The sequence below is a fragment of the Schistocerca gregaria genome, chromosome 7, assembly GCF_023897955.1.
Source record: "Schistocerca gregaria isolate iqSchGreg1 chromosome 7, iqSchGreg1.2, whole genome shotgun sequence".
Taxonomy (NCBI): domain Eukaryota; kingdom Metazoa; phylum Arthropoda; class Insecta; order Orthoptera; family Acrididae; genus Schistocerca; species Schistocerca gregaria.
Genome location: NC_064926.1, coordinates 442,892,061 through 442,964,149, shown reverse-complemented (window position 1 = coordinate 442,964,149; position 72,089 = coordinate 442,892,061).

Sequence of the window (72,089 nt, the reverse complement as noted above, 5' to 3'; positions counted from 1 at the left end):
ATAGCAAATTGAAGCGACACCTGTAAGTTTCGATGTTTTACATTGAGATACGCACGTCCACGTTAATGATGAGGAAGGTTGAAGAGAGTATTTTTATGCAGATGTTATGGGCATTAAATATGAAATTATCAGTTATCTGCAATTCTTGCTGGTGACCGCCGTTTTCTCATTTGTCTGCACCAAGTAATATCCCTAGGCCCATTTATATTGTACCACACAGCAGTCACGTCAGAACGTTTATATTCCTTGCGGCATGAAATAATGATTATCGCCGTCTGTTTCAGAAGCGATGTATTTATCGAAATTGCCGTCGCTTAGCACCGTAGAATTCCTTTTCTGACGCAAGTGACAAGTAATTGTGTAAGGCTTCTGGACAATCAAAGTCCATTTTCTCTACCAGACCAATTCAGAATGTGCGTTATGACTGTCTCTGCAGTAGTTCGAGAAAGATAGATTTTTCTCAGACAAATAATTGTGCTTTGACGACTGGAGTACGAATTCACGTTGTTTCACTCAAAGTTTAAGAGTACTAACAGTTATCGAAACATATTAATTATACATTGTTATTTATAGGAGGGATGGTTGTACAAGCGAACAAAGTAAATTTCTACATTAAGTTTATATGCATTTTGCTACAGCCACATGTCACTTGATAGATTCATGCATTGTGGAGGCAATCAGATGCATTCGTTTCTCGTCGAAAAAAGTCTTTTATTTTGTTTTGTCTAAAGAAAGCTGTCTGGATACCGTTTTTCTCTAGAATTCGCCTTCTGCAGCCAGTGACCCCAGAAACGAATAGTAACCTAACGGAGTGACAGGGCGATTCCTCGTCATTCTTATTAGCTTGATTAATAATCCTTCTAAAAGACCTGTCGATTGAACAACTGTCATAGCCGTTTGCCTGCATTGTCCTCTTTAAAAAATCCAACGCCGATTCCATGCTGTCTTCATCGACTATTTGTTTAATGTTCATCGCAATTCAGTAATGATGTTAAATGGTCGTGTACACTGGCAGGTGAATACGTTTACTTTCCGGTATGTCCGAGCGTTTCAAGGCGTTTCAGTCTGGAACCGCGCGACCCCTATGGTTGCAGGTTCGAATCCAGCCTCAGGCATGGATGTGTGTGATGTCCTTATGTTAGTTACGTTTTAGAAGTTCTAAGTTCTAGGGGACTGATGACCTCAGATGTTAAGTCCCATACTGTTCAGACCCATTTTTAGAATACATTTTATCTTGTGTTATAAAAAATCTGGATGGGCTGCAGTAGAATGTGGACATGTTTATAAGCAGGAGTGAAAGTTATTAATGGTAAGAGTAAAGTTAATTTAATCTAGTTTGTTGTTACTCAATGAAGACTTCATCCTGATTATAAACATGATATGGATCTGAAGAAAAACAGAGCTATACAGTTAACAATCTACTATTCCAGGTGCTATATTTAGGTTGTCGATATTGTTGTGCTATGGAAAACTTTTCTTTTATATAAAAAGTTATATTTCTTAAACTCTTTCATGTGTTACAAAGATGGATTTAAACAGATCATATACAGGGTGAGTCACCTAACGTTACCGCTGGATATATTTCGTAAACCACATCAAATACTGACGAACCGATTCCACAGACCGAACGTGAGGAGAGGGGCCAGTGTAATTGTTTAATACAAAATATACAAAAATGAACGGAAGTATACTTTTTAACACAAACTTACTTTTTTCAAATAGAACCACGTTAGTTTTGTTAGCACTTCTGAACAAATAAACAAATACGTAATCAGTGCCGTTTGTTGCATTGTAAAATGTTAATATCATCCGGAGATATCGTAACCTAAAGTTGACGCTTGAAACCTCCGACGTTCAGTTGAGCGTTGTAACAAACAAGGGCCACGGTCGGCGAGCAGCATATGAAAGGACATGTTTACGATGACGACCGTGCTTACGATTGTGGCTGTAGTGCACTGTTGTGGTTTGGTCTAGTTGTCGCAGTGCGCGTTTAGCGCTTGCTGCTATTGTTATTCTGTATTCGTCTCCGCACGCAGACCAACTGTAGTACACCTACGAGGGTCGGTCAAAAAGTAATGCCTCCCATTTTTTTTCTACTTAAAAAAATTAAGTTAAGTGAAAAATTTGAATTTGGCGCCATTCCTCAAACCTTCTTCTGCAATCCACTGCAGTAGTAACTTTCTGTGTCAACAGGTGGCAGCACAGCAGAAGTTTGTAAGATGGCCGACATCGATGTTCGTTTGAGACAGCGTTGTGTGATTGAATTCTTGAATGCAGAAGGTGAAACGCCCATACGCATTCATGAAAGACTGAAGAAGGTGTATGGTGTTGTGACAGTGGATGTCAGCACTGTTAGACGATGGGTTCGTCGTCGTAAGGAAGCTGAAGGGCAAACACCGTTGACTGACGAAAAGCGGAGCGGCAGGCCGGTGAGTGCAGTGACTCCACACAACATTCAGCAAGTTGATGACATCATTCGTGGTGACCGTCGGGTGACTGCAGATGAAGTGTGTCGCATTATTTCGCTTAGTAAAGGCAGTGTGATCACGATTATTAAACAACTGGGGTACTCAAAAGTTTGTGCACGGTGGGTTCCAAGAATGTTAACCGATCAGAATAAAGAGGCAAGGAAAACAATAGCCTCCCAACACTTGCAGCGCTTCCGTTTGGAGGGAGATGAGTTTCTGAAAAAAATTGTGACCGGGGACGAAACATGGGTGCATTTTTTTGAACCCGAATCAAAGAGGCAGTCAATGGAGTGGCGTCACACAAGCTCGCCGAGGAAGAAAAAATTCAAAACTGTGCGATCGGCAGGGAAAGTTATGGCAACAGTTTTCTGGGATACAGAGGGTGTGATTCTGGTTGATTTTTTGGAGCAGCGATGCACAATAAATTCTGTTCAATACGTCACAACCCTCAAAAAACTTAAAGCACGTCTTCAGCGAGTTCGCCCAACAAAATCAATGGCAGATGTTCTTCTTTTGCATGACAATGCAAGACCACACACCAGTCGTCACACCTCTGACGAGATTGTCAAAATTGGATGGGAAGTTTTGCCTCATCCCCCATACAGCCCTGACCTGGCACCATCAGACTTCCATCTGTTCGGGCCACTAAAAGAAGCTCATCGTGGGATTCATTTTGAAGATGAGGAGGCCGTCAAAACATCCGTGCGTCAATGGCTTAGGAAGCAGAGCTGTGATTTTTACCGTGCTGGGATACATGCCCTTGTTCAAAGATGGACCAAAACTGTAGAGATGGGCGGAGATTACATTGAAAAATGACAAAATGATCCTCAATGTTGTGGTTTTCAACCTATGTAATTGCATTTAAATTTCCTGACAATTAAACGTAGAAAAAAAGTAGGAGGCATTACTTTTTGACTGACCCTCGTAGTTACCAGACGCCTGTGATAGTGTAGTGTTGTAGGAACTGTGATTATAGTGTATTCGAACTCTGAAAAGGCGGAGATGATACTCATCTATGGCGAGTGTCGACGAAATGCAGCTGAAGCCTGCAGGCTGTATGCAGAACGGCACCCGGACAGAGAGCATCCAACGTGCCGCACATTGAAAAATATCTACCGCCAACTGTATGCAACAGGTATGGTCATAGCAAGCAAACGGGTCCGTAACAGGCCCATCACAGGAGAAGCGGGTGCAGCTGGTGTGTTAGCTGCTGTTGCCATGAACCTACACATGAGTACACCGGACATTGCGAGAGCCGGTGGACTGAGTCAAAGTACTGTCATGCGCATACTCCATCGTCATCGCTTTCACCCGTTTCAAGTGTCGCTACATCAGAAATTACATGGTGATGACTTTAATCATCGAGTGCAATTCTGTCAACGGGCATTAACAGAGAATGCGTGGCAGTTCTACCTGTTTACCGATGAAGCGGGTTTCACAAATTACGGGGCAGTGAATCTACGCAACATGCATTACTGGTCCGTGGACAATCCTCGCTGGCTCAGACAGGTAGAGCGACAGCGACCGTGGACTGTAAAAGTATGGTGCGGAATCATTGGCAACCACCTCAATGGTCCTCACTTCGTTGCAGTTGTGTGCAGCAAATGAAGGCCACCACATTGAACATCTATTGGCCTGTCATGTCGGGATACACTCTAGTCCACTCCGTAATTGAAAACGGAAACCACGTGTGTACGTGTACCTCAACCCCATGGTAATGTACATGTGCGTCACTGAAAAAGACCAATAAAAAGGTGTTAACATGTGGACGTAATGTGCTGTTCCAGTCTCTTCTGTACCTAAGGTCCATCACCGTTCCCTTTGGATCCCTACGTAATTCGGTGCTGTCCGATGCACACGATCGAACAGCGGAGGAGTGGTACTCAAGCGTCAACTTTCGGTTACAATATCTCCGGATATAAATAACATTTTACAATGCAACAAACTGCACTGATTAAGTATTTGCTTATATGTTCAGATGTGCTAACAAAACTAACCGGGTTCCATTTAAAAAAGCGTAGGTTTGTGTTAAAAAAACATTCTTCCGTGCATTTTTTTTTATGGTTTGTGTTAACCAATTACACTAGCCCCTCTCCTCATGTTCTGTCTGTGGAATCGATTGGTCAGTATTTGATGTGGTTTACGAAATATATGAAAAGCATCATCAAAGCTTTTGATTTTTGGTTGAGCCTGTTTCATTAACGTCATTCAGCTGATTTTCACTGTTAGCATTCTGTGGTTTTAGAATTCTAGTTCTTCTCATGTAGACGTCTTGTGTTCTTTCTTCATTGTATGAAGTATGTTTAAGTTACTTTGTGCGTTGTTAAATAGATGTATTGTGTTATATCGGAAGGTGTTGATGGTTCTTTGTCTCTACTATGACAGTTGACGACTGTTTGCAGGCGATTACAATATATATGATTTTATGTATATGAGGATGAGAGTTTATCTTTTCTGAGACTTAGGCTTTGTGGTAGTCTGTGCAAAACTTTATAGTTTGTCTGGAATGTAATTCTTATTTTACGCGGTCTGATGATTTTCCAGTGTATTGGAGATATAACCGAAGAAGCAGAAACATAGTGTTAGTGTATTGTTCAGTTTCCTAATAGTTACTTCGTTCGTTTTATTTTTTGTTTCAGGTAAATAATCTGTTGGTGTGGATTTATAACCATTTATGAACTCTGGAGGTTCTCATTACTCAGTGTGATTTTTGGGCTCTGTGAATGGTTGCACAGTATGGTGCTTGTGTATGCATATAGGGGTGGCACCTTGGCTGCAGGTTGAGATCAAGGAAGTTGATGGTACTGCTTACTTAAGCTTAAACATTATCTGAATATTCCTTTCTATTTTATTGAAGGTTTAGAGAACGTCTTGGACATTTTCTTTGTTCGTCTCTTTAATGATAGGAAATGTATCATCTACATACCTTCTCTGAGTTTAACGTTGAATGCATATCGGCATTTTTGTGACAAATTTGTTCTGTAAGGTGGTTGAGGGATATTTCCGCTATAGTTCCTGATATTATGGCATCCATAGATAGCCCATTTGATTTTTTCTAGACTTTTTCAACGAAAGGTTTACAACCATCAATAAGTTTTTCGACATGTTAATGAATTCAGCGAATTTTGCTGGTAAGATCTCCTTGTCTTTAATTAGTTTCCGTTTGATAACCACTACTGGGCTATGATTAAGAAAGTGAAGGCCCAGATTAATTACTTCTGGACAGATCATTTAGCTTTTGTCAGTTTTGTGTATATCTTTCAGATCATTAACAGATGTAGGGTACTTTTAATGGGTAATTAGTTTCAAACACTAAGTTGTCCTGTAAGATCTTGTTGATTTCCTGAAGAATTTTGTATGCAACTACATAATACAGCTACATAAAAATCCTACTGTCAATTTCCAAACTGAAGTTAATACCCTCTTCAAAAATATTAACTTCCTGCTTAAGGAATAGCAACGCCATTGTATAAAAGTGAATACTGTAGCACCACAGCTAAGATTTTAATTGGAAAATGGATTGTGATAGAGAGCTTGCCTACAAGCCGTCCTGTGAGCACAGCTTTTGTCATCTTGCAAGAGTGTACAGCATAGTCATCATGAAGAAGCGAAAGAGACGGCAGCACTTGATACTAAAATGCCGATTTACATCCAATGTAATCTGAAAGAGTAGGCCCAAATCATGGTACGTGTAACGCCCCACGACAACATTCGACCTTAAAGACAGCCTCCACACAGTGCGGGTTAGACGCCTTGCTCATTTTCAAACAGGCATATTTGTATGTAGTTGCACCATACTCCACGTCACGAATCAGCAACTATTCTGTTGCCCTTTTTTTGTTCGGCCGATTGAAAAGGTTTAGCTTTATGTACCACTGTGAAAAACGGCCTTTAGCTACGAATCGACTCCTAATATCCTTCAAATGCCTTTCCTTTCACAATGTTAACTCGGAAAGCGTTAACATGGAGTGTCACACATTGACAGTAGCAATTTCTGTCTTGTTTGTAACCGATTGTCATTAAGATCAGTTCCCCGTTCCCTGCTGACTAGTGAACTTAACAATACTATTACCACGCTGTTTTACTGGGCTGTGACTGGTACACCACTCCTTATAAATGCTGCGAAAAGTTCGCGTTGATGCACTTCCAACCATCGTTCATGGTATGGTCATGGTCACATTCAAGTGATTAGGGCCGATTGCCGCGCAAGCACCATTTCACTGTCATGATTTTCGTCAAGTTTTCACGAGGGTGACTCACATTTTCCCCTGAGAACTTACCTACCAGTGTCTACGAAATGTACCAAAATGCTTCATTACGAATGAACTGGTGTAATATTCAACAGTATTTGTTATTTTTTCACAAATCGGTTTTCCGCTGTTACGCCATTATCAGGTAGATAGATAAATGCGTGGTGTAGTGAAATTTTGTTAGTTTAAAGATTTTGAACAATTTCATAGACAGATTATCTCCATTTTTAAAGAGGAAGTATAAACTTAGATTCAGGGACATAACGCGTACATTTATTTAAGTGATAATAAGAGGTGTGATTATTTAAAGAAGATAAAATATGTGACACATTAACTAATGAACTACATGGCAAATTACAACATTTGTTCTTAGAAAAAACGAATTGATAACGAACTTTGGTGGTACATTTGAAGATTGTCGCTGAACAGGAGAATATTTTCTTTAACAGACCGTAAATTATAAACATATATGTTAGTAAGGCTAAGGAGGTGAGAGAAAGAGCTGTAAATGTATAAAAAAAATTTAGAGAATCAAGCGAAATCATAGCAAATGAAATAAAGGAAAATATGGCGCTTGTGAATAAGAGGGCTAATTGACAACGTGGCTTGGATGCTAGTGTAAGCAGTACCTGTCATCAGAAATGGCGGGCAAGGATATTGTGCCAGGTCATTCAGTATAAAGTTGTTCCAGAAGAATAAACAGTTTCAAACATTTATATCTTCCAAGTTGCAAAAAATAGCACCATAATTCCATCGTTCCTGGACATACAACAGTTTAAAATTTGAATAGTTCGGGCAGACGTTCCAATCACACTCGCATTGGCGCTATTGCTTTTTTGATGGAGAAACATGTGACAAGACTAACTTGTCTAGGTACACTTGAAAAATGCTTATTGCCTCAACTTGAAGATGATTCAGATGATTTCATCTTCATGCAAGGTGGTGCCTCACCTCATTTCTCTAAGTACGTCCGTCGTTACTTAGATGACACCATTCCAGGACGTGGGATTCGAAGAGGAGGAGCAGAAGATGAACATCGTCGCCGGTGGCCCTCTAGGTCTCCAGATGTCACGTCTTGTGATTTTTATCTCTGGTGTTACGTAAAACACCGAGTTTTTATTCCCTCTTTTCCTAGCACTCTTGAACGTCTGCGACGTCCATTGTCGAATCTGTGAATTCTATAATAATAGACAATCTGCTTCGTATGCTTCGGGAAACAAGACAATGTTTTGATACTTATCGTGTAACACATGGTGCTCACACTGAATGCATAAAAATTTGAACTTTTCTCTTTCCTTCTTCCACCTTGTAACTATGGCCTTCTATAAACTGACACTTTGCAAAAGTAGACTCTCATTTTCTAAACTTATAACTTATCTGCTGTTCCTACAGGCCTGTGCGTATCACGTTGCAAGACTGACATATATATAGAATTGGCCATGATTACAAACGATTTTGTATATGTTTGTGTTGTGTACATAGTTCCGTGTAGTCAGATCGTACACACATTTCCCACTAGAGCGCGCCTCGCTAAGAACAACAGCGCATGCGCAGCGTTCCTCCGTCTCCGCACTACGAGATGGCGCTCTAATAGAGCCGGACCAAATTCTGTTTCCGCCGATCCGCTTAGTAATATGTGACGCAGCCAATGAGATTGCTGCTAACGTAGAACCTTCTCTCCTCGTGGATCACGCTCGCGCAGAGATACATGAACGCGCGAGGTATTATAACGAGTGTACAGACCTCCGATTAGTCAGTCCGCATTTGTCTGAGTCAGTCTCTAGCAGTCTGCATTGGTCTGTACCAGTCTATAGTCAAATTTCAGTCCGCGCCTGATAAGATTGTCATATTCCTGTACATAGCCATGAAGATAAAAGTATACACACTTTTGTCAAGTATCAGAGATATATGTGAGATTAAGATTCACGTACCAGTACCAGAGGAACTTCAGATTGTCAATTGTAAATAGCATCCAGACCCAAGTTAAGTAATATTTATGCTTGTTATTATTTTAATAAATATGTGTGAAAATTAATCAAGTTCGGTTTAAAGCGGGTTACCGTCAATCAGCTACTCTTAGCGTGCCAGTGGCACTTTTATCGTCTGACCTAACGGCAGAAGATAAACACGCCACGATAAGACCACGAGACATATTGCTGACACTCGCCTACTTCGTTAGAGTGACAAGTCAAATAATCTGACGGTGCGTCTACTGAAGGTCTTGCAGTACGTACACCACATTGTGTAATACGATGATTGTGTAACAGGAGCGAACTGCTTTGTGAAATTAATAACTAATATTGGAGAATGTTAGACCAGCGTCGTGTATGCTTTCATTCATAATGTGTAAAGTCCTCAACCTAGAATCGAGGGAAACCAAGAGCCGAGGGAAATGTCAATGCAACGAAGCGCTTCATTTATTTTTCCAAACGAACAAGATTCATAAATCTTTTCTGGTATTTATTTAAAGCGAAAAGTATTATGAAACTAGTACTGTAATGGCTTACTCATTTCGGAAACTAAAAGTTGGAACGGCTATTCCCTCGAAAACAGTCAGCAGGACCATTTCTCTCTGGCTCTGCAGTCAGGTCATGTAACACGCGGCTGCATAGCGCGCAGGCTGCGGGTCGCTATCGCCGGCTGCATACGCGATTTGTCAACGTCGGAGGGACGACATCGTTCCCCAGATAAACTAGGGCATTCGTCTTCCAGAAGCGAACGCGGCGTTAAGAATACTGTCACAGTCGTCTGCTGCTTCCTTGGGTGATTTCACTCTGTTCCAACAAGCTGGGGGCATTTCTTTTTAGAGAAACAGCACAATATAGTGCTTCGATAAATGCGGCTCTACGTAAAGTAAAAATATAAGGATACGTAAGCTCTCGCTGAAAATTCATCATGTGTAAAATAGACGGGAAATGACAGTCATTTCCTGTAGGTTTAAGATGCGCGTATTACTAATCACTCTACGAGTTGATGATTCGTATTTAACCAGAAGCGTCATAGATAATCTTAAAGATCCTACAATCACTTGAGACTACATTTATGGAAAGGACCTCTTTTAACAGTAGATTAAATTATGAATACCTAATTAGTGTAACCATTCTTAGCTACAAGTATGTTTGAAACTTCGTTTCCAGGTAATATCACACCTCGTGTCAAACCTTTGGAACATATTTTAAACTGGTAATGACATCGCCATAAAACAATGGCCGATGTGAAACTAAGAGCGGAGTGATTGTCGATTTAGAGCAGGGGCGTACGAACATGCTTCTACTGGGCCGAAAACCCTTTACTATGACTGAGTAGGGGCTGCTAGATCGTGAGACAGGCTATTATTCAGAACTGGGATACCCCCTCCCAAATGCTATCTACATTAACCCCAAAAGAACTAAGTCCTACATGGGACCACTAGCTGCACTTTGAAAGAAAATGAAATTTGTGTAGAGGAATGATGACTGACGGGCCCCAACAGATGAATGACAGGCGGCATTCTTGTTGCCCCATCTACCGCTCACACAATAATTTTCTGTAGTTTTACGCAGTACTCTTACAGTATAATTTTAATCGTAATTGTGTATCATGTATTGGGCTTGTTAGCGGATAGATGCTAAGAAAAATCGTCTAATATCTAGCATGTTTCATATTTTCTTCTGATTAACTAATTCTGCATTGAATAAAATCCACACTGCAGTGAATTCTGAGGTAACGAGATAGTTATGGAGCCCTGAAAATATTCTAGTTTCAGAGTTGGCGCGGAAGCTCAGCGTGGTCCAGGCCGACCGCGTGGCCGCGAATTCCATGTTGACACTGTGTCGAGGAATGGGCTTTGTGTCGATGAAGGATATCTGTATGCCGGGAGTGCCAAAGATGGTGGACATTGTGAAAGCATAACGGCAGATATTTCAAGGTTCATGTAGATATTGATAATAGCCAGAGGAATCACGATACCTTACAAAGGAACTTGTACATTGCCGTTATTTGCACGACAATTCTGATGGTGTAATTAGATTTTCAATATCTTTATTAGTTTAAAGTTTAGGATCTAACTGTAAATTATACAAGCAACACCCTGCAACGAATTTCCAAAATCTAAATGTTTCATCTGATTTTGTGGGTCAACGTGTCTTTAGAAAGCTATTAGTGTATAGCTAAACTGGAATGCATTACAGGCATGTAACTTGAATAGTACATGAGGTATTGAAGATAAAAGTGACCGATTGCTGTTGATCTCGGCAGGCCATAAGTATGCCACAGTCACACGAAAATCAGCATGCTTATTAATATATTTATTCGTCTACGTCTTTGTTTATATCAGATATATACTATGCACGAAGAAATGGATCAAATATTTACTGTTTTTTTAGAAAGAATAGAGGCATTATTCTACTGGCCCCATTTTGTTTCTATTCCTTTGATATATGTTAATTTGATTTGTTTGTGTATTTAATAACGTGTCTTAGAGCGTATTAATGGTCCAGCCGTAGGAATATTTATTTAATTTCACGTTGTATCAACTTATATCAAGTTTTTCGTAAGTGTTTCAATATGTTCGTGAGTGTGCATTTGCTTGGAGACATGGCGAGAGCGCACCAGCCAATCACAGCGACTACCAAAGTTTAATGGAGAGACTTTGGAAGTGGGGGACGAGCATTGGGTCGCACAGGACACGGGGGAATGTGCTGGGCGGTAAGGCGCGTTGGAGGGTCGCAGGAAATACTTGGAGTGTGTTGATCAGTTAGCGCGTCGTTCAAATGGCTCTGAGCATTATGGGACTTAACATCTGCGGTCATCAGTCCCCTAGAACTTAGAACTACTTAAACCTAACTAACCTAAGGACATCACACAACCTGCGACCGTAGCAGTTGCGCGGTTCCGGACTGAGCGCCTAGAACCGCATGGCCAAACCAGCCGGCAGTTTGCGCGTGGACGCGGGAGATAGAAATATTTCGTAGCGCCGACTTGTGCACTTGTGAGGTTTCCGTGGTTTCTGCAGTGGAGACGTAATATCTCGATAGCTATGTTGTTGCTCATAACTAATTACTTGAAGTAGGAATCTCTTGTTTCCCTGTTTTTCATCTTATTTTTTATGTAACTGCTGTACCATCGACAAAAATGAGTGTTTTGCAGTACTAAACGGCATTCTTGAAGGTCTCTCTTTCTGAAGCTCCAGCTCCACTTATAGTTCTCGCGAATATAAAACAGTCACCTAGTAGGTGTAATTCTGAAAACGGAAGTGAGCTGGTTAGTCCGAAATCAGAGAGCGAAAGTATTACTAGCAGGAATTCAGGCAAGGGGAATAAATGCAGATGATCCAGGGATTGGAAAATAATATGAATGCAATGGCAAATAATATCAGTACAAGTCGAACAGAAATTGTTACTTTGCAAACAGGTGTGGCCACTCTGCAAACATTTACAGATACAATCCGAACCGATATGGGTACAATGGAAACTGAAATAGGTTCCGCTATGAAAGAGGAAAATGAAAAAAAATATGGGTCACTTTGAAAAATCAATTGATGACAAATAAAAATGTGTCCGAGTAGATAGGGGAAAATTACAGACGAAGTTGTAATAATAAAATCTAAAATCTTGGGGAAAAATGGATAAGATGCAGACGGAACTTGGGGGGAATTAAGCGACTGTACAAAAGAGCAAGATGATCATAAAATGAATATAAATTTAGAAATTAGTGTCATTGCCAATTGTGTAGGTGAGGGGGTGAAAGAAGTGGGTAAAATTAAAGATGAAATAGAGTCCCATATCACTACTGAAAGTGAATTTAAAAAACAAATGCATCAGATAAAAAGTAATATGAATTCGTTAGAATCCCAACAGGCCACACCGGTGGTAAATAGCGCTTGGGCAAATACCGGATCTGTGAAATGTTACACAGATGACGGAATGTATGACCGAGTAAATTTCTTGGCTGCATGTAGGGACGCTTTCGTTCACGGCATGTCGGACGTAGCGAAAATAAAACACGTTAAACTGCATTTGGAGGGAGACCCACAGTCTTGGGCAAATGTTAAATGTAGTCTGTGCAAATCGTACGAAGAATTCGAGAAGTGATTTTTGAATAAATTTTGGAGGAATGCAAAACAGGTGCCATCTAAAATGAAGTTTTAAATGGGCCGAGTTACACATGCGGTAATAGGATGATGAGAGATTTTTACAAGAACAAACTTGGCAAGCTTATGCTTGTGAAACGTCTGTTGGGGGTTTTAACGGAAATCACCTCGTTAAACAGACGATTACCCGAAAGCTTGCGGTGGGGGCCTTGTCCATAATCCAGGTGATTCCGTGAACGAATTTCTAGAATTTGTGGAAAAATTAGAGAGGGCTTTGCTGTTCAAACCTCAGAGCAATTTGGGTGGCAGTTGTCAAAATGGGAATCCATGTAATTATCACCAAAATAATAATCGTGAGAGAAATCAAAGAAATTCTTAGGGAGATAGTAGCTGGAATGAGCAGAATGGTTGGAGAACGAACGCGAGTGATAACTTCCGTGTACGGGACCCTAGTAAAGTACGCAGATTTGAAGGGGAAATTCGCGTAAAGTGCAATCACGCAACAACCGGTCAGAAAACTGATGTTCGCCACATATCAGGCCTGAGGATGGCGATCTAAACAGGCGATGTAAAGGACTGGAGATAATGGTAATGTTAGAAAAGTTGGTAGGTTTGGAGAAAGGCAACAAATATGTAATATGGTATATGTTAAAGAGGAAGGCTATATAGGTGCCTCTTTCAATAAAAGCAGAAGCGAACGGCGGAAAGACAGATTCGGCAATAAATTTGAAGGGAATGATGTAAGTTATGAATATGTAATGAATGAGTGTGTAAATGGTGATGAATGGAGTCAGTGGTTAAAAAAGAAGATAAAGAGGAGATGAATTTTGTGAAAGCAAATTGTGTAGAGAGTTCTGAATAGGTATTAGCAAATAGTAGCAATTGGAATAAGGAAGGTGGTGTAGTAGCAAGTATTTGAATTGGCGAAGAGCGTCGATGTTAGTGGAGGTGGCGGAGCTTTGGTATCGCCAGCTGCCAGTGAGGGTGTTTCGGCGGAAAGCGCCAGTGTTACTAGGGGAGGCTTAGCTTTGGTCTCGCCAGCAGTTAAAGTTCAAAAAGTATCAGCGGAGGTAAATGATTTATGTTTGAAGGAAAAGAGTAAAGGTAATTTATGTAATGATGTAAAAGCTACTGGTTTTCGTACTTCGGAGGAAAGAATTTACGCGTTTCTAGTCACGAATTAAAGTGAAACGTAACTTATTGATGAATGTGTGGATCTGAAACGTTTGTCTGAGTATGAATGTGAGAATGTATGTAAAGTACGATCGGGGCTTAATATAGATGAAAAGTGAGTAGAAATGGCCTTGTGTGCTGATTTTTGTCCGATCACAGCGTAGTGTAGCAATTCTGGAAGTCCCAAAATTGTACAACAAGGTAAAAGTAATATGTGTAGAGTAGCAGCGGAGGCTAAACTTGCGTACGATTCAAGTAAAGTTAATTTGACGACGGAAGAAAGTAAGGTTTCTGATGTGAATTTATGTAATGATTTGAATGGTGTATCAAATGGCTCTGAGCACTATGGGATTCAACTGCTGTGGTCATTAGTCCCCTAGAACTTAGAACTACTTAAACCTAACTAACCTAAGGACATCACACACATCCATGCCCGAGACAGGATTCGAACCTGCGACCGTAGCAGTCGCACGGTTCCGGACTGCGCGCCTAGAACCGCGAGACCACCGCGGCCGGCAATGGTGTATCAGCAGATAAGATTGCTGAGATGAATATTTATGGTGATGATGGCTTAGGCATAGGTGTATTATTACAGGAAGATAAACTGTTTAACAGTGTATTAATGTGTAATTTTGTTAAAGCTGCAAGTGTCGATATTTTGGAGGGGAAAAGCAGTGAAGTTGTGCATGTTGTGGGTAGTAAATCAGCGGAAGGTGTGGAAGAACTAACAGAACATTTAGAGAGGGCTGAAGTAAATAGTGTGGATGAGGATAGTTTGTCTAATGAAGTTCGTACGGATTGGTATATGAAGGAGGAGTGTTATTTTAGTGTGACTGATTGGCATTGGTACGATAGAACTTTACGGTTGTTGCTGCCGCATATGTGGAAACGAGAGAAGTTGAAAATTGGTAGAGGTTCAGAAAAGGGAAGGAATGAATTTGGGGCAAAGGAAATGTTTAATTAGTTATTTTCGCATGAACATGAGATTGAGAGATGGGTAGAACAGGACGTGTGTACGCTAGAATTGGAAGGGAAGGGAGGAAGTGCAGAAAATGATTTATTAAGGGAGAAATATTTAGAACGAAAGGAAATGGTAAATTTACAGTCAATTATTGAAACTGAAGTTGGCAAAGAAATGGCAGATACACGTTTAGATTCAGGTAGTAATGCCAGTCGTTTCGGAAAATTTTTCAACAGGATCAAAAATAGGAAACTAGTAATCATACCACTGTCTTGCTTCCGGATTAAATTGGCAGTTGGTGGTACGAGTAAGCCAATTAGACAACAAACACTTTTAGAATTTAAATTTTAAGAAAATAAATTTTAGATAGAATGTTGTAGTGAGTGGTCTAGTAAAGGAGGCAATTTTAGGGACTGACTTGCTGTGCAAATACAATACTAACCTTAATTGTGAAGGGAAATACCTAGAATTTGTATTTCAGAATGAAAAAACGCAAGTAAAATTTAAGACATTTAAAAGGTGAAAATCAGGTTGCTCATGCCATAATTGATGAGGGTTGGAGTGGGGAAGTTGATATGCATAATAGATTTATGGAAGTGATGATGCAGTCAAGGGTATATCAGAAGGGGAAAAGATAGGGTTCTATGGGTTGTTATACCACTACGAGGACGTATTCTCGGATCGACCTGGTAAAGTTATCGGTTTCGAGTACTCTATAAAAGTGAAATCTTACGAACCAATGAAGTGCAAACCGTATGCAACACCTATAGCTGATCGTTAAGCTGTCAGAGCTCCATTACAACAAATGTTGGATTGTGGTATAGTCGAACAATGTAGGAGCGATCACTGTAATCCCCCCGTTATTGTTAAAAAAACGTGATAACTCGATCAGAATTTATTAGATACGAGAAAAATAAAGAAATTGTAAGGGAATTAGACAAGCTTGCCAATATGGAGGAACTGCTGCAGAATTTTAATAATATCAGTTCAATGTCCACTGTTGATCTGACCTCGGGATTTTGGTAGATTCCATTGGGAGAGGAAAGCAGACGGTACACTTCTTTCCTTTTTTGAAGGGTGAAGCTACCGGTTTAGGGTAGGACCATTCTGACTTACAATTTCCGTGGCACCTTTAGTAAGAGCGTTGCGTCATGTCCTGGGGGAGAGTCTAATAAGCAAACTCGTGATATACGTAGATGATATATTGATCGCTATAGAAACGTGGAACGAGCATTGTCGAGTTTTAGAGGAGGTACTCATGGCTCTGAGACGAGGTGAAATGACTTTAAAGCTCGCAAAATGAGAATTTTTTCGAGCACAAATTCAATTTCTGGGCATATCCTTACTTCGGAAGCCATTGTACCTAGTTTCTAAAAATTAAAGTCCATTGCCGAATGTAATAGACCCAAAAGTAGGAAACAAATTGGTCATACATGGGATTGCGCGGTTTCTATGGAAAATTCTTGGGGAGGGAGGTATTAATATTCCGAATTTACGCAAACTGTTGAAGAAAAATGCAGCTTGGCGGTGGACCGAGGATTGTGAAACGGAATTCCAGGTTATAAAGGATAAATTGTGAAATAGTAAGAAGTTGTACTACCCAGATATGAGACTCCCTTTCTGTTTAGCGTCGGACAGTTTGGATTACGGAATAAGTTGTAAGCTGTTTCAGGAAAAGCTAGCCGATGGAAAAATTTAACACCGCAGTGTGCCATTCTCTAGCCTCACGCTAAATAAGCACGAACGGGGATGCAGTATATCGGAGAAGGAGATGCTGGCGATCGTGCACTGATTAAAGAAATTCCGCATGTATTTAGTAGGCAGAAAAGTGACAGTGTTGTCTGACTATAAGGCGATAAGTTATCTGCAAGATTGCAGGATACTGAAAGACTGCTTAATGCATTGGGCAATGTTCATGCAGCAATTAGAATACTAAAATCGCTACATCAAGTGTATAGGTCACCAGTGGGGGCGGATGACGATGGAAGGAAGAAACGAATTTAAGCTGCTGTACATGAAGGGGGTAGTGGGGGAGAAAGAAATTCGTGAGCGAGCACAACACGATGAACTGAAATACAATAAGGTGAATTTCGACAGCAGGGGATACAAGAAACAACCCAAATACTTTAAGATATACAAGGGAGCGTTATTCCTGTGGAAAGCTGAAGACACGGACAAATGGAGACTGTGTTTTCCCAATAGGTATGTGGAACAGTTAACAGAATACTTCCATTTAAGTCACGGACATTACGGGGCCAAAAAGTGCACTGAAATCATCGATGAATACGCCCACGTAAATAACCTGGCCAGACGGGTCCGCGCGCAGCTTGCGGCGTGCGACCGTAGCCAACGGGTCAAATACTGCATAACCACGCAACAGGGGGAAATGCAAGGCATTATACCTACTGAAGTGGCCGAGATGATGTGGGTCATTTTGACCCACTATCCACAGGACGCAGAGGCATGAAGTTCATATTTCCGTATCCGATACGGAAAGTGAATACAAAAACTCTGATCGCCAAACTGGAGAAGGATTTCTCCAAGAATATTGTAAAACAAGTAATGCTGTTGCCTGACAGCGGATCACAGTTTACTTCGAACGACTGGAACACGTTCGTGAACAATCAGGCCGTGCAACATATCCGTATATCCGTCTACTACACAGCGAGCAATGCGAGGGGATGGTATAAGCGGAAAGTAGGACGTTTATGTAGGTTGTATGCAAGCACTCATCATTCCAAGCGGGTGGAGTACGTAAGCGCGTTTGAGGACGTACTCAACAGCGTAAAAGTGAGGCTAAGGGAAACTCATTTTAGGAAGTCATGACCTTTGTGAAACCAAAGTTCCTACTCACAGAAAAGCTCGAATTCTCGCCGTGGAAAGCTTAATCGGCAGCTGAAACAGAGCAGGCAGTAAGGGCCGAATGAGAAAGTTAGCTACTGAAAAGAAAAGGCGACATGATGGGCGATACAAGCCGATGAAATACAAATTGGGGGACAAAGTGCTTGTACGCACCAGGTGGACTCTCTGTTGCGGTAGAGTGCCTTCACCCAGATGCATAAGGTTTAGAATACCTTGTCTCAGGAAAACCTTTGGGTCTAAGAAACGTGACGGAGTGGAGGCTGTATATAAAGAAAGGGGGGAAACGAAAAACTGTTCTACTTTGTAATTAGTGGTAGTAATTTTGGAGGGATAATTTTATATGTTTTACTTGGGGATTTATTAGTTATTTGCTAGTTTATTGTGGCGCTGTACGTGTGCAAAAGGGGAAGTTTAGTCACTGAGGGTGCGTGGAGGTCAGTGACATCGTGCATTTAAGTAACATATGTATTGGTTTATCCTTTGTATAATAGGGTGGCAAAGAATTTAGTGGTCAATTTAAAGGATATTAAAACTGTAATTATAGGTTCACGAATTGTTGGGTGCGTGGAGGTAGGAAGAATTTATTAAAGTCAATTAAATAGAACTTGTGGGAATTTGAGCTTACTTTGATTCAGTCGTTTGTTTTGTGACTTTTTACCCAATGTATCGTTTACCGCTGGAGAGAATCTTTAGGGAGTATCGTGGATCTGTTTGCGAAATTGTTTGTTGACGGCTTTCTACTTATGGTTTTCGTTGTAGACAGATTAGTCACGCTAAACGATGGAGCATGGAATTCAGAGGCAGACACGATCTCTGAGAGGCACCTAGTCAAAAGAGCGATGTAAGCTGATCAACACTTCGTGCTTAGATCCGTATGAGCGTGTGTAGTGGGACGGTAAAATTAGTGCAAGTAGGTGACTTAGCGCTGAGTGAGGGGCATAAGAAAGGCTTACAAAATCGCGCATAAGTGAATGAGCATTAAAAAAATTATTTCTTGTCCAAAAACTTGTTCATGCATAACTGAGATGCAGGCATTTATTTAATATGCCGTTTAGTTCATAATTTGTGTTAGTTTCAGTTTATTTCGAAATTCATGCTCCTCCCACACTGCTACAAAAATTTTGCAAACACTTTTGGCCTGGTGTTTTAATCATTTAATTCTGTTCTTTATATGTACTTGTATGAACTGAAGGGTGCAACATCTGAACATTCTCGCAAGCGAGAATGTTAATAAGTGGAGGTGTGTGAGGTGATGGGTGAGCTGTGGCACCCTGAAAATATTCTATGTTCTGAGTTGGAGTGGCCGCACGGCAAGCTGGGGCTAATCAGCAACCACTTGGTGCCGAACATTAGATAGAGCCGACCGCGTGGCTGGAAATTCCATGTTGACACTATATCTAGCAATGGGCTTCGTTTTCGTGAACGAGATATGTATGCCGGGAATGTCAAGGATGGCTGACTTTGTGAAACCATAATGGCAGACATTTCACAGTTAATGTAGAAACTGATAATAGCCAGAGGAATTATGGTACCTTAAAAAGAGACATGCACATTACCAATATTTGCACGACGTATATGATGGTGTAATCAGATTTTCAATATCTTTATTAGTTAAAAGTTTAGTATCTGACTGTAAAGTATACAAGTAACACCCAGCAACGAATTTCCAAAATTTAAACGTATCATCCGATTTTGTCCATCGATGTGTCTTTAGAAATCTATTAGTGTAAACCTAAATTGGTATGAATTACAGGCATGTAACTTGAATAGTACATGAGGTATTAGAGATCAAAGTGACCGATTACTATTGATCGCGGCAGGCCATAAGTACGCCACAGTTACACGAAAAAACGGTAGCAGCATGAATCTAAATATCTTTATTCGTCTATGTCTTTGTTTATATCCGATATATGCTATTCATTAAGTAATTGGTCAAATGTTTACTGTATTTTAGGAAGCACAGAGACGTAACATTACTGGCCTACTTTTGTTTCTATTCCTTTGATGTATTTCATTAGATTTGTTTATGTATTTAATAATGTGTGTTAGAGCGTGGTTTTGTGGTCCAGTCGTAGAAATATTTATTTAATTTCAACTTATTCAAACTTCAGTCCAGTATTTCGTATGTGTTTCAATATGTTTGTGAGTGTGCATTGACTTGGAGGCATGGCGGGAGCGCTCTAGCCAATCACAGCGTCTACCTAAGTTTAATGAGGAGACTGTATGAAAGTGAGGGAGGAGCATTTGGTTGCACAGGACATGGGGGAAGGTGCTGGACGGGAAGGCGTGATGGAAGGTCACAGGAAATATTTGGAGTGTGTTGAGCAGTTTGCGCGTAGGGGTGTTAGATAGATATAGTTCGTAGTGCCGACTTCTGCACTTATTATATTTCCGTGGCTTTTGCAGTAAAGACATAGTATGGGTTCAGAAGTGAATATCTCGCTAGCTATGTTGTCGCTCATAACTAATTACTTGAAGTAGTAACCTCTTGTTTCCCTGTTATTCCACTTATATTTTATGTAACTGCTGTACCACCGACAAAAATAAGTGTTTTTCAGTAATAAACGGCATTCTTGAAGGTCTCTCTTTCTGAAGCTCAAGCTCCACTTATAGATCTCGCGAATATAAAACAGTCACCTAGTAGGTGTAATTCTGAAAACGGAAGTGAGCCGGTTAGTCCGAAATCAGAGAGCGAAAGTATAACTCGTAGGAATTCAGGCAAGGGGAATAAACGTGGGGAAGATATGTCTAAGCTAATGCAGGTGATCCAGGGATTGGGAAGTAATATGAATACAACGGCAAATAATAACAGTACAAATTGCTCGTAACTAATTACCTGTAGTAGGAATGAATTTTTCCCTATTATTCAACGTATATTTTATTTAATTGCTGGGTCGTCGACACCAATAAGCGTTTTGCAATAATAAACGGCATACTTAAAGGTCCTTCTGCTATCGTACTCATCATTTAAAGTCGCTAAAATTAGTATTAGCAGATTTCATTTAATTGCAATCTTTCATGTATAAATTTCTGTTACGTTCAAAATTAGCAATTTGAGAGGAACCTTCGACCATTCGATTCATGTGTATATTCATATTGTATACTATATACTCAGCAGTTTTTTACTTGTAATGCTGCAACTACGTTTCCCAGACCCTAGTCAACGAAACCAGCCAAAACATTTAATATTTCAACTCTTGAGTCTGAGGGTCCATAGTTGAGGGCCACCATAAAGTTTTTGAAAGCCTGCAGGAATAACTAGAAATAAAGTATAAATCTAAGATTTTCATCCGATCTCACAAGGCGACCTTATAAATGATACGATCTTTGAGTGAATTTTAGCTAACTTGCAAGACTGCAAATTTTTGATCATCAAAAGACCGCGCACCCGCTACGGTCGCTGGTTCGAATCATGCCTCGGGCATAGATGTATGTGATGATCTTAGGTTAGTTAGTTTTAAGTAGTTCTAGGTTCTAGGGGACTGATGACCTCCAATGTTCAGTACCATAGTGCTCAGAGCCATTTTAACATTTTTTGTTGTTCGCGCCGTCGTTATTTATCCAATATTTTACAAGCGGGTGCACGGAGAAAGTCACACACTCGACATCAAGTAGAGATATAGGTCCAATGCAAGATACTCATACTTTGTAGGAGATACAGTACCGTCGTCTCGGCGAAACTCACACCTCTCATTAAGTTATAACTGACTGCACATTTTAACTCGAGAACGCAAAATCTGTTGTTGCTACGTTAATACCATAGCGACCAGACACTCATGAGTAATGAATAAATAAGCGAGCTGTGTGAACCAGAGACCGCTACCGGCAAGCAGATGAACCGGCAACTTATAACTCGATCCAAAGAAAGCTTTATGTTTCGATACGTAATTTGAAATGCGTCCCAAGTTTCTATCTTCATTCGCGTAGAACACAAAATCCAGCGATACTATTTCAAATACCATATAATGGACCACACATGAAAATTGAGTTAAAGAGGTCTGAAAACTGACGTATACACTTTACCTAATTCGAACTGTGCATACTATGCTTATCATTGTTACAGATGTCTTCTACATTCATATGTTGATATGTTTCTATTTTAACGACGACTTCTTGCCCATTGTTGTCTTCAGGAACATTCAATACTTCCTCATTTCGTCAATAAACCTTCCATCTCTATCAAGAACGCTTGTCTGGGAAACCAATGTAAGAGAATGAGACCAGTGACACAGAAACAAATTGCAACAGGTATGATCCTAGATTTTTACATAACCATTGTTTCTTCTCATTTTCAAATACGTATGCGGCATTGAGAGAACTGTCATCCAGCTTCAAGATAATGGCATACAATTCGTCTTTCACTGTATGAAATAGTCTTATTCTACTCCTAAAATTAACTCATTTACTATATTAAAAAACATTTACAAGTATTCGGCCCATTTCTATGTAGTAAACCAGTAACACATTGCTATATTTCGATGGTGGAGGTAGGGGTGTAAATGTGGTAGCATGTGAGTAATGTGGAAACGTCTAGTATCTGGCCTGCAGAGTGCTGCACTCTAGCTGGACAGCCAGAAATTGTTGCAATAGTTCCTATTTGTCACGGTAGAGGGTTAGCAGTCAGTTGAGCAACAGACGCCCTGACAGTGATGCAATTTACTTTCACGCATTTTCTAAATCTTTTCCGAGGTAAGTTGCGGTTTTATTTTTTATCTACATACTTTGTAGTTATCTTTCTTTACGTGTGACAGCTTATAAAGGGAGGTGCATAGAAAGTTCTAGCAGTCCTCTGTCAACTTAAATGGATAGTTGCTTAATGTAATCTACCGAAATTTAAAATGGCCATTGGGTAGGTAATGTGGAAGCATACATACGATGGCATTGTGGAAGCGCTTCCACAATACCGACGTCAAATACATTACTTCTAATACGTTTTTCTTCTGTTTCTGGATGCCACAAAAGCTAACTGATCGGAAACCAAGATCTATTGTGAAGACGTGGGATGCTGAACACATGATTAAAGCCTTAAGGGAAAGCAGATAGGGTTAAGAAGAGTAGTAGAAGCTTTCAGTGTACCTCAGACGACTCTTCAAAGGTTTGTGCATATTGATATGTCACCTGACGAAAGTGTTCCTTTGAGACTTGGACGTAAGCCTATACTACCTGATGCCATTGAGAAACACTTGGTACAGTATCTCGTTGGAATGGATAATCGCTTTTATGGCCTTACTATACTAGATGTCAAGAGAGTGGCATATCAGCTAGTGGAAAGAAATAATATTAATAATCCTATTACTTCGAATGGTGGAGGTACAGCTTGATTTGACCTCCTTCTTAGACGACACAGAACTAAACTCAGAATCCACAAACCTATGGGGACCTCATTTTCGACAGCAAACTGGTTCAACAAAGAAGCTGTAGAAATGTTTTTTGACATTTTGGAAGCTGAGTACAGTAAACACTCCTATAGTGCTGATCGTGTGTCCAATGTGGACGAGACTGGGCTCTCTGTCGTCCAGAGCAGAATACCCTATGTAATTGGACTGAAAGGTAAACGTCAAGTAGGTTCCCTCACACTGGCAGAGCGAGGATCACTGGTGACTGTCATATGCTGTGTGAGTGCTGGCGGTACTTTCATACCACCAATGATGATCTTCCCCTGGAAGAATTGGACTGATACCCTACTGAAAGGAACACCACCTGGAACAACTGGTAAAGGCCATCCTTCCGGCTGGATTCAAACTGAGCTCTTCTCCGAGTGGTTTGACCACTTCATTTCTAAGAAACATCTCTCAAAAAAATCTCCTGTGTTGTTAATTCTTGATGGGCATAACAGTCATGCCAGAAACCTTCAAGTTATAGAACGTGCAAGGGAGAACCATGTTATATTCGTGAGCATCCCGCCTCACACCTCTCATTAAAGTAAACAACTTGATAAGGCCTTTATTGCCACTCTAAAAACCTATTACGCTATAGTGCTAATGGTTGTGGCACAGCAGTCGGCCCTTGGGGCCATATGACATATCTGAATTGTTTGGGAAAGCCTGCCTAAAGTGTCCGACTGACTATTGGTGCAAAGGGATTTTTGGAGACTGGAATTTTCCCATGTGACAGGACTGTTTTGGCAGAAATCGACTTTATAGCTAACACGTCGGCTTTAGATGAAGCCAGAAGCTGCCATGAACTTATGAGAATCTAGCATCTCCAGATGAAAGTAATGACCTCAGGCAAGAAGGTACTCAGAACGCATTCAGACCTGTAACAACTGACAGCCCAAATAAAGATGGCCAAAGAGAAATCAGAAGGTCAACATCGTTGTCAAGCACCTCATCAAACATGTGTGGTCTCCAGAAGATATGCCAATCTCTCCTCTGAAGAGGACGGTTTCCAACAGAGGTCGTAAGCCAGGTTCATCAGGTGTTTTGACATCTTCTCCTTATAAAACACCCCTTGAAGAAGGGTAAACAGAAACTTCGTAAGGCACCTGCCAAAAGCAAGAAGAAACGTGAAGCTCCTCTCAGAAAATCATGCAAAAAAGCAGCTTAAGTAATCCGAGGATTCGGTTGAAGAGCTCAATGCACCATCTCTTCAGGCGAGTCGGATTTGGGTCTCCCAGTTGGGGAAGAAAAACCTACTGAAGAACATGCCATTTGTATTTTTTGTGGAAGCGCATTTTCCAGAGACGTTCAGGGAGAATTGTGGATTAAGTGTGTAGTGTGTGAGGAGTAGAATCACTCTTTATGTGCCGGAAATGAAGTAGATATTGATATATGCAATTTTTGCAAGTGAACTTCCTTATGAAGCATTTTTCTATTACAGTTGCATTTAAAATATTTGTGTAATTTAAATTTAGTATAAAATAAAATAGTTTCTAACATTTTTAATAGTTTGAAGTAGTCAGTTTCCCACAATTTTAAGGCGTTTCCACATTACCTGCACTTCTTGAAAACTTAATGAGTTGTTGTGCAAGCAGAAATTGTTTTTTTTTTTTTAATTTTTAACATGTTTAATTTTCGTGTTTCATAATATTACATTCATTGCTAAAGCATTATGAACTAGCTTCGGCTAATTCTTGAAGCTGAAATCGTAGTAAGCATTTCTTTTATACAGCAAAAACAAACTGGGTTTCCACATTAATACTCCTCCCTCTCTGTTTGTATGCTGATATACACCGTTATGAAAGTATCTCACATCTTTGGTAATGTAATGTAAAACCAAAAGCAATTGCCACCGCATTATTTCCTGGCGCTGTGGCACAGCTTTTGCAGAATTTCCCCCTGCGTAGCTATCTCACTCGCTTGTCATCTCTTCCTTTACGTCGAGACTGTGAGTAATGCCAGCCGCTGTGATGGGCAGATTAACGAGCCCCAGCCTGGGTCTGACAACTAGACGTTCCCTCTGCCAATCGGCAACTGATATTGCTTTCACTGATTTCCTATGGCCACGTCAGTCAATCATCTCTGAGATAACGCAGTCGTCACACTATCACCATTGCTCTGCTACTCAGAACGTCGGCCTAAGTACCTGAAAACGTAACCACACATACATTTTCCATCACTGTAGTTTCCCTAAACAACGGTTAAACGTGAGGCATCTATTTGTGCTGTACTAGATATTCTATACGAAAAAAATGCTATTCATACTGAATCCTGATAGATATTATATTAATTGAAGGGAAGCAGAAATTAAGATAGAAGTGGGACAATATTCTGGCCTATCCATTATTTTATTGAAACTATACATTGAACAAACTATAAAGGGAACCAAAGAGAGATATGGAAGTGGAATTTAGGTTCAAGGAGCAGAAATAAAAACTTTGCGGTAGGGCAATGACATCGTATTTGTGTCAAAAGTGCCAATAGACTTGAACATTCGTTATAAGATGAATGCAGTCAAAAGTAAACGCTCATTGAATGTAGTCAAATTAAATCAGATGACACACAGGGAATTAGGTTAGGCAATAAGAGGTGACGAGTTTTACTATTTGGATGACTAAATAATTGCCGACGGTTGAAGTAGAAACGATAAAAGAAAAACAGATTGACAATAGCAAGAAAAAATATCCGCCTTCGAAAGTCATTTTATGAAGGTGTTTGACTGGAGTATAGTCTTTGTTCGAAACTGAAACTTGGATGATAAACATTTCATACAGAAAGAAATTAAGTTTTAAATGCTGAAGATTGGATGAGTATATCAGGGACGTGATAGGGCGCAATTCAATCGAACTGTGTAGAAAATATGTTTTTGGCATAACTTAACTAAACGAAGAGATCGGTTAAAGGCAAATCGTCATTTATTTAATGGAGAGAACTGTGGGCTTAAAGTTATAGAGGGAGACCATGGCTTGACCACTGCAAGCAGGTTCAAAATAGTGTACCCTGCAGTAGTTATGCATGAATGAAGAGTCTTGCGCAGGATAGACTGCGACAGGGATCAGCATCAAACCGGTCTTCTGTCTGAAAACCACAACAGCAACAGCGGTTTCCAGTATTCCTACAAGAATGTACTTTTAACTACTACCACATCAGTTACTTTAAGAGATTTCAGTCTTAATGCATTCTTGAAAATAATTAAGGCCTGATGTGGCAACTGACATGGTACATAAAGGAACCTAATTCATTCAGCAACATATATGAAAAATTTACACTTTTAGACATTGTACTTCTCAACTCACTGTAGTGTACGTTGTGTATTTTAGCGTACCTCTAGGACTGCTAGGATTACGCCTTCCATATACACACTCACATGTACACGTACGCACATACAGACACACACACACACACACACACACACACACAGACACAGACACACACACACACACACACACACACACTTTTCTTATACATCCGTAGATGTGCGTGGGAGGAAAGAGGGTTGGTAATGCCTCGTACGATATCTAATATCTCTTCTGGATTCTGCGTGACTCTTCCTGAAACGTGTTGTATCACAATTTTAACAATAAAGCTTTCCATTACCCGTACTGCCTCTCTTGTAGTGATTGCCAATGGTGCATTACGAGCAGTTCTGTTACGCTCTTGACGCTGTTAAACGAACCACGCTATTAGTTCGAATGGTTAGGCTTCTATACTGACGGGTAATGTTGGTAAAAGCTCACTGAAATGTGATGAATTACATTTGCGTAGAATTTTTTTTCTACCTTAGGTGTTCTCGGGTGATTAATTATAAATATGGATTTCATGGTTCTTACTGTTTCCAGTGATTTAGCGGGTGTAGAATTATTCAACAGCAATCATTTATCTGGATATTTGTCTAACATATCCTACTTTTAGCCAGTTTGATGGTTGAAAGTCTCCTCGGGTTTGCTCCCGTATCCAGAAATCACATTTATTCAATATTTCAGCAATCCAACTGTCTGCCATTTTCAGGGGAACGCTGCTGCTGCAGAGTCCTGCTGAATACCGATGTGAAGATAACAAACCTCGCCCTATAAAGTCCTCCGTACTGTACAAGGTGCATGCGGCCCCTACCACTGCTGCTATCTTTCAAGGCAGGTGGCTACCCCTTCAGAGAACACCGTTGGCAACGATATATGACACTCAAAGACTACTTTCAACTACTCGTAGTGGCCTCACCGAAGAATGTTCTGTTTTGATGCGGTATAGTTCCACGTCTTACTAAGAGGAAAGCCATTGTCTCTATTAGTGAAATCATCTGCAATCCTAGCTTCAACTGGCTCTTAATGATACTGTTACAAAAACCAAAAGTGTTGGCAGCTATCATAGTCCCGTCAAATTTCATCCCGTGTCCGTCGTTTAAGTAGCGTTCTGCTACCGCCGGAGGTTGTAGCCTCGTATGGCGGCGTTGATCCACGCACCTGTCCTGAACTGTGCTAATCGGAAGGTCAATGTGTGCCTTTCCATACCGACACGAAGTTTCATATATTTCCGATTTCTTAAGTTCCAAATCATCTTTCTTGGAAGGTGGCAGGAACACAAGCTTAAGGTTAAAACTCCTTAAAATTCTTCCACAGCATAGGGAATAAATGCAACAGTTCTATGCGACTCTTCATGCATCTCCGGTATGGTCCAAACTCCACAGACCTACGAATCTGCTTCTCAGAGTGTCCATTCTCTTTAAAAACTGTCACACATGTGCAAGTTCTTGGGCTAAACTACTCGCGTCAGAAATGGCATATGGTGTGCATACCAGAGTCCTAAGGACGCCACTGCGTCGGTTTGGTATATGACAACACTTTGCATGCAGATATTGATTGGTGTGTCGGCTTTCGGTATAACTATGTCCCAGTGTACCATCTTGTTTCTTGTAAACTTTGTCATCCCAAAGTGGAAGCATCCCGTCACTTTCAAGTTCCATGGTAAATTTAAAGGTGGGATGAACGTTGGTGAAGTGGCCCAAAACTCTGTTGAGAACATCACGGTCATGTAGTCAGACGAGGAAGGTTTCATGTAAGTGTCTCCAGAAGCACGTTTTTTTCAAAGCTGAAATCTTCAGTGCCGTATCTTCGAAGTTATCCATAAATAAATTGGCGACTGTGGGTGGTAAAGGACTACCCATTGCCACTCCGTCAGTCTGTTCAAAATGTTGCTATATGGATGTCAGCACATGACAAATCTTCACTAACTCTTCATCTAGCTCTTCACTAATCGAATTCAGGGATTCTCCAAAAGAGACGGGTGAAAGGAGAGATAACACATCAAAACCTACTGGTACAACCGAAAATCCTAAGGACTCAACCTCAAAGATTTCAGGCGTCGAATAAAATCCACCGAAAGAGATATGGTGTTCACCCTTGCCAGCATGTAAACTGCTATGTTAAAAAATTCACCAGGTTATAAGTGGCTGCATCCAAATTACTAGCAATTTGAGTAGATGAATCCCTTCTTTATGCAACTTAGGCTAATCATACAACGTAGACGGAAGAGCATCACCAGGACAAAGTTCATTACGTACATTCATTTTCAAAAGTGAATCAGGTGGCTCTGAGCCTATGGGACTTAACTGCTGACGTCATCAGTCCCCTAGAACTTAGAACTACCTTAACCTAACTAATTTAAGGACATCACACGCATCCATTCCCGGGGCAGGATTCGAATCTGCGGACGTAGCAGTCGCGCGGTGCTAGACTGTAGCGCCTAGAACCGCTCGGCCACTCCGGCCGGCAAAAGTGAAACTCTTTTGCTTTTACTCCTTCCTGTGGACTCACTTCTGTTAAGCTGGTTCGTTGAGTAGTAAATTCATTTTATAGAAGAGGTTAAAAAATCTGCCAACCAGTTACCAGTAACGGTTTATTAGCCCTTGACGTAGATTCCCATATTTGTAAAAATATCTTCTTCAGTAGTAGTTGGCCCTAAAAATGTATACAACCAGTTACAAAATTGATATTACAAAAAAAATATTAATAGAAAATGTTTGTTAGGTAAACGTACTCACTTGCCACATCACCTAATGGCGCATTAGATAAGGTGATGCCGAGCGGCTGTTGTCATAAACAAAACTGACAAAGCAAGAATTATCGCAAGCCTTGTCTTTCGACGGCAGCCAGATAATATATATCGTACTTCGGAATGAATGCTCACTAGTAAATGCCATTCGTAGACGATGTTGTCAACATAAAATTGTAATAAGCGTCACAGAATAAAATATCGGCATAAGTTACGTGTACCTCATACCAGAGACTAGGGCCAACTGCTACAAATACATGGGCTCCAGTGACCAGGTAACATTGGTCTGCAGAGGGCGCTAAATACATGCGCGTAAGAACTGCGTCTTGATTATGCTGAACAACAGCATTTTACATTAAAGTAAGCATGAAATTTCCTCTACAAGGCTATTAAAATATTTATAAATATTATAGATTTACAGGTATACACCACGAATACAATTACTAATACAGTTGCTTACAGAGTAGTTGTGTACATAAATTCAGCATGAAAAAGCTAGAATCCGTTCACAAAAGATCACTCTTACAAATGCATGCGGAAAGAAGAGCAAATATAAGCGAAAACAACGTCCGTTCAGCCCTCCCACTCTGCCACAGGTGAGGGATCAGCCTCAATGTGGGCAGTATCCCGGGTAGCCACAGTCGTAATCCGATCGGGGGATGCGTGGGACGAGCTGGCCGTCCCCGACAAACCCCCATCCGGACCCCCACAGTGATGCCCATTGGCAACAGCCCCAAGCTGTGTGACCGAAGCCAACACTGCCTGAAGCTGGGAGCGAAGGGATGTCAACTTAGCCTGCATCCGAACACAGCGGTTGCAGTCCCTATCCATGTTAAAAACTGTTGTGCAAAGAACATCTTAATTAATCTACAGAGAGCACAATCAATTCGAGTCTCATTGAAGTTAGCCTCGTCACGAAAGTATTTAGGAGCGACAATGTATAGAGATATGGAATGGAAATACTACCAATTCTAGGTAAAATAAACGGCAGCATACTATTCATCAGCACGAAGCTTAAAAATACAGTTTGAGACTACCTGCAAGACACTTGTACTGTCAATACTTGAATACTGCTGAAATATACGGCACCCACACGAAGACAGAATAATAAGAAGGGCTCTTCGATTGGTGACTCGATGAAAGCCGCAATTTATCCCATAATAACTTGCTTAAAACCTTCAGGAACCATCTTTCAGGACAGAAAGAGCGGATGTGCTTCTTCCTCATTCTGTTTACCCGATATGCTTGTTACGTATAATGTCACGTACGTATCTGGTGACGTAGTGGCATCCAGGTAGTTTTATTTTCGACGCTCCATCTGTGAAAGCAACTCACGAAACCTATAGATATGACGCAGTGCACAGTGCTTTACAGGGCCTAGATGTTGACGTAGACACATCTGGAAACCATCAGCAGACGTCTGCCAGAGGATGTCGCCGATTTATTTCACTTCCCATTAGCTCCAGATGATATGAAAAGTCTGGTACTGATGTCAGCTTTTGGTCCAGCAAAAGCTTTAACGAACATGGGAATCATAGTACAGTTAATTCGATGGATGCTGATCCTTATTTGCTTCGTTATTTGTCGACAACAGTTAACAGATATTTGCTGTAGAAATAAATGTCAGCAGTAACACTTAAATTAAAACTATTTCTCATGTTTCGCACAAGAAAAATAGTATCAAGACACTAATTACGAGAATACACTGAATAGTGTTGGCATCGGTACGTTAAGCAGAACGATTTTTGTACGCCGCCAAAAAGGGAATCTCATGTTTCACAAAAGAGAAATAACATTATTCTATTGAGGTGTTAATGAGTGACATTCCAATTACACCCAATGGCTTGTTGTTTCTGTTTAAGTTATTTTGGCCAATAATTTCTGTGCGAAAGGACCACGAACTTAGGAGTATCGAACGATTTTTATCGTAATTACGTGGGTGACTTTCATTAGTGCATCAATGTCTTGTGTTTTACTATGTCGCATTAAACAAACAGCTTCGTAAACTTGCAATGTTGTTATTGTGTTCCTTCTACATTGTACATAATGTAGAATTTCTGGAAAATGTAACAGCATGATGAAATAACAGGAAAGTTCGAGACCAACATCAAAATACAGGGTCTAAGGATATTAGCCATAATATACGTTGATGACATTCCTGTAGTCAGTGTAAGTGAGGAATCGCTGAAGTATCTGTTAAATTGAAGAACACTGTAAATACCAAACATCATGAAGTGAGAATTAAACCGAAAATAGACGAAATGAATTACAATTAGTTGAACTGAGAGTAACAACAAATTTAACGTAAGTATTGGTGTCCATGATATCGATGAATTTAAGGACTCAGCTGTTTGGGTGTCAATGCGTAATCTTTTCGTGCTTAAAGGACGAGATATCACCAGTGAGTGACAATGTATTAGACATCATCCCTCATCACAGGACATTGAGTCCTGGGGCTTGCCCTCTCAGTAAACTACGATAAGCGGCTATCTGCAGTAGATGTGAATACAGGGTTCATATGCTAGTGCAGACGCTCTTGTTTCAGCGGCCATTGTCGAACACAGCATTCTATAGGAGTCGATCCCTACGTATTTCATGTTGAAACAAAGCCAAAGTCAATTTCAATTACAGTGGGCAGGTGATTACAGAGACTGGACAGTGCATGAATGGAAAAGTACTGCCTGATCGGATGAAACAAGTTTTTCACAACATCTGGCTGTTAGTCATATCCGGCTGTGCCGTTATCCACCTAAATGGCCACTCCAAACATGCACAGCGCGAAAGTTGTAGGCCGGTGGGGTACTGCTGTGCTATGTGCGGCGTTCATATTGGCTTACACGGGGCCTTTCTAAATAATGATAGGCACTAGGACAGTTGTAGCTAAGGCAAACTTTATGCTCATGACTTCTCCGACTGCAAAGGTGTCTTCCGTCAGAATTACTGTCCGTGTCATAAGAACAGATATCTGCAACGCTGGTTTAAGAAGCATGATAGTGAGTTTAAGTCATGGCCACAAAATTAGGATGATTTAAACTTGATTCAACACATCTGTCAAGCTATCGGTCTCCAGCCACGCGTTTATAGACCACCGACGCAGTTTATACAGGAATTGTGTGACAAGGTAACTGACAAGCTAGTTACATATCTGACAAACACAGGCACAATCCAAGTTTCTATTTAACATTTATGTCACTGACGACACACTGCAACGCAGCTCTTCTGATGGGTTTACTGTGCACTGCCACTTTAATAGTTTGTAGTGTTGTAATAATATGCTGGGTGTTTTATAGTCCTTGTTACAACGACTAGGGGTGATAGATCGCATCACGTGGGTCAACTTTTGTTAGAGACAAAATGTTCGCTGACGATACTCGGTGACGCTAGCCACCATTGAAAACTACGCTGGTGTCTAAAATCAAAGCAAGAAACCAATATTTCCCCGTCCTGTGTATAATTCACGAAATAATCATACAAACAATCAACAGATGTCCGTGCATACGTGTCATGCATGGAATATGGTATTCTGGTCAACGGACAACCACGCCAACGATGACGTCCGGGCACCTATCAAAGTGGATAGTGTTTGCCGGATATTCCCACGTCGACATTCTCTGTGTACACAGCCACAGACGGTCCAGTATGGTACAGAGCTGACGCCTACCAGGCTTTCTGTTGTGGATTGACTTGGAGAGAATGGAAGCAGGAAAGTCGCAAATTGATGTGGCCTGATGGTTTAATATGAATCGTTCTGTTGTTTTTTTGGATGTGGTGAAATTGTATCCCAGAGACCAGGGCTGGGCCGACCCCGTGTAACATCAGAAAGAGAGAACCGTTATTTGGCTGTAAGGGCACGACGGTAGCGCCTTAGTAGTGCACTTCAGCTGACATCTGACCTCGCAGCATTCATTGGACGTGTTATAGCGAGGCAAACGGTGTACAGAAGGTTTCGGCGGAGTAGCCCTTATTGTCGGAGGCCCATCTGCATATGTACCTCTGACGCGTCTTCACAGCAGAGAACATCTAGAGTGGAGCTGTCAGCATGCCACCTGGACAGTCGAACAGTGGGCCAATGTTCTATTCACAGATGAATACTCATTTTATCTGGTGAGTGATTCTCGGCGGATTTGTATCTGGTGGTAACGTGGAGCATTGTGGAAAGACATCGAGGAGGGTCCCTAAAGGTGTGAGCAGCGATTATGTCGACCACTCGAACAAATGTTCAAGAAATTGTACGGTTCAATCGGCAAGGTTTAACTTCTGTCAGGCATCGTGACGAGATCTTGGGACCTCATGTGATGTTGTTGCGATGTGCTGTGGGCCTAGACTACGTATAGCTGGACGATAATGCTCGACCTCATAGAGCGCGGGTGGTTGATGTTTCCTGGAAAAAAGATACTGCGCCCTTTGTGTGGCCTGCTCGCTCTCCCAATTTGAATTCCATACACCACGTCTGGCATGCACTAGGGATACAGGTTCCACCACGCCTGCATCCACCAACCACTCTCTAAGAGTCGCGAGCAGCGCTGCAGGAAGGACAGGCGTTATTACCCAAACCCGGATTGTTTACATCATTAACAGCGTGCCCCGTAGTTTGTCTGATCTGTCTTGTGACCAGAGATACTCACACCTGATACTGAGCGCATTTAACTAGTTGTCGGAATGTCTGTGTAAATCCTTTAAGCTGGAAAATAGTAAGAACATATTTTGTCCACCATTATGAATGTTGCATTTGTTTGCGTTCTGTATTCCTTGTACTGTTTCTACTTCATTATCACCTACTTATACTGTTTTGTGGCAAAATAAGCGCTACCTTGCTAAAATTTCGGTCTGTTCCTTTAATTTTGGACACTAGTATAGTTACGCCTCTGAGTGACAGGAAGACATAGGTATTCTACTACGTTCGTGCTGAATATTTGTTGCCCATCGTCCAGTCATCCACTCTGCGGTACGACCAGAAAATTAAAAGTTCCTGATTCGCTTCTAAAATATCTTCCTGCACTTAGACGCACACGTTCACATGGCTTTCTTCTTGAAGATCGCTGTATCAATTTCGCTAGGGTAGTAGTATGATGCACACCTGGTTTGTAGACCATGCTAATTCGGTGAAATCTCTTCATTCCCGGGCCCGTATAGCTAAAATACTCTTAGTAGGCCGGCGGTTCTAGGCGCTTCAGTGTGTAACCACGCGACAGTTACGGTCGCAGAATCGAATCCTGCCTCGGACATGGATGTGTGTGAAGTCGTTAGGTTAGTTAGGTTTAAGTAGTTCTAAGTTCTAGGGGACTGACGACCTCGCGTTTTAAGTCCCATAGCGTTCAGAGCCACTTGAACCATTTTTGAATTCCTAGCATTGCTGACAAGCTTTAGCAAACATTTTGCAACAAAAGTTGTTCTCCGTGACGTGACCTATTATCCCTGGACGTTTGTAGGAAATACTTTGAATTACCCTTCAAACCTCTAACAATATTATAGAAGAAAGGAGATTCTGTGTCGCAGTAGATAAGTGATCTTCATTGATAATTTTGTGATCACAACAGTCTACATTAGTTATTATAACTGTAATAACCGGTTTCGGCCGAACTGGGCCGCCTTCAAATCTGGGCCTAAAGTGCCAAAGCTCTGTTGCGTAAGCAGCAGTGCAATAAGTCAGTTTTATTGCTTTGAAGGTAGCGTTCATGTTGTATTGTTTTATATTAAATGCAACGTACAGGTCAAAGTCGGTAAAACTATAAACTACTCAGTCTCTTCTTCTCTGTGTCTAGCCGTTCTCATACCTCTTTCATCTTTTCCTTTGACAAGAAAATACAGTGTCATAACATTGCTGATAGAGATTGCTGATAGAGATAGAGAGAGAGAGAGAGAGAGAGAGAGAGAGAGAGAGAGGGAGTAGTGGGGTTAGCAATATAGTCAAGCCTAGCTCAACTTGCTTTAACAGTTGCATCATTTTAATCGAAAATTTTGCTATCACCATTACTCTGTCTTTGAGGTCAAAACACAGATATTAAATTTCTACATTTAAGAAAATAATTAAGTATATAAAAATAATTTCGTTACTGAGTTTACTTATTTCGATACGAATTTCACCGACCATGATAGACCCACCATCGAATTCGTAAGTGCAGTGTTTTGACAATGGCAGAACCCAGAGACCAGTGCTGAAACAACAGCGGTAACAATCTTGTTTACTTAAGAGTGCCTCCCAGAAAAAAAGAATCTGAATGATGTCTCTATTATAGAAGACAGATATCTCTTTACGGCTGATAAGTGTTTTGTCGAGATCACAGCACTATTTTGCGTTAAAGAGTTATTTGCATTAAGCATGCTTTTGTTAAGCTTCGTGACATTAATTACCTAGTGTAACACTATCATGGCAGGCAGTAGACTGAATACTGGAAATATCATCTGCCACAATATGTACATATGAACGTACAATGATACTATGTGAGATTTACAGATTTACATATGAAAGTTCTTGGTCCCCCCCCCCTCCCTTGTCCTAACTGAATTGTAGTGAACTTTCTGGTCACTCTTCTCATCGACGTTGTATGGATTGATATCTTTTCCGTCAGTCGCGAGATCTAACACTTGAGCCATGAAGACTGCACAGTTACCTGGCAAGTGGGCGAGCTGAAATGCTAATCATAATGAGAATCGTAAAATGCTAGAATGAAAATAATTTTTGTTTTATTTGTTCATTTACAAATTAGTGAAACGATTGCTAGAGCCAGCCTATCGTTAATATTCATAACAAGACTCCCGGTCATTAATCTTTCCCGGGTATCGCAAAGGCCACAAAATTCTCACACATTCCTAGAATCCACATTGGACAGCATCAACACGTGGGATCATATTTTACACACAGATTCATGTATTATATAGTCGGTAAGCGATCATTGAGTAGTTGCGAGCTATCTTAGCAATTTGGCGTCTGCTCTATCAGGACGTACTTACTATTGGTCCATCCTTCCCATCAACAAGCACTGTTCTCAGCACAAATAACGTCATCAGCAATGTTGCAGCTGAAAATTAATTTTCATACAGAATATATAAATAATCGAATATTCGAAGTGCGCTATGCCGTTCCCAAGCCCGGAGCCTCAAGGGATGAGGAAGGAGAAGGGGGAGGAGGAACAACCTCGTAAAAAAATACGTGAATCCTTCTAGCTTGTGATGGTAGCACCCAGTAAGAGCTCGTGTCTAGGGTTGCTAGGTGAAACCCGGTCAACGGTCTCAAATACGGAAGAGGAATGTCCGTTCCCAACGGCTGAGAGAGCGGAAGAACCAGTGGACTAAACCACGAAAAACAATCATTTCTGACTAACAGTCCGTTCTTACTTTGGAATTTATTTTCTCCACCTACACAAAACAATTTCATATGCAAATTTAAATGTCGCTAAATGAGAGCACTACTCCATGTGGTAACTAGAAAAAGGAATCCACCACGGCATACAAGATGAGTCGGAGCGTATTGAAGCACCTTCCAAACTGAAATTCGGGAAGAAATACTTCATTGGGACCGTAAAATTAAACTCACTCCTCCGAGTTGGAAAATAGAAAGAAATGAAAAAGCTTCTGGACGGCCACGAAATTCAGATCTTGGCCATAGAAGAGACTAGATTCCTAGATGAGCACATCATGGACACACAACACTACACAGTATTCAAAGGAAAGCCAGCAATAATGATAATGATTAACACCCATCTCCAGGGGACTGCCTTTTACGTAAACAAAACCACAGTGAACAATGTCATAAACTTCTCATAAAATCTGAAAGATTATCCTTACTGACAATCAAGTGAAAAAACAATATGTATACTTTCATAAACTGTCACGCTCCAACTAATGAAGACAACAAGAAGAAGCCACAGAAAGTAGATGACTTCTGGGATCTACTGGAAACGGAAATCTCCAGAAAACCTGTGAAGCATACAAAACTCCTTCTGGGAGATTTCAACTCACAGATCGGGAGAGAAGGATAGTATAGAGATGTGGTAAAAGACTACCCAGCACACTGGAGAACAAATCAGAACGGAGAAAGGCTATTTGAACTTTCCAGTTAAAGGTAATGTTAACTCAATTTCGGAAACTCTCAAGAAAATCAAAGAAAGGGTATCTCCAAATACGATCTAGGAGAATTCCAGTTAGGCGACGTAGCAATAACCAGGACAAACACTAAGGAAGTGGTGAATGTTAAAGTAATCGGAGATGGTAAATTCGACTCTGATCACTACATCTCCAAAACTAAAATGCGTTTTCTCCCACCAACACGAAACAGAGACCTACTGAAAGTGACCAAATATAACACCAACCGAATGAATACCAACCGAGACTTATTAATAGCTTCAGGGAAGAAATCCGCTCCTCTAGAACAGAGACCTCGGTACAGGGATCAGTGAAACCGCAAAGAAAATACTCGGTCTGGTAAAGACAAAACTGACAGTCTGGTGGAATGAAGAATCTGAGAAAGCACTCTAAAAGCGAGTCGACGCTAGGAAAAGTTCAGAAAATGCGGAGCACTGGGATGAATTCAGAAAACAAAGAAAAGAAACATGGAGGATATTCCGCAGAGTCAAACGATCATTTAAGGATGCAAAACTACAAAATCTCCATGATAGCTTCACAAAAAATTGTAGTACAGATTTTTTTTCAAACTTGCAAAGACGAGCTGATAGTATACCAGCTCCCAAGCTTAAGCTTCAAAAATGAACAGGGCAACATTGCAAGAAACAATCACGAAAACTGCAATATACTAGCCAGATACTTAGAGAAGCTTCTCAACTGCCCACAACCATCAACGTTTGGCTCCTCCTGAGAACCTAGAAGATGTTATGCCACCAACAAGAGCAGTAATAAAGAATGCCCTAAATGCTCTCAAAAACAACAAGGCCAGCAGAGAAAACTCAATATCAGAAGAATTGCAGAAATGTGCAGTACCGGAAATCCTAGAAGACCTACACCCAATCTTCCAGCAAATATGAGAGGCAGAAGAACTGCCAGGTGAATGGAAAACGGCACTGAGCCACCCACTCCATAAGAAAGGTGACAAACAAGATGCAAACGACTAGACACTCCCAGTCACCAATAAAACCCTCTCAAAGCTACTGCTGAATGGAAATGAAGGAACGCTAGCTAAACAACTTGGACAATACCTGGGTGGGTTCTGGAAAGGCCGATCCTGTGTCGAACATAATCTTAATTTAAAATCGATAATCCTACACAGATGGTGAATGGCAAAAATCTGTTGTTTCTCCCATTGACCTCTAAAAACGTCTTTGACTCGGTATATAGAGAGACTGTAGGTAGGCTCATCAGAGAATCAAGGGTCAAAAACAAGCTGGAAAACTTTATCAGAGAAACCTTACAGGCACACCTTCAAAGTGAAGTCTATGGGAGAATTGTCCCAAACATTTGAAAACAAGACAGGTGTGCGACAGGGCGATGGATTACCACCAGTATTATTTGTGTCCTAGAGAAGACTTAAGACATTGGAAATCCGAATTTGAAAATCAGATGATTAGCCCAAACTGTCTAGGAAGAAAATCGGGGGGAACCAAAATCAAATGCTTGGCTTTCGCTGATGATTTTGCAATACTTTCAGCGAACCTATAAGAAGCGGCCATACAGATCAACCTACTTGAAAGGATCGCTAGCAACACAGGACTTAGGATCTCGGAAGGAAGGACCAAATTCATGACAAGTGCCAAACAAGGACCACCTTGGGGCAGACATTGGACGGACTGAGAGGGTAAAAATATTGAAATTTCTTAGTGAATCCATACAAGAGAATGGATTGGAGAAAGCTGCTGCAAGGAACCGAATCTCGAGAATGGAGAGAGCTTACGGATTAATTAAAAACAATTATAGTATGAAGAGCATCACTTAGCATTCCAAAATAAAGCAATACAAAGCTGTGGTAAAAGCAGAGTGCCTTTATGCCAGCGAATGCTTCTCAGTGAATTACAAGATCGAAAATCTGGAGAGACTAGAAACAAGAACATTACGGAAAATCATGGGTTCAACCCAGGTTGAAACTGGCTGGAAACTACAGAGCAACAGTGATATTCTACTACCCGTTGGAAAAGAAGAAAACAACGACATAGATTCACGATGACAAAAGGTTCAATATTCAATTAGGTCAGATGTTAAATAGGGATACAATTTGAACCATGATTAAAAATTTGGAAGGATTTCAAGTCGAAAGAACTAAGAAGAATAGAAGAGCCTGGACAGATGAACAGAAGCAACAGCACAGCGTCCATATGAACGAGTAGTGGAGAAAGAGTAAGCTTCAGGCGAAGAAATTACATTGTAGCGTGATCTTAAGTGGTGAATTCCCCAATAAAATAAATACTCGTTGGCACCGAGCGTTTCAGGTGAATCTCCAATGTGTCTCTCTGCTCGAGAACGATACGTCCCATTCTCACCCAGAAGTTCTCACGCCACGTGACCATATGGCGCGCCGTTCTATGAGTTTGTCTTGTGATCCTAGTTACTCGCTAGCTTCCCGTGACCAAAATTTTCCTGTACTGCGCATTAAAACACACAAACAAAAACGTATTAAAAATGGGCAGTGATGTGGCATCAACGCCAAACCAGCCCCACCACGTAACTATTGATGACATCTGCCACCTTACAACACCGTACTTATATTAGGTTGCGAAAGGAATGAACTATCGTACTTTAGCAGTGTACGTGTTTCACGTGGTACGATATCAAGCATGAAGGAATATCGTCTTTCACTGTCAAAGAAAGTGACAAAATCTCCTAGACAAATTACTGACGCTACACGTTACACACACTGGTCGTGGACCTGAATATGTCGAAAATTAGATGTGGCGATACATTCAATTTTCTAGTGATCTGCAGTTCAGTGAGGTGTCGTCTCTTGGGAAGGGCAGATAAACGTTCTGTTTGAACATGACGGCGTCTACATCTATACTACCAAAGACGGTGTGTGGTATCGGCTACTTCAGTGACTGCTACTATTTTCCTCGTTCCTGTTCCATCTGCGACTAGAAAAAGAACTGGCGATGAGCAGATTGTTCTCTGATTTTAATGTCACGCTCATATGGGAAGATTTACTTACACTATTCCAGAGAGGATCTATACATTACCGAGACAGAGTCAACATCCCAGAGCTGAGACTTGTTTCATGGATCCTCAACAGACTTGTTGAGAGTGCTTACGTGATAAGTGAAAGAAGTTCGACGTTCCAGGTTTAAGCCTCATGGTTAAACGGGTAATGTAAGATATGTGCAAGGGCCAAGAGAAAAAACAAAGAATCGAAGACCAAGCAGGATGTGCTCGGATTAAAAAGAATTTAAGACGGAATTGTGGACTTTCACCCCCATTATTCAGTTTTTACATCGAAGTGACGTAAATAAAAGAGGAGTTCACAACGGTGATTAAATTTTAGAGTGAATGGATGTCAATAACAAGGGAATGTGAAGCAGAATAGGAGGAAATGTTGAATGGAATTAACATCTAATGCGTACATAGTATCACAGTATAGTAAACTGAAGATAGACGAAAGTAACAAGGAGTAGCAGATATGAAATTAGCGCTAAACGTATCGAAATTAGGGACCACAAGGTAGGCGAAGTAAAGGAATTCTGCTACCTTGGTAGCAAATAACTCATAGCGGACGAAACGTAGGGCACTTACAGAGGAAACTAGCTCATTGAAAGAGAGCTTTCTAGGATAGAACAAATCTACTATCGTCGATCATTGTCATTTATTTGAGTAACAAATTCCGTCAGTTTTACAGCTAGGAGCACTGAATTGTACGAAAACAAATAATTGACTTTGGCGAAACCGGTATGAGGATAGAAACGTTTGAGATGTGGATCTAAGGACCGATTTTGAAAATCAGGTGGACTGACAAGAACTGATGAGATTCAAAACAGAATCGACGAACAAATGAATGAACGGTAAACATTGACAAGAAGGGACAATATATCGAATAAGAACTTCCATGGTATTTTAGGTAGTTTGTGTGATATAGGCGGCGGAAGAAGGGACTGGGTTCCCAACTTTCTCGCTGCCTCTTTGGCTTAATGCCCGGAAACTTAAACTGTTGTTAGCCCGGCTGGAGGAAGTGCTACCCGCTAACACGATATTGGATTTTGTAATATCGGACTTGGTTCATTTTGAACCTACCTACAAGTCCTATGTCAAGCAGCTCTCTGTAAAATAAATAGCGTCACTATCCGCATGGGAAGCTAATGCTAAGGACTAACAATTTCCGTACTATTACTAAGTAACATATGAGATACACTTAGCTGCACTTTTTAATGACAGATAAATGTTAATTTACAATGACTCGGCCTATTATGAAATGGAATCATGTATCTAACTTTGTGTCAACGGCCAATGCTAAGGTGCGTACCAAACGAGTAATGCTCGCTTGTGATGCTACTACCTCTGTGTGCCTTCTAACATGGAAAGACTGCAATTTGTCTTAAAAATGCAATTTCAGGTAACATTCTAACATTATGCGTGGTGTCTGTTGTTCTATATCGTGTCTTCCTACCACTTTCGCGCAACGACGATCTGAGTATGTTTTAGGGAATTGACTAGTTTGAACCTGGGACCTGTTGCTGGTAAGGAGACGTCAGAACACACATGACATGTAGAGTTCAGAAGAGTTCAGTGAGACTAGCGATGATATAACCAAACACTTAATGATTTCAGCGTCAACTCCACTGCACTGCCTGTAAAAGAACCTTAATACTAATTAAATTTAGTGGAAGGGGTTCAAGGATTTCCTATTTTTAGTTAGATGGTAGAATAACGTCGAAAAAGCAGTTAACTTTACCATTGGAAATTTTATTCTACTCACAAAACATTGTTTATAAATTGCACTATTGATAAAAGGAAATGTTTTAATACAGGATGGTAAAAATCAACTGCGTTCAACAAAAATTTGAAGGAATGTTCCCTGAATGGGTTTCCAAGTTCTACAATGGATCGAAGGATGACCTATGCCATATCACATCTATAATCTAGGTTTAAGTTAAGTTTCACAAGAGAGAAAACTATCAAAATGGTCTACAATGACCCATCAATTGTCTTTAATTACTTGTCGTAAATTACAGTGACTGATGTGGCTTCTCAATAGCTATATAACAGAAAAATCATCGCGTTTCAGACTTTTACCTCAAGTGGCAAATATGAACACCATGAGCTTTAATTGACGATCGACACTAGTATTATGCAAAAAGAGGGTGTAACAGATAAGACTTCTGCAGCTCTGAGTGAAGCTTTATGCGCTGTTATGCGGCATCGCGTTCGCTCATTACCTTGTCGGTGTTCGTCAGGGGGCGGCGGACAGCACAGCTCCGCTCGCCTTGCCATCTCTTAAGCAGCTCTGTCCTAACTTTTCCTTATTGCAATTTACCGAAGTTGGTTTAAAAAAAACTGTCTGGCTGTGTTTTCATCTGACTAATCAGGGTCTCAATGTTAACCACAAGCTCCGCCTACAAAAATTCTCTCTATCCAATGAGAAACGTGGTGGGGCAATGTTTTCAAAGTTTGCAACGTAACAGAGACGCGAAAAATTCTCACACTAAAACTTTCAGCTGGTGTGGACCTTTAAGTGTTATCGTAAGACCTATACTGTTCGTCTGGAGGGCTCTATGTTTTAACATGGGCTGGGGGTGGTCCTGACGTAACAGAGACGCGAAAAAGTGTCGCGCTAAAACTGAAGGCTGGGGTGGTCCTTTTTGTGTTATCATAAGATCTATACTGTTCTTCTGGAGGGCTCTAGCTTTTAATATCGGCTGGGGAGTGGTCGTAGTGGTTAGCTGGAAACGTGGGTGTCCGTCCCTTATCATAGGGCCTTCTAGTTTAACACGCTTCTGCTATCGGCTTCTGTTCTCGTTTCTCCCATCGGAACTGCGTCTGTCTCACGGTGGGAAGGTATGACATGCATTTAGGCATTCTTGTGTTAGTCTGTGGTATTCCATTTGCTCACTCGTTATTCGTATTACTTTGGTTAATCTAATGTCAGGATTATTTCGGAGCTATGTGACATACTACTGGATTTGCTTATCATGTCAGGGTTTTCATGGAACGTGTTGGATTTTCCTGACACCTTACAACATTGGACTTTGTTGCAACAGTATTTAATTCATTACAAAATAAATGTAACTATTTCTACCCTTTTATGGAGCAGATTTTGGGTGATAGTGTAATCCTCCTACCTCCCCGGCTAATTAATGACTCTTCAAGCTTTCCCGGTGGATGTACTGTAAATAGTCTTCACGGGTTTGCCGCCGAATCAAATTGTGCAAATTCCACAATATTTCCTCGGAGCATATGTCCGACATCTTCAGGTGGTTCAACCTTGCTGGTGGTTAGGTGTGACTGACGTTATCCGCACGTCGACGCCCCTTTTCTAGAACACGCGCAGGCGCGGAAATGTGCAGGCGCGGAAATGATTTGCAGATAGATGGTGCCATATTCAGTCTCCCTCCGCCGAAAACGGGAAAGTGGCCCTTCTGCGCATGCGCTATAGGCTGCATTTGCCTACAGTGCGGCCAGACGTTACTCACCAAAGGCCGTACTTGACCAATATTATGACGCGCCTGTTATCGAAGAATCTTGATTTTCGCGTCGTGATTTAAGAGCAGCGTATGCATGTTTCCAGGCAGTGCTCAGTTGGAATCCTGCATCCTTGTTTATCAGATTATCGGCTGTACGGATATGTATTGTTTCCTTAATGGCGCAGTCCCAGAAAGATGATGCCGGGAATAAAATTACTTTCTTCTCATAAATCACCCGATGTCCTGTATTCAGACAGTGTTCCGCAATTTCCGACTGTCCGGTTGACTAAGGTGTGTATGACGCTGATGTTCATCGCAGAGTCCTTGTACTGTGCAGCATGTGTGACCTATATACGCTGCTCCACATTGACAAGGAATCTTGTACATACCATATTTTCGCAGATCCATGGTCATCCTAACCATACCCAACTGGTTTCTCAGTTTTGCAGATGGTTGAGAAACACACTTAATTCCATGTATTCCGAGGACTCTTCCGATTCTGGACGACATGGCACCAATATACGGCAGAAAGTCCAAAGTGATGGGGGGTCTTCGTATCTTCATTCTGGTCCATAGATTGAAATCGCCCGTGCATGAATGCATTAAGTATCTATCTCTCAATCGTTCTGTCGGAACCCTGTCATCAGATATTGTATTTCACTCGATATGCTTTCAGGATCATGTACCACATTTGTTCATTAGACATCGTGAGAGAACAAAAACGCTCCGTGGAACTCACGGGCTTCGAACATGGTCATGTGATTGGGTGTCACTCGTGACATATTTCTGTAAGCGAGATTTCCACAGTCCTAAACATCCCTAGGTGCACTGTTTTCCATGTGATAGTGAAGTGGAAACGTGAAGGGAATTGTACTGCACAAAAGCTTACAGAACGACATCGTCTGCTGACTGACAGAGACAGTCGACAGTTGAAGAGGGACGTAATGAGTAATAGCAGACATGTATGCAGTACGTAATGTACTACCGCATTGTGCAGGAAGAAGACAGCTTGTGAGCTGCAGAAATAAATGTGTGTGTGCGTTGGCTTGCTGTAGACGGTATGTCTGAAGGTTCCATTTGTTTTCCTTCGTACCAAAACATCATCACTTTCATTGTGACCTTTATATTCGGATGGAACGATTTCAGATGCTGAAGAAACGTAGGTAGAGTATCAAGTCCACGTGGCTACACCAAAAATTTATCATTCACATACCTCAGAAAACAAGATGGTTTGAGAGTGGCTGACTTTAGTGCTATTTCCTCGAAGTCCTCCATAACATAATTGGACACCACAGGAGACAGAGAGCTTCCCATGGCGACACAGTCCACTTGTACAAAATATGAAGTATGTTGAAGTACGCACGTGTTTAAATAATGCTACTATGTCCTCCTCAACTAAGAGATCAGATGACTGCGATCTAAGAGTTTTCAGGTGACCTATGAAATCTTCAGAGTTTCGAATGCCGTGATGGCACTTGCCTACGAGAGGTCCCAATGATGATGCCAGGTATTTGGCAACAAAATAAGTACGTGCTCCTAAGTTACTTACAATGAGATGGAGACAACCGCATTCTTATGGATCTTGGGTAGGCCCTAGAATCTAGGAGGAACTGCAGTCTGTTGACGCAAACCCTTAGCGACTTCTCCGCTGGAATCGAGCGCTTCTTGGTAGGTTCTGCAGTTTTTCTCTGGTTGCTACCCCTCAGACCACTTTTTAATTTACTATATGCAGGATCGTCGAGCAGTTTGTATATATTGCTGTTATATTCTACGCGTAAGAAAAGCTCTGTAGCATATCCCTTTTCAGGAAGTAAGATGACTATATCTCGCATGCTCAGCGATGCTGCATTTACACTCTTTGACAATAGCTTTTCCCTGACTAGGCCAGCGTGTCTACTTACCAAATGTTAACATACCATGCGTATTCTATTTCTTAAATAACAAACAGCATTTGTAACTTGACATCATATTCACAAGAATAATATTCAGCACAATTAATAAAGCAAACTTCGCAAAACATGTAGATAAATTATGATCATTCATAGAGTTGTGGTGCTACAGTAGGAACAATTCTATCACACATGTCCTATAGGTTTCATTTGTTACATCACCAAAGAAATCTGTTCAAACCATTATAAACGCTGTCAGCTGTACATGTGATGTTTGTTTCAAGGGAGATTACAAACATTACTATTGATCGTATTAAGACTAGAAGTGGTTAGTACGACTGCAAAGTCGGGAAAGGGGATGCTTACCTCTGTAGAAGCAGAGATTTTCGGGTCACGAGTATTCTGCATAGTAAAGTTCAGAAGCAACAAAATACGCCTACGATCTGGCTAGAACGTACAGTAAGTTAGCTGCATTTAACCTGGAGGCCCCGATGTGTAGCACTGCGGGAGTAAATCCTGCCTCCGTCTTCTCTTCCTTTTTCCTCTTTTTTTCTCTGCAGTCCACTTGCCCTTCGTCCACCCATGCAAGTGTGTATTCGTTATTTTCTGTGTGTGTGTGTGTGTGTGTGTGTGTGTGTGTGTGTGTGTGTGTTTTCGTGTGGTGTTCAGATTCATTTTTCCTAGCTTTGCCTTCAATGGACGTACTAGCATGCATACATATTTTCAACACAAGCCAAATACCCTGCGCGGGATACATAGCCACTGAGTGCATTTTCTGCCTCGACGACAAGAGCAAGTTTTTCTTCTTTTCTTCGCAATAATATCTCGCTGGAGTCTAATGGTACCTGCGGTTGTTAGCAAGCAACCCGTGCACAAAATGTAAATACAGTTGAGATAGGTACTACAGACCGCTTAGACGCTAGTTACCCTTCTGAATAGTATAAAAACTTTCTTACTTAGTGTGAGTGTTTTATACGTTTACGTCTGCATCTAGTTAAACCTCGAATAGAAAAGTCTTATATGTGAATTGCTTTGCCTTTAAAATTAAATTAGCCAACTGTTACCTCATGAATTTTTAGCAGACTGAAGTAAATCCGGAGTGTGAGTAGCACTCGCACACCTAGGATTCAGTACAACCTGAATTAATTATATATAGTGTTAAACTACGTATTCCGGGAATCCAATTCATGAATAATATTTGCCTGATATCAATATCGATACTTACGTGATATTTGTTCCACGGATTCGTAGACTTCCGAAAATGGTTTAAATTTCAAATTTAAATTTATTGTGTAATTTCACAATTGTTGTTGTAATTCTGAATATACTTTATTAATTTTGAAGATATACCAACATGCTATGGTAACTGGAAATTGCAGGTACGTTGATTTCTTTCGGCCCTCGTCCTGTCGCGACTACTGTTAAATTTTGGTGAAAATCTCGAGAGAAGAAAACTGTACAGCTGCCCATGGTGCTGCTTTTGTTGCGCAGACGTCGAATTGTCCCGTGGAACGCTTCAGTGGATATTTAATGGAATGTCGGAACCTCATCGCAAACAATGGAAGTGCAATCATGCATCAGTCACCAACATTACTTTCCTTTGAAACATTACAGACATTGTACGTGTCGAAGCCATAGACCATCAGTCGGGCAGCCCTATGTCTGTCACACCTCATGGCAAAGGCATCATTTTCACATTGACAAGAGAGTTTATTCCACTGTATCTCAGTCTAATACCACGAATTATTTGTAAATTATGTATCGAAATGTTCCACGTGAATTGCTATACGTATTACGGAAATTCAGATCAAACACGCTTCAATAGTTTCTAAGATTTGTGAGAGTTTATGAATGCAGTTTAAACTTGTAACGGCAAAAAATATATATTTTTGTGTGATATTATTACATCTTAACAGTTTTCGGATATATCTCTTAACTTGCACACTGAAAATTGTTTGTTGTCAATTCTAATGAATCTAGATGAATGAGAAGTATGCTATAGGTTCTGACGAGAGAGTTCGCATGAAAATGTATGACATATATAGCCGTACCTTTTGACTTCATTGACGTGGAAGACTAAATTTGTACGCCTCCGAGGGACCATAGACCTTAGTATGTGACATAAATTTAATTTCATATGTGTACCAATTCCTGAGGAAAAAGGTGTCTTGACAGATGTACAGACAGAGAGTCGGATAACAAGTAATAATCAAAATATGGTTTTCGTTTGATGTAATTACAAACTAACAAATTTAGAATTTTCCCTCACTTGTATGTGAAATCGTTCTTCTTGCTAAGCAGAAAGTACCCAACACATTTTGATGAGTGAGGTAGCGAATGTCAAAATATGTGACATACTTGGTTGTATCTTTCGATTACAATGACTTGGATCCTTAACATTTCTTCCGCCAAGGGATATTAGACGTTTGTTTGTGACATAAATTTCCACTTGGTACGTTACCCATTCCTGAGATGGGTCTTAACAGTGGGGCAGCAGACACACAGACAACAAAGTGGTCGTGCGAGGGAATCGTTCTTACCGATTCAGGTACGGAACCATAAAAAAAAAAAATCATGTATAGCATTCTTAATTTGATGTTGTTGTATGTAAATGCTCTTCATTTGAAGAAAAAATACTGTCTAGTTAGGAAAAATGTTAGTTTCGCCACGTTGTATGGTATTGTACAGCAAGTAAAGTGGCTGACACGCCATCAAAGTGTAGGACGTCGATACGATTTTTTTTAATTGCTAATTTCACACCTGATGCAGGTAGGCCAACAACGGCATACTACGCCGCTCTTCGGCCACAGATAAGACTAATAATACAAAAGAAGACAATCGCAGAACAGACGTGGTGGACATACAGACGTAGACATACAAAATTAAAACACACAGAGCCGTTCACTTGCGCAGAAGCCAAAATGAAAATGTTCAGACACGTGGACATGCTCAGAGATGACAGATGACACACGCGAACGTTTTGAGCCCAAACGATTAAACACTGGAACACCTGAGCACGAACACGACGGCACACACAGTCGTTACGACAATCGAAGCGCGCAATGTCAGTGCATATCGACTGAAACGACGGTTGAGCAGTCGTATTATTTTGTACCGCCACCACGCTCTGTTGTCCATTAGCAACGACCTCAGTAATGTACTTCAATATACCTCATATCAAAGGGCCCAGAGATACGCGTGGGAGTAAGATCATTGCCATCTGATGTACGAAAATAATCAACTTGACTAATGAGTGGGATTCTTAAAATTACAAATGACAACAGTATAAATTGGTACTGTGGTCTTTGGCCCTACGTATCGTTTGATGAAGCCCCTCCACGCAAGTGTAACCTTCGATAACCCATTCACTCTCCATAACTACTAAAACCTACATCAGCTAAACCTGCTTGCTGTACTCGAAGCTTAGTGTTCGTCAACTTACTTTCTCACCAACGTTTCCATTATCAAACACTATTCTTTGATTCGTCACGTGTACTGTCGTCTGATCCGCACCTCGTGCCACGATTTTCTTCTCTTTCCAATTCGATTCAGTACATCTTCATTAATTATCTACTCTGAATTCTAATCTTCAACAATATTTCGTATCTCTACATATAAAAACGATTTCTTTTCTACCTGTCTGGAATGTACAGGTATATTGCCCATGTTACTCTTTGGCTAACAGTGAAATTCACCAACTGTGACAAAGTCGCCAATATGAATGTCAAAATATATCAACAAAAAGATGATGTTGGGATGGGTTAACAGTTAGGCTGGTACTACAGCAGGCATTTCTATGATCGAATTAGAATGTAAGTTATTTGCTAAGTTTCCACGACTGAAGACAATACTACACTCCTGGAAACGGAAAAAAGAACACATTGACACCGGTGTGTCAGACCCACCATACTTGCTCCGGACACTGCGAGAGGGCTGTACAAGCAATGATCACACGCACGGCACAGCTGACACACCAGGAACCGCGGTGTTGGCCGTCGAATGGCGCCAGCTGCGCAGCATTTGTGCACCGCCGCCGTCAGTGTCAGCCAGTTTACCGTGGCATACGGAGCTCCATCGCAGTCTTTAACACTGGTGGCATGCCGCAACAGCGTGGACGTGAAACGTATGAGCAGTTGACGGACTTTGAGCGAGGGCGTATAGTGGGCATGCGGGAGGCCGGGTGGACGTACCGCCGAATTGCTCAACACGTGGGGCGTGAGGTCTCCACAGTACATCGATGTTGTCGCCAGTGATCGGCGGGAGGTGCACGTGCCCGTCGACCTGGGACCGGACCGCAGCGACGCAAGGATGCACGCCAAGACCGTAGGATCCTACGCAGTGCCGTAGGGGACCGCACCGCTACTTCCCATTAAATTAGGGACACTGTTGCTCCTGGGGTATCGGCGAGGACCATTCGCAACCGTCTCCATGAAGCTGGGCTACGGTCCCGCACACCGTTAGGCCGTCTTCCGCTCACGCCCGAACATCGTGCAGCCCACCTCCAGTGGTGTCGCGACAGGCGTGAATGGAGGGACGAATGGAGACGTGTCATCTTCAGCGATGAGAGTCGCTTCTGCCTTGGTGCCAATGATGGTCGTATGCGTGTTTGGTGCCGTGCAGGTGAGCGCCACAATCAGGATTGCATACGACCGAGGCACACAGGGCCAACACCCGGCATCATGGTGTGGGGAGCGATCTCCTACACTGGCCGTACACCTCTGGTGATCGTCGAGGGGACACTGAATAGTGCACAGTACATCCAAACCGTCATCGAAACCATCGTTCTAGACCGGAAAGGGAACTTGCTGTTCCAACAGGACAATGCACGTCCGCATGTATCCCGTGCCACCCAACGTGCTCTAGAAGGTGTAAGTCAACTACCCTGGCCAGCAAAATCTCCGGATCTGTCCCCCCATTGAGCATGTTTGGTACTGGATGAAGCGTCGTCTCACGCGGTCTGCACGTCCAGCACGAACGCTGGTCCAACTGAGGCGCCAGGTGGAAATGGCACGGCAAGCCGTTCCACAGGACTACATCCAGCATCTCTACGATCGTCTCCATGAGAGAACAGCAGCCTGCATTGCTGCGAAAGGTGGATATACACTGTACTAGTGCCGACATTGTGCATGCTCTGTTGCCTGTGTCTATGTGCCTGTGGTTCTGTCAGTGTGATCATGTGATGTATCTGACCCCATGAATGAGTCAATAAAGTTTCCCCTTCCTGGGACAATGAATTCACGGTGTTCTTATTTCAATTTCCAGGAGTGTATATATTATAATTGTTATGTCAATGACATCTTGTTACTGTTAGAGCGGGACGAGAATGAGGTTACCGCATTTGCTCGACCCACAGGCAGCATGCCCCAAAAAATATCGTTTATTACATAAATAGAAGAAGCGGGCTCCCTTAACTATTACACCTTACTGTTAAGAAGGTTGATACCAAACATAAATTTTCGATTTTCAGAAAGCCTACAAGTACAGATACTATTATCGGTGCCAGTTCATGCCATCCACAACGATATAAAAGGGCCTTATTCACCTCTATGATCAACCGACTCTTTCGATTACCGCTGGCCGACAATGAAATACGGCAAGGGCTTCGTACATTAAAGCAAATTGCAGTAGCAAACGTTTTCTCAGCAAATGATGTTATGCGCCAGTACAATAGGATAAACAAAACACAAAGTAAATAGTAGTCAGACCAATCATCCAGAGAAAAGAAATAACAAAGAAAACCTGAAAACTATTCCAATGAAATTTTACAGGAAAATGTCCCGACTAATAGAAAAGTGTTTCAGTAAATCTAAGTTTAGATGTGGTTTTCAAGTTAACAACACTCTGAAACTCCTTGTAAAACGTAATTTGAGTAATGATTCTGATAAATTTGATGGTTCTGTAGTTTAGAAATTCGTTTGCGTTAGTTCTGAAAAAACTTTATATCGGTAAAACTGGCCGACCTTTTAAAATAAGATTCAGAGATCATTAGCAGACATATCGCAAAACTGTATAGGAAATGCATTTGTCAGAAACTGGCCACGCTGTGGGCAACATTTAAAGTTGTATGCATAGTCTACACAGGGCAGAGAACGGACGGGCTATCGACATGTTGGAGATTTACAAAGCCAAAAAGCATGAGCCCACTAGGACGCCCAACGTCTACTTTGCTTCGTTTGATAACATACTACAAGAACCACTTAATGCCTCGCGTATTTGTACCTAGCCTTGCTTGATGATTTATGTTGAGAACAGTATGCATTTGCCTTACTTCCAGACATTCTTCGCTCTAATCCTGTAACTGATTATATCCTACCTATTCATGGATTGTATGGCCACACTATATAATTTTATTAATTGACTGTTAATATGTTGTACAAACGTTTTCTGTTGGAGACGTATCAAGATGTATGAAAAACCGTTCTTACAATCGCTGCGCGCCTATGCGACATTCTGAAGGCCGATCTAACAGAGGTCGTTGATCATTGATCTGTCTTTTCTTCAGTTAATTTATCATACCGACATTTTATCTTTCATTGGTAATTTATAGCTTCCTACAGCAATGTATTACGTATATTTTATTTTCGACCGTAAATTCACCATAAAAGGTGTAAGTCCTATTATCTCTATATATTTAATTTTAATAATTTTATATGGGTAACTGTATTTGTCCTTTACCGTATTACAATTGATTTCTATAATAGTATAAATATTTAAAAGTCTGCTACATGTATTTTACCTAATTTGCTTTTTATCACATCAGGTTTCTTACGTAAATGATGACTACATCTAAGCCCACAGTAGCGACATCTATGAAGGACGTAGGCTAACAGATTTTTGGTAGCTACTGCACTTCATTAGCCAGATGCAAAGTGACTGAGTGCTCGATGTGGCCTATTTTACACTATATTTTAGATCTATGTGACGATGCTGAGCTGAATATATTCATATGTTTTGACGATGTCATTACGGCCTTATCACATTAGGACACAGTGTAGAACAGGTGCGCTTTACCGTATTTCATCTGTACATTTCCCTGGTGGTATGATAGTATATTGTGATACGTAATGCTGTACTGTGTTTAAAAGTAGATTGCCCACTAAGTGTATATGTATTTTTATATTGTAGATCTGAAGATAGTCATTATTGTCTGAAATCGGTCATCGTCAAAGGAATTGATATTGTGATCAAAGACTGGAATAAAAACATTTAACAGCAAAATGTCTTCGGAAAAGACTACTTAACACTTGACTTTTTATTCGATATTAATATATCTCTTTTTTCAAAAATATTTTTCTAGCTGTTACTAGTTTTCGTTTTATATCGTCTCTACTTCATCACAGTCACTTACTTTGCTGTCTAAAACTCGACTGCCACATTCAGTGTTTCATTTCCTAATCTAACCAGGATCGCCATATTTAATTCCATTTTTTTTTTTTTTTTTTGGTCATTAGTCTACTGACTGGTTTGATGCGGTCCACAACGAATTCCTTTCCTGTGCTAACCTCTTCATCTCAGAGTAGCACTTGCAACCTACGTCCTCAATTATTTGCTTGACGTATTCCAATCTCTGTCTTCCTCTACAGTTTTTGCCCTCTACAGCTCCCTCTAGTACCATGGAAGTCATTCCCTCATGTCTTAGCAGATGTCCTATCATCCTGTCCCTTCTCCTTATCAGTGTTTTCCACATATTCCTCTCCTCTCCGATTCTGCGTAGAACCTCCTCATTCCTTACCTTATCAGTCCACCTAATTTTCAACATTCGTCTACAGCACCACATCTCAAATGCTTCGATTCTCTTCTGTTCCGGTTTTCCCACAGTCCATGTTTCACTACCATACAATGCTGTACTCCAGACGTACATCCTCAGAAATTACTTCCTCAAATTAAGGCCGGTATTTGATATTAGTAGACTTCTCCTGGCCAGAAATGCCTTTTTTGCCATAGCGAGTCTGCTTTTGATGCCTTCCTTGCTCCGTCCGTCATTGGTTATTTTACTGCCTAGGTAGAAGAATTCCTTAACTTCATTGACTTCGTGACCATCAATCCTGATGTTAAGTTTCTCGCTGTTCTCATTTCTACTACTTCTCATTACCTTCGTCTTTCTCCGATTTATTCTCAAACCATACTGTGTACTCATTAGACTGTTCATTCCGTTCAGCAGAGCATTTAATTCTTCTTCACTTTCACTCAGGATAGCAATGTCATCAGCGAATGTATCATTGATATCCTTTCACGTTGTATTTTAATTCCACTCCTAAACCTTTCTTTTCTATCCATCATTGCTTCCTCGATGTACAGATTGAAGAGTAGGGGCGAATGGCTACAGCCTTGTCTTACTCCCTTCTTAATAGGAGCACTTCGTTCTTGATCGTCCACTCTCATTATTCCCTCTTGGTTGTTGTACATATTGTGTAGGACACGTCTTTCAGTATAGCTTACCCCTACTTTTTTCAGAATCTTAACAGCTTGCACCGTTTTGTATTGTCGAACGCTTTTCCCAGGTCGACAAATCCTATGAACGTGTCTTGATTTTTTTTTAGCCTTGCTTCCATTATTAGCCGTAACGTCAGAATTGCCTCTCTCGTGCCTTTACTTTTCCTAAAGCCAAACTGATCGTCACCTAGCGCATTCTCAATTTTCTTTTCCATTCTTCTGTATATTATTCTTGTAAGCAGCATCGCTGCATGAGCTGTTAAGCTGATTGTGCGATAATTTTCGCACTTCTCAGCTCTTGCCGTCTTCGGTATTGTGTGGATGATGCTTTTCGGAAAGTCAGATGGTATGTCACCAGACTCATATATTCTACACACCAACGTGTATAGTCGTTTTGTTGCCACTTCCCCTAATGATTTTAGAAATTCTGATGGAATGTTATCTATCCCTTCTGCCTTATTTGACCATAAGTCCTCTAAAGCTCTTTTAAATTCCGATTCAAATACTGGATCCCCTATCTCTTCTAAATCGACCCCTGTTTCTTCTTCTATCACATCAGACAAATCTTCACCCTCATAGAGGCTTTCAATGTATTCTTTCCACCTATCTGCTCTCTCCTCTCCATTTAACAGTGGAAATCCCGTTGCACTCTTAATGTTACCACCGTTGCTTTTAATGTCACCAGAGGTTGTTTTGACTTTCCTGTACGCTGAGTCTGTCCTTCCGACAATCATATCTTTTTCGATGCCTTCACATTTTTCCTGCAGCCATTTCGTCTTAGCTTCCCTGCTCTTCCTATTTATTTCATTACTCAGCGACTTGTATTTCTGTATTCCTGATTTTCACGAAACATGTTTGTACTTCCTCCTTTCATCAATCAACTGAAGTATTTCTTCTGTTACCCATGGTTTCTTCGCAGCTACCTTCTTTGTACCTATGTTTTCCTTCTCAACTTCTGTGATGGCCCTTTTTAGAGACTTCCATACCTCTTCAACTGTGTTGCCTACTGCACTATTCCTTATTGCTGTATCTATAGCGTTAGAGAACTTCAAACGTATCTCGTCATTCCTTAGAACTTCCGTATCCCACTTCTTAGCGTATTGATTCTTCCTGACTAATTACTTGAACTTCAACCTACTCTTCATGACTACTATATTGTGATCTGAGTCTATATCTGCTCCTGGGTACGGCTTACAATCTAGTATCTGATTTCGGAGTCTCTGTCTGACCATGATGTAATCTAATTGAAATCTTCCCGTATCTCCCCGCCTTTTCCAAGTATACCTCCTCCTCTTGTGATTCTAGAACAGGGTATTCGCTATTAATAGCTGAAACTTGTTAGAAAACTCAATTACTCTTTCTCCTCTTTCATTCCTTGTCCCAAACCCATATTCTCCTGTAACCTTTTCTTCTACTCCTTGCCCTACAACAGCATTCCAGTCGCCCATGACTATTACATTTTCGTCCCCCTTTACATACTGCATTACCATTTCAATATCCTCATACACTTTCTCTATCTGTTCATCTTCAGCTTGCGACGTCGGCATGTATACCTGAACTATCGTTGTCGGTGTTGGTCTGCTGTCGATTCTGATTAGAACAAGCCGGTCACTGAACTGTTCACAGTAACATACCCTCTGCCCTACCTTCCTATTCATAACGAATCCTACACCTGTTATACCACTTTCTGCTACTGTTGATATTACCCGATACTCATCTGACCAGAAATCCTTCTCTTCCTCCCACTTCACTTCACTGACCCCTACTATATCTATATTGAGCCTTTGCATTTCCCTTTTCAGATTTTCTAGTTTCCCTACCACGTTCAAGCTTCTGACATTCCACGCCCCGACTCGTACAACATTATCCTTTCGTTGATTATTCAATCTTCTTCTTCTCATGGTAACCTCCCCCTTGGCAGTCCCCTCCCGGAGATCCGAATGGGGGACTATTCCGGAATCTTTTGCCAATGGAGAGATCATCATGACACTTCTTCAACTACAGGCTTCATGTCCTGTGGATACACGTTACGTGTTTTTAATGCAGTGGTTTCCATTGCCTTCTGCATCCTCATGTTTTTGATCATTGCTGATTCTTCCGCCTATAGGGGCAATTTCCCACCCCTAGGATAAGAGAGTGCCCTGAACCTTTATCCGCTCTTCCGCCCTCTTTGACAAGGCCGTTGGCAGAATGAGGCTGACTTCTTATGCCGGAAGTTTTCGGCCGCCAATGCTGATTATTAATCAAAATTTAGGCAGTGCCGGGGATCTAACACGTTTTGATTATGAATCAAAGACGCTACCCGTAGACCATGGGTATCAATTAATTCCATTACATTTCCTTATCTAGGTTTTAATTACCTGCTGCTCATCTTATCTTATAGTATCTTTATACGACTCTATGTGTGCCACTCAACTGTTCTTCCAAGCCCTTTAACATTTATAATAAGACTGCAGTATCATAAAAAATATTAATTTTTTATTTCTCCTTCTTTGACCTCAATTTCTTTTCTTAATGCTCCTTGTTTTCTTTTTCTGTACATACTGAATGACACCGGCAATAAGCTAGAGCCCAGAGTGACTGTCTTCTCGATTGCTGTCTCTCCTTTCTCTAATTCGACTCTTATAACGGCAATCTCAGCGTCCTCTATTTTATCCCCCGACACTATCAAAAAATTCGAAGAGTGCATTCCAGTAAACATTCTGAGACGCCTTTTCCGAATTTAGTACAGTACTTTGCGTTGCCAGTGCATTCTGAAGCAGTGGAGAAAACATAATTTACCATAGTTTAACTCTGTTATCGATGAAGCAGCACGTAAAGCACTGGCTTAGACCGTCCGAAAAGTTGGTCTTTCATAACAATACTCAACGAATCTGAAATTCTACGAAGCTAAGAGTAACATTTGTCCATTACACGGAGGTTTACACAATGTGCAGTAGCTCGTAATGCACAGTAGACGTCACTGTAAAATGAAACAACGTTTATTTTGAATAACGGTGTTTACCGGTTACAGCTCATCATCAGATACATTTCAAGCACATACCTAACAGACTACTCAATATTAAGCACGCACGGCAAGAGCTCTTAATCAATGAGTCGATGATACTTGATTGGCATAGTGCTCAATCAAATAAAGCACGATTATAGCTTATCGGAGTTCATAGAAAGGTAATGAAGAAGTACATCTTGACCGCATTGACAAATTCGCTCTGAGGTACATGTTCTTTATGCAAGCTATCATTTCGTGTCGGCGTTTCCTTAATTTCCTAAAACAAGAAATTCTGTAATAATATTGTATTCTTTATTTTTTGACCTCTTTTTTGAGCAGTTGCAAAGCTGTACGGATTAAATACCGTCTCTTGCAACTGTGATAAAACTGTTATTCAAACCAAATGCGTTTCGCTTTATTTTAAAGCATCCTCAGTGGTGATATTTTTGTTGTTGTTTCAGTCATTTTTCCTGTTCTTCTACTTAAATGTGTTATATTTTAGAACGCATCACTTCAACTAACGCTGAACATATTCACGTTTCCGTGTTGTGAAGAACCACTGTCATGTCCACACATTTAGTGTTAGCAATAAGACTTTGTGCCAAGATCTGACACTCGTAGATGGAAGAACAGGCAGAATGACGCAAAGATCAACAACAAAACCTGACCACTAAACATACTTTACACAAGGAAAAATACACTCCTCGAAATTGAAATAAGAACACCATGAATTCATTGTCCCAGGAAGGGGAAACTTTATTGACACATTCCTGGGGTCAGATACATCACATGATCACACTGACAGAACCACAGGCACATAGACACAGGCAACAGAGCATGCACAATGTCGGCACTAGTACAGTGTATATCCACCTTTCGCAGCATTGCAGGCTGCAATTCTCCCATGGAGACCATCGTAGAGATGCTGGATGTAGTCCTGTGGAACGGCTTGCCATGCCATTTCCACCTGGCGCCTCAGTTGGACCAGCGTTCGTGCTGGACGTGCAGACCACGTGAGACGACGCTTCATCCAGTCACAAACATGCTCAATGGGGGGACAGATCCGGAGATTTTGCTGGCCAGGGTAGTTGACTTACACCTTCTAGAGCACGTTGTGTGGCACGGGATACATGCGGACGTGCATTGTCCTGTTGGAACAGCAAGTTCCCTTTCCGGTCTAGGAATGGTAGAACGAAGGTTTCGATGACGGTTTGGATGTACCGTGCACTATTCAGTGTCCCCTCGACGATCACCAGAGGTGTACGGCCAGTGTAGGAGATCGCTCCCCACACCATGATGCCGGGTGTTGGCCCTGTGTTCCTCGGTCGTATGCAGTCCTGATTGTGGCGCTCACCTGCACGGCGCCAAACACGCATACGACCATCATTGGCACCAAGGCAGAAGCGACTCTCATCGCTGAAGACGACATGTCTCCATTCGTCCCTCCATTCACGCCTGTCGTGACACCACTGGAGGCTGGCTGCACGATGTTGGGGCGTGAGAGGAATACGGCATAACGGTGTGCGGAACCATAGCCCAGCTTCATGGAGACGGTTGCGAATGGTCCTCGCCGATACCCCAGGAGCAACCGTGTCCCTAATTTGCTGGGAAGTGGCGGTGCGGTCCCCTACGGCACTGCGTAGGATCCTACGGTCTTGGCGTGCATCCGTGCGTCGCTGCGGTCCGGTCCCAGGTCGACGGGCACGTGCACCTTCCGCCGACCACTGGCGACAACATCGATGTACTTGGAGACCGCACGCCCCACGTGTTGAGCAGTTCGGCGGTACGTCCACCCGGCCTCCCGCATGCTCACTATACGCCCTCGCTCAGATTCCGTCAACTGCACATACGGTTCACGTCCACGCTGTCGCGGCATGCTACCAGTGTTAAAGACTGCGACGGAGCGCCGTATGCCACGGCAAACTGGCTGACACTGACGGCGGCGGTGCACAAATGTTGCGCAGCTAGCGCCATTCGACGGCCAACACCGCGGTTCCTGGTGTGTCCGCTGTGCCGTGTGTGTGATCATTGCTTGTACAGCCCTCTTGCAGTGTCCGGATCAAGTATGGTGGGTCTGACACACCGGTGTCAATGTGTTTTTTTTTCCATTTCCCTGAGTGTATTTGGTCTTAGTAAGAATTCCATTACAGTTACAAGAGTCGGTATTTAACCAATACTGCTAGTAATATAATAATGCATTGGATGATTCTGCATTGATCAAAGTACAGTTATATGTTGCTTCGTCCGAACATGTTTCGAAGACGTAATAGCATGACCAGTTTGTTCTCTTTATTTTCCTGTTGAACAAACAGTAAGTGTTAAGTTAGATCATATATAATTTCTGAACTATGGGCGTTACATTAAAACGTTTCAACAGAAATGTATACCTACAGTGTAATGAGCGCTCAAACCGAGTAAACCGACGAAAGACGAAACTAATTTTTGTGTTACGTTCCTACAGGACCAAAATGCAGAGGTCAGCGGTCCCTGGGCTTACACATTAATTAATCTAACTTAAACTAACTTACGCTAAGGAGAACATACACACCCATACCTGAGGGAGGACTCGAATCTACGACGGCGGGAGCTGCGCGAACTGTGGCAAAGCGCTCAAGACCATGAGGCCACCCCGCGCGGCACGAAAGTAACCAGGAGCTCCAGATATCAACCAGATAATAAAATTACCATGAATGTGATTGATCACAGATTAGACGAAGTGATCTACTAGACTGGAAGAAAAATAACGAACGACGGATGAACCGAGGTTCATAAAATGCCAAGTAGCATAGACAAAGAGGCCATTCCTGCCCAAAGGAAGTCTGCTAGTGACAGACTGGCAGAAATTTGAGGCAGAAACTTCTGAGAATGTACGTTTGAGGAGCAGCGTTGTATGAAAGTGAATAACGGACCGTGCGAAAATCGGAGGAGAAGAGATTCGAAGAGTTTGAGGTGTGATGCTGCAGAAGAATGTCAAAAATTAAGCGGTCTGATGAGGCATGGCTAGGTTCCCGAGAGAATGGACCAGGAAAAGAACATATAGAAAACGTTGAGAAGATGAAGAGACAGGAGAACCGAAAATGTGTTTGGAGATAAATGCCTAACTACTATGCCACCGAGGGCAACTGCAGGGGGTAAAAACTGTAGAAGAATGAGGAGATAGGTATATATCCAATAAGTGATTTAGGGATTTGATAGAAGGGCTACTCTATGTTGTAATAGTCGGTTTAGGGCAGAAAATTGTGGCGATCCAGGTGAAACCAGTCAGAAAACACCAAAAATGAAATAAAAATTACATCCCTTTGTAAAGTGGAGCACCTAGAGGTTTCCTGACCTTAATGCAGTGCCATTAATTACATCAGCGACAATTTCACAAGTGCTGTGTGATCATTTCTCACAGGGGATGTTATCGAAAAGGTAAACGTGTAATGGACTGTATGTTTGTACACTGAACATTACATTTTGTGGAATTTGTTAGAGTGAACGAATCACCAATTCATAGTCTAACAACATCATCCTACGTGATGCACGATCGCTTTCAACCTCATTGACCGAACTGTACACATAACAAGTCCTAAGCCTAACGAGCTTTATTTTTCCGTTTTCCTATTTTTCAGAATCCTCGTCATAGAAGACAGCCGCCTGTGCTTTCCGCTAGATCCCTACACTGGTTGCTGTTCGTTATCTGTGTCAGAATGTCGTCTCCATAGTCGGCCATTCATGTCCGGGCTCTATGGTGGATGATAAAACACTTCTCATCCAAAACTCTGCAGGGGCGTCCTCGTTGCCTCTGCAGCGTGTGGCCGAGAACTGTCATGAAAGGGGATATGCATGATAGAGACGTTATATGTGGCTGCATGAAACCAAGCGGAACGTCTCAGCGGGCACCCATACTTGGCGGGTGACACTATTGTTCTAGGCGTCTTTACATGCTCATTCTGTGCTCAGAACTAATATGAGCGAAGTAACACGATCGACAGGCGTTTTAAAGACCCCGTTGTATCCGTCTGTGCATTGTTTCATCGGATTTTCACGTCCGTTTCCATTTAGTGGCCTTTCGCACCTTACTTTCCGAATATCCCTCGTACTAATAAAATATCAAGTAACGTAAATGTGCAGGTTTAAAGCGTTACTATATCGCTAAGTGCAATGCGCTGGACGTGAATACGAACTTCTCCCGACGTTTCACTCAACTGGTCACTCTTTGAGTGTCCCCTGTTATTACAAAGAGATCAGTTTTGAGAGAAGGTAAAATACCGTCAAAGCAGCTACTTCAAAAGGGTCCATACGAGAATATGGGATATACCGTAAAGGTGCGAGTGATTAGCTTATAAGCCGAGCCATATAAATCAGGTAGCAGTAATAACATGTGCACTATTCACATAAGGAAATGTTAGTGGGTTTCTCATTCAGACAATGTATTTGAATGTGTGTGTGTGTGTGTGTGTGTGTGTATGTGTGTGTGTGTGTGTGTGTGTGTGTGTGTGTGTGTGTTGTTGCTGTGGTCTTCAGTCCAGAGACTGGTTTGATGCAGCTCTCCATACTACTCTATCCTGTGCAAGAATTACAAAGCCATCGGCGAACCTAAAAGTTTTTGTTTCTTTTCCATGGATCTTAATTCCTACTCGAAATTGTTCTTATGTTTCCTTCACTGCTTGCTCAATAAACAGATTGAATAACATCGGGAAGAGGCTACAACCCTGCTTCACTCCCTTCCCAAACACTGCTTCCCTTTCATGCCCCTCTACTCTTATAACTGCCATCTGGTTTCTGTACAAATTGTAAATAGCCTTTAGCTCCCTGTATTTTACCCCTGCCACCTTTAGAATTTGAAAGAGAGTATTCCAGACAACATTGTCAAAAGCTTTCTCTAAGTCTGCAAATGCTAGAAACGTGGGTTTGCCTTTCATTATCTATTTTCTAAGATAAGTCGTAGGGCCAGTATTGCCTCATGTGTTCCAACATTCCTACGGAATCCAAACTGATCACCCCGAGGTCGGCTTCTACCATTCGTCGGTAGGAAATCGTGTTAGTATTTTGCAGTAGTGACTTATTAAACTGATAGTTAGGTAGTTTGCACATCTGTCCACACCTGCTTTCTTTGGGATTGGAATTATTATTTTCTTCTTGAAGTCTGAGGGTATTTCGCCTGTCTCATACGTGTTGCTCACCAGATGGTAGAGTTTTGTTAGGCCTGGCTCTCCCAAGGCTGTCAGTAGTTCTAGTGGAATGTTGTCTACTCCTGAGGCCTTGTTTAGGTATTTCAGTGCTCTGTCAAACTCTTCACGCAGTATGATTGCTCATATTTCATCTTCATCTACATTATCTTCCATTTCTATAATATTGTCCTCAAGAACATCGCCTTTGTATAGACCCCTCTATAAACTCCTTCCACCTTTCTGCTTTCCCTTCTTTGCTTAGACCTGGGTTTCCATCTGAGCTCTTGATATTCATGCAAGTGGTTCTCTTTTCTGCAAAGGTCTCTTTAATTTTCCTGTAGGCAGTATCTATCTTACCCCTAGTGATATGTGCCTCTACATCCTTACGTTTGTCCTCTAGCCATCTCTGCTTAGCCATTTTGCACTTCCTGTTGATCTCATTTTTTAGACGTTTGTATTCCTTTTTGCCTGCTTCATGTACTGCATTTTTATATTTTCTCCTTTTATCAGTTAAATTCAATATCTCTTCTGTTACCCAAGGATTTCTATTAGCCCTCGTATTTTTACCTAGTTGATCCTCTGGTACCTTCACTATTTCATGTCTCAAAGCTATCTATTCTGCTTCTATTGTATTTCATTCCCCCATTCTTGTCAATCGTTCACTAATGCTCTCCCTGAAGCTCTCTACAACTTCTGGTTCGTTCAGTTTATCTAGGTCCCATCTCCTCAATTTCCCACTTCTTTTGAAATGTCTTCAGTTTTAATCTACAGTTCATAACCAATAGATTGTGCTCACAGTCCACATCTGCCTCTGGAAATGTCTTAAAATCTAAAACCTTGGTCATAAATATCTGTCTTATATAATCTATCTGATACATTCCAGTATCTCCAGACTTCTTCCATGTATACAACCTTCTTTTATGATTCTTGAAACAAGTGTCAGCTATGATTAAGTTATGCTCTGTGCAAAATTCTACCAGACGGCTTCCTCTTTCATTTCTTACCCCCAATCCATATTCACCTACTTCATTTTCTCCTCTCCCGTTTCCTACTATCGAATTCCAGTCACCCTTGACTATTAAATTTTCGTCTCCCTTCACTATCTCAACAATTTCTTTTATCTCATCATACATTTCATCAATCTCCTCGTCATCTGCGGAGCTAGTTGAATGGTGTCATGATTCCTATAAGAAGAGGAAACGTCTAGCAGCAGTTGCTGGAATTAGACAGCAGTGAGATCGTCTATAGGTCAATCAGATTTGTGTTCAGCGGTGTTGCTGGTCGCGTTCGACCTGAATTCCATTACTGGAGTGCCAAATTGGAATCGATAGATACAGGAGGGCCGTACTCCATGTATGGTCTCAATGCGCCCGAGTGACTGCCACTCCCAGGGACAGTAGTGCTTAATTTCGAAAATTTGAAGTCTGATAACGCATCTTTTTTACCATGTCTCCCCTCCCCCCCCCTCCCTTCCACCCAGGCAAATCATCGCAAACATCCATTTTCGAAAAAGTGTGACTAACTTACAATGAGAAACCTTTCTTTATGAAATTCTGTTCCGAAATTCATATTGCAATAAATAACTTCTTACAAACACACACACACACATATTACCTTGATCCACGCCACTGTCTTTCGCATCATGTTGACCATCGATTGTCACTTTTATTGGTGCCAAAGCAGTGGCAAATTGTAGCTATGTTGCGACTTAATAAATATGTTCTATTTTAAATCTCCAGTGGCAAATGCTCCGAAAAGAATTTCCTGACGGACACATGAACGCCATTCCGGTGCATTCCGGCAAAGAATAAGATCCAGAGGACAGACATTTCAAAGAGTGCAAGTCACTTCTTTTCATATTTAGTGCTGTTTTTTAATGTTTTTATTACACCCAGAGATCATTTTCTGTGAGATGACGGTACGCTATCAACGTGATCAGGCGTTGTGGGAGTAAGTGCAGTGTCATTGCATGCAGGTTCTTTATGGTAGCACTCCTTCAGATAGTACTTTTCTGGAATTGAGAACAATGAGGTGGTTTGGTTACTTAACAGAAGATGTTGCAGTGGACATTCGAGGCTTGGAAGCCACATGCAGAAGCTAGAGGGACGAACATCTCACAACACTCGCCAGGGAAAGAATGCCGGTCCCAAGAATTTCTTGCCCTACTGTGCAGGCAATACTTTCGGCAGCTGAAGTGAAAACCAGCGTACTTGGATTTACATGCCGGGCGTTTATGACTACAGGTGGGACGAGGACGCCTGGCCAAGGCGTTCTGACAGCTTTGCAAACGCCCAATGTATACTTCCATAAAGATTGGCAAGTTTCCAAGTTTGTCTTGGACCAACATTACAGACGGAGGCAAACCATGTCTGCCAGTTATTTTTGGTGAGCCTCATACTTTCGGAAGACTGTTAGATTGGAACGAAACATCTACAGAGGCTCTGAAATGGTCTATGTTCTAATACAAAAGCATTTATCTTAATTTAGCCGAAGCGCTTGGTTGGTTACACAGCAACATTTGGCCCATCTAGATAATGACCTCTGTGATAAATGTGCTCTCTATTCCTCCCTATGTAGAAATTTATGGATCAAGCATTGGCTGCTTCTCCAGCAGGGAAAAGAATATTATCGACTGTGGTATATCATTGATCCGGAGGTCGATCAGTCAAGCTGGAGGGCAGAGTCGGTGCTCGTGGAGCCTCGTGATTGGCATGAGACTGTGTGCATGGTGGTTGCTTTGGTTTGTTCTTTGAGGTTACCGATTGTCATGGAAAGGTGACGAATGGAGAAAAACACTTCTTATTCAGACTCTGATCTGGAGAGGTAATTCTAGTCTTGACTCTTGTTATGAATGGGCTGCACTTGGGGAACTCATCCTGAGCGTGACCTTGTACTGACACTGGTGTTGACTGGGGATCCCGTGGTGAAGTCTTAGCTATGTCGACAGTTTGCACCTCAATGGCCACAATTTTGCATATTTCGTGCCCATGATAACGAACTACAGGGGCCGCACATCGCTCCTCTGCCGACACTTGGGCCATGACCTGATACAGCATAACGCATTGAGAAACTGGTACAGTATGGTCCTCTGGCTTGTTAGGACAAACAGAACCACAGTTTCGATACTTGTTCTTATCTGCACCAACGGAGTGTAACTTCTTTGTAGGATAAACCCATGGTAGTCTATTCTGCTTACAATAATTTGAGCTTGAAGTAACCATGGCATGAGTCTGGGTAAATAGATTAGACAGCTAAACCTTAGTCTTTTCAAACTTAATTTCACCTAGAGGAATCCTAATTGTTCATTACTTCTATTTATGTTGCCAGAGGGTCATGATGTATTTGTCATTCGCTTCATTTGCGTTGTTTATCCTATTTTATAAATAATAAACCCTTACCATTTTTATAAAAGATTAAACACATGTTGGTATAAATTAACCACCCACCACTAACTGAGTACAATATTGAAGGACGATCTTTTTAATACATTTTCTCGGCATTCAATTTTTATTTACATTTCTGATAAAAGTTGGGAATAGCGACCTGTGTCAGAGGGCGGGTTTCATTCAGTAGACACACGAACAGGTAGACAAGTGGATGACATATACGTTAAAGCAATTGGTGCCGGGGAGTCAATTTGTAGTCGCCACATTCTTTTAAATCAAACTGCAAGACCAGTATAATCTTCCAATTTGGCTACCCTGACAGACTTCAGATTTGATGGCATCTTTTGTAGCTGTCAGATGCGATTTCTGTCACAGGGTTTCTGTTTTCGCCTGTTGAAATTCGTATTGTGAGCTGAGGTACATTAGATTCACCCAAACATAAGAATTGCGGCGCTAAATACACTCCTGGAAATGGAAAAAAGAACACATTGACACCGGTGTGTCAGACCCACCATAATTGCTCCGGACACTGCGAGAGGGCTGTACAAGCAATGATCACACGCACGGCACAGCGGACACACCAGGAACCGCGGTGTTGGCCGTCGAATGGTGCTAGCTGCGCAGCATTTGTGCACCGCCGCCGTCCATGTCAGTTAGTTTACCGTGGCATACGGAGCTCCATCGCAGTCCTTAACACTGGTAGCATGCCGCGACAGCGTGGACGTGAACCGTATGTGCAGTTGACGGACTTTGAGCGAGGGCATATAGTGGGCATGCGGGAGGCCGGGTGGACGTACCACCGAATTGCTCAACACGTGGGGCGTGAGGTCTCCACAGTACATTGATGTTGTCGCCAGTGATCGGCGGAAGGTGCACGTGCCCGTCGACCTGGGACCGGACCGCAGCGACGCACGGATGCACGCCAAGACCGTAGGATCCTACGCAGTGCTGTAGGGGACCGCACCGCCACTTCCCATTAAATTAGGGACACTGTTGCTCCTGGCGTATCGGCGAGGACAATTCGCAACCGTCTCCATGAAACTGGGCTACGGTCCCGCACACTGTTAGGCCATCTTCCGCTCACGCCCCAATATCTTGCAGCCCGCCTCCAGTGGTGTCGCGACAGGCGTCAATGGAGGGACGAATGGAGACGTGTCGTCTTCAGCGATGGGAGTCGCTTCTGCCTTGGTGCCAATGATGGTCGTATGCGTGTTTGGCGCCGTGCAGGTGAGCGCCACAATCAGGACTGCATACGACCGAGGCACACAGGGCCAACACCCGGCATCATGGTGTGGGGAGCGATCTCCTACACTGGCCGTACACCTCTGGTGATCGTCGAGGGGACACTGAATAGTGCACGGAACATCCAAACCGTCATCGAACCCATCGTTCTACCAGTCCTAGACCGGCAAGGGAACTTGCTGTTCCAACAGGACAATGCACGTCCGCATGTATCCTGTGCCACCCAACGTGCTCTAGAAGGTGTAAGTCAACTATCGTGGCCAGCAAGATCTCCGGATCTGTCCCCCATTGAGCACGTTTGGGACTGGATGAAGCGTCGTCTCACACGGTCTGCACGTCCAGCACGAACGCTGGTCCAACTGAGGCGCCAGGTGGAAATGGCATGGCAAGCCGCTCCACAGGACTACATCCAGCATCTCTACGATCCTCTCCATGGGAGACTAGCAGCCTGCATTGCTGCGAAAGGTGGATATACACTGTACTAGTGCCGACATTGTGCATGCTCTGTTGCCTGGATCTATTTGCCTGTGGTTCTGTCAGTGTGATCATGTGATGTATCTGACCACAGGAATGTGTCAATAAAGTTTCCCCTTCCTGGGACTATGAATTCACGGTGTTCTTATTTCAATTTCCAGGAGTGTACATTCATGGTTTGGAAATTTTTGTGTGTCGCTTGTTCGTATTTTCATTCATTTGCTGTTGTGATTTCTGTATCACTTGTTGTTTGTTCTCAGCTAAGGATGGCTTTGTGTTAACATGGTGGAAGATAGATTATTTTAGGCTCATGTATGTTATCGTACATTAGATTTGCTCTTATTGTTTATGCATTGTCAGCGGTTTAGATTTAATGGCTCACTAGAGCATATTTTGGGTTAGAGTTTGTGGCGTTCCAACGAATAGCAAATCAAAATATCTTCCGAGTAGCAATCTGAATGCACGCTTAGTAGACGCTAGGAACGTTTGTTCTAAAGATATGAGAGTATTCGTGTCTTGATACAAATGGATCTACGTCAGACGAGCAACGTTGATCAAGAGAAAGTTTCGGAGAATTCTGAGTCTAGTCGAATAGCCCAGCTTGTGGATATGTCGTACGCACAATTTTCTGCTCATCACGAGGCAATTCAGTCACGCAACGAGAGCAAAGTGAAACCGCAGCAGAGCGCCATGTAGACACTGGAGGCACGGGAAGAAGCAAACCGTTAGCGAGATTGCCAGTTCAGGCTCATGAACAATATATCACAGACTCTGAGACCCTCATGCGATTCATGTTAGATATGGAGTGGGACAGACAGGAGAGAGACAGAGAGAGTGAGAGAGAGAGAGAGAGGAGATGACCACGATGGAGATGAAGGAACTAACCTCAAAGGAGTTGAAAGAGATCAAGAAATTAGTCACGAAGGAGAGAAGAAGATACAGATGGTAGATGAATAGTTATTCAAAGTGTAGAGTAGATTAAGAAGGAAGTTGTGGATGTTAAGGAAGAGTTAGGAAACGTCAAGAAAACAAAAGAGTTGCGAGAGGTTAATAACGAGTCAAAACACGATGCCAGATCACCAAGATTACCAACACAAGGCGTACGCAAGGCCACTTTGTTAGCTAAAGAGCAAGTAAAACAGGCCAAAACCGAAATGTGCTAAACCAAACACATTCTTGTCACCCTCTAAAAACAGGGAAGAAGGATCTCAAAGGAACTGCAAGAAAAAAGCGTGAAAACAAAGCCATTTAACAGATCGAGAACAAACAGACAGAAGTGAACGGAAGAGCAGACCTGCATCAACTCACAGCAAAACGAGCTACCCAAAGATGTCCGGCCAGCATGTGAGTGGTTTACGCAATTGCAATCACAGTATCGTACGGCAGCACTCCTTCGTGATGCTGGTAGGACAGAAGAGCATATATTACATTTCGATACACGACATGGGGGTACATCACCCGCAAAAATGCGAATACCACGGGGCAACACATCATCCGCCACATGGCGCACGACAAAGCGTGTGCCATCGGTGATACTTGGAATGGCTGAAACCGAACCGGGACACAGTTCTGTATGTGATTGGTGAACGGAATTACTACTCTGTAAATCCGACGAAACAAGAAGGCTTAGCAGTGTACGAGAATCACTTGGACACCAATTTTTTAATACATGTGCAGTGAAAACGAGGGAAAATTCGTTCGCAGGAAATGTCGAATCATTCGATCACAAACGTTTCTTATCCACTTAAAATTTCCAAGTGTACAAAGAGAATAACAAGTCTTTATATCCAAAAGGTTGGGTATCTCAGTACGATAAAGTGCTACCAGAGTCATGGCCATTGAAATACATGCTGGAATTAATCTGTAGATTTTTGTAGGCTTCGATTGCGGAAAATATGCGCAGTGTTGTCGCTGATACAAAGCTTTCTAGGACTCCTTTCTTACACAGCCCGGTCGCAGAACATGCAAGAAGGAAACAGGCAGGAAATTATGTTGGGCAAAGAGCTAGCAAAGTCAGGATTCTGTAGTCCACTGAATTTCTTTGAGTCACTTTAAGAAAAATCGGTTTTTGGACCATTCGTGCAGTCCCAAGGAAATCATGAGGCACTGTTACGCCAAATTACGTGCGCCCGACCAACAACTCTTAATCAGACAGTGTAATCGATATTCGTGAGCATAGCACTGGCGTTGTGATGTTGAAAGACAACGTCACGGAGTACTCAAAGCATGCCACCGGCCAAAAAACGTTGGAAAAGTAACGGCAACTAGGCATAATACCGTCTATGCAAGCCATAAATGATCAAGTTCTGCATCCGATGACATTCCGTAACATCGTGCCTGGCGAAGAGCTCGTATGACGACGACGAAAGCAATCTGGCAGCGGTAGCTCTTCTCAGAGCCACCGTATACTGGTACCTCGGACTGGATGCTGTATACAGAAGTTGAACTCGTTACAGTCGCCTTTCAGACAGCCCATCACTCTGCAGAAGTCGATGCGCTGTCAGTGCGAACATTTGTTCTGCTGGAAAGACAAGATGAAACAGGTTCATTTCCTGACTCACGGTAAGCGACATTGCTTTACGGTGCTACGTGATCGAATGAAAATGTAGAAGACTATACCGGTCTTGCAGTTTAATTAGACACACTTCTGGCGACTGCAAGTATACCACACTGGCAGCAATCGTTTTAATTAGTATGCCTTCCACTTATCTGTTTGATCATGCATCTGATGAATTAAATTTGTTGTCTGACAGTGGTCGGTAGAAGGTCCAAAAACACATCAAAAACATGAATGGCTGAAGCCCTGGCTCCGAAATAAAAGGCAATTAGAAATAGAAGGTGCCTGTGTTGACTTACGAGCGCGCTCCACATTGGATCGATGTGACTGGCTGCTGATTATGTGATCATGCCTATATAAGCGAGAGACCGTAACAGCCCCGGCAGTCAGTGAACTCCTGACGACGATGACGGAGATGGCCATCGAAAGCTCGAGCATTTTATTTGAATTGACGCGGCTGGAAAACCGAGAACGTTTTTATTCAGAAGATAAAAATATATTTCTTTTGAAAAAAACACGCAACTGACAACAATTAGCGGCTGAAGGCCTGCATTACACGTCTGAAGGACAACTATAATTAAAACACATTAATGAGCAATTTTTTCAACAAAGAAATTTCCTTTTAAACTTACAATAGTACAGGCGAAATCTTAACTAAAGATATATTAACTTTTTGCACAGCTGAAAGCCACAAACAAATTTGAAAGAATGGCTGAAGGTCTGAACAACAAGTCAGACAAATAATTTAAAATAAACTTCTTCCTTCTTATAAAAAACTTTCCTCTAAAGATTACACATGGCCGAAAGCGTTATTAAAAGGGGCCACACATAACACATGGAACAATTAACAGCTTAGCACCTGGATTACAAACAATATCAGATAGAAACAATTTTAATAAAAAAATTATTTCCTTTTTAAAATAAAAGTAATCTTCAGAATTTAGATTTAAGGCCTTAATGTAAAATTTAAAAAGAACTGAATTAATTAATGGACGAAGGCCTCGTACCATACTTCAAACTAAAATGAAAATCACGATCGAAAACAATCAAAGCAAATGGTTCTCAGAAGTGTTCTGAGGTGTAACGTCCTTCGGATCTTCAGTCTTGGCTAACTCTCAGCGGTAGAGCAATGAGATTGTTATTTCTTATTTATCGGTATCGACGTTACAAACAGAATATTGATGAACTGAACTCGTGACTTGTGCGAGATATTTACTTCACCAAGTGTCGTAATTAAATCGTTTATAATCGATGGTTTATCAGTTGTCATTTAAATATTAATAAGTTCAAATTAGTTCCAATGACATAAAATTTCCTTGCTGTAATATCAAATCTATAATCAATCGTAACAGTGTTATTAATTCCTAACGTCAAAGAGTTTCTATATAAGCGCCAAGCACTTCAGTCAAATAATATCGCAGCACGTTATCTCTATAAATAATATTGTGAAACTTAAGTGACAAATGCGTGAGTTGACACGATATGCTGGTTTATTACACAATGTTAGACACTTCCTAACAAAGCCGTGAGGAAGAACCTTTCCCAGGTGTTGGGGGGAATTATAAATTATATGCTTTGTAGCTATCGCCAAGTTCCATAGTCCATTAGCTATTACGAATGAAATTGTCTATCTGTGTTCACTTCCTAAATAGTATTACTTCAGATTATCTAATTAAAGGTCACTTCTGTATGATATATGCAAGTCCTCTATCTCAATTCTAAATAACGGAATATTTGAAGTCAAAGTATCGTTTCACTGCGTCTTAGTAGATCGCAATAATCAATTCTGAAAAAAGACAATCTAATTGCGCCTACATATACGAGCATTCAAAAGTTGGACCTTCTTCGGCTAACTCTCATAACGTAGTGACAATGGATTGAATTATCCTTAGTCATTACTCACGAATCTCAAAGAGTTCTCAGACGGAGTATTCTTTGGGGATGTTGGTTCTACTTTGCGAATTTTAATTATAATGATTTTGCGATTTACTATGATTTGGAATTTTGGGTTTGGTTTTACTCGAATCCTATCTTCCTTTCGTATGTTAATAAATTACCAAGTATTAGATTCCTTATTCAGTTACTGGTTAACATCCAAATAATAGTGTTAACTGGAAATTTGTTTGCTTGTTGATTTTTCATGGAATTTGGAACTTGTTTTGGGGAAATCTTCGGCAATTTTAGAGCTATTTTTTGATTTTCATCTCTCG